The 72,089-nt window shown below is 43.3% G+C and overlaps 4 protein-coding genes across 4 annotated transcripts; 1 reads left to right on the top strand and 3 right to left on the bottom strand.

Moving 5' to 3' along the window:
- Positions 1 to 21,113: 21,113 nt before the first annotated feature.
- Positions 21,114 to 22,764, bottom strand: LOC106583627 (transcription factor 15). The gene is made up of 2 exons (XM_014168016.2): positions 22,101 to 22,764; positions 21,114 to 21,462 (listed from the first exon to the last, which is right to left on the bottom strand). Exons 1-2 carry the CDS (start codon positions 22,596 to 22,598, stop codon positions 21,397 to 21,399), a joined length of 564 nt encoding a protein of 187 aa, XP_014023491.1. The 5' UTR covers positions 22,599 to 22,764; the 3' UTR covers positions 21,114 to 21,396.
- Positions 22,765 to 32,573: 9,809 nt separating this feature from the next.
- Positions 32,574 to 36,683, bottom strand: LOC106583628 (transcriptional repressor scratch 1). Its single transcript, XM_014168017.2, has 2 exons — positions 36,091 to 36,683; positions 32,574 to 33,895 (listed from the first exon to the last, which is right to left on the bottom strand). Exons 1-2 carry the CDS (start codon positions 36,236 to 36,238, stop codon positions 33,060 to 33,062), a joined length of 984 nt encoding a protein of 327 aa, XP_014023492.1. The 5' UTR covers positions 36,239 to 36,683; the 3' UTR covers positions 32,574 to 33,059.
- Positions 36,684 to 42,792: 6,109 nt separating this feature from the next.
- On the top strand, positions 42,793 to 43,497 carry LOC106583619 (receptor tyrosine-protein kinase erbB-3-like). The gene is made up of 3 exons (XM_045705149.1): positions 42,793 to 42,851; positions 42,980 to 43,098; positions 43,241 to 43,497. The coding sequence occupies exons 2-3, from the start codon at positions 43,051 to 43,053 to the stop codon at positions 43,451 to 43,453; spliced, it is 261 nt and encodes an 86-aa protein (XP_045561105.1). The 5' UTR covers positions 42,793 to 42,851; positions 42,980 to 43,050; the 3' UTR covers positions 43,454 to 43,497.
- A 13,688-nt stretch (positions 43,498 to 57,185) lies between these two features.
- Positions 57,186 to 62,309, bottom strand: LOC100136508 (ubiquitin-conjugating enzyme E2 variant 1-like). The gene is given in 4 exon segments (NM_001123616.1): positions 57,186 to 57,765; positions 58,191 to 58,316; positions 60,562 to 60,710; positions 62,287 to 62,309. Coding segments are annotated over 4 exon segments (444 nt in total). The 5' UTR covers position 62,309; the 3' UTR covers positions 57,186 to 57,618.
- Positions 62,310 to 72,089: the final 9,780 nt, after the last annotated feature.

Below are 72,089 nucleotides of genomic sequence, written 5' to 3'. Positions count from 1 at the left end.
TTTAGTCATTTAGCAGACACTCTTATCCAGAGCGACTTACAGTAGTGAATGCATACATTTCATACATTTTTTTTTTTGTACTGGCCCCCCGTGGGAATCGAACCCACAACCCTGGCATTGCAAACACCATGCTCTACCAACTGAGCCAGGTGGGGGCATGGAGCCTGAGGACCTCCCTGCCCCCACCTTTTCCTGGATCTTATATAGGTGTCTTCCCTTTGTCTCCCTGTTCCACAACTCTTGCCACTTATTTTTAACCACTGCTCTTATTAAAACTTGAAGCCCCACCTGAGGGACCACTGCTCTACTTCACTAATCAATTCTTGAACTCTTCTGGCTGTGTGGGTAATATTTCTCCCTCTCTTCCACATCGCTCCATCATCCGCAAACAATGACCTCACAATGTCAGGTCTCACCTGAGAATACATCGTCAATCATAATAGAGAACAACAAAGGACTAATGACACTTCTCTGGGGGGTACCATTAACTACCTCATAGCTTTCTGACATAGAGCTCTCCACCCTCACTTGTATTGATTGCACCCAAAAAGAAAATCCTTTATCTAGTTAAAAACCCTTCCTCCAACCCCCATGTTATCCAGCTTGATAAGTAGGCCTTCCTTCCACATCATAACCCTTCTCTACATCAAAGAAAACAGCTACCACCACCTCCTTATTTGCCTGTGCCTTCTGTATGACTGACTCAAGGCACAGTACAGGATCCATCGTTCCCCTGCCTTTCCTGAACCCACTTTGATCTGGTGACATTAGTCCTCCACTCTCCAGAAAGTACGTCAGTCTTTCCGTTATCATCCTTTCCATATTTTGCATACGTGAGAGGTCAACGCTATCGGCCTATAGCTTAAAGGACTAGTAGGGTCTTTCCCAGGTTTCTGTATTGGCACCACTATCGCCTGCTTCCACCCTCCAGGTAAAATATATTTGGATTTGTTTTACACTTTTTTGGTGACGACATGATTCCATATGTGTTATTTTATAGTTTTGTTGTCTTCACTATTATTCTACAATGTAGATAATAGTAAAAATAAAGAAAACCCCTTGAATGAGTAGGTTTGTCCAAACTTTGGACTGGTACAGTATATGGATCCCCTGCTTTATAAAGGTAGCACATCCCCCTCCCCCTGCTACCCTATCTCTACAGACTGCAACATAACCTTGTAATACAACATCTGGAGTAGGTTTTAGCCATGTCTCATCAGGTTTGGCTGGTAACTCCTCAAAAACTGTTTGAACTCTTACCAATTAGCCATCAAACTTCTGGCATTCCATTGAAGGATTAACACCATAATGCAAATTAACCAATACCTGATTCCTGGCTGGACTGATTCTCAATATTATTGGGGTCATCCTGTACATTTTCCCATGTCAGTCCTGTAATCCAAAGATACCTCACTGCCTGCTCCACTATGATCTTTATCTTTTTAGTCTTTGATTGTAATTTTTCTGTGCAATTGATTGCTGCTGTCACCAATGTAACAACCTTCCTCATGTCTCCTCCCAACACCTGCTCTTCTAAGTGCCCCGATTGTTTCTGTGTGAACTACCTTCACAGCTTCTGCATACGAGATGTTACGCTCACTGGCCCACCAGCTACACTTCCACCTGTCTTTTCATCACTGAACAACCCCCATACGCTACACTATGTTCTCCCCCACAATTCTCCCCCTCATATACCCTGATGAAGACAGCTTGGCTGTCGAAACGTTGGATATTACATTTTTGCATCTGAGCTCCTAGAGTGTGCGGCTCTCCCTTATTTTCAAGTTTTCTACTCCGCTAGCCAGCACCTCGCCTTAATAGGTGTGCGTTTCTTTTTCTTCTAGATTACTCCCCCACAATTACAGCACTTTAACTGGACCCCATCTCCACATTCCCCATATGCATGTTCTCCCCCACACTTTGCACATCTCCTTTTGCCGTCCAGTTTGATCGGGCAGGCTACTATCCACCACACGTTTTCATATCTGCTTGAGTTTGAGCGCCTTCTCATACTGTTTAACATTGAAACACACCACTGCAAAACTTCCATTACAAAAAACTTTAGCAGACACAGTCTCTCCTACTTTACTCCCCAAATCCCTAGTCAACGCGATCGGACTCATTGCAGTGAGACTGAAAATCTTACTTCCCTCAAAAACATGAACGTTAATCTGGTTCTGATGACGTTGACCGGTTCAACTGCTGCCCGTCTGAGAAAGATGTCAAAATGGCTCCTGTTTATGAGCTCTTATTTATGAGCTCTTATTCTTCTTCATGTGGTTTTCTGGCATACTACACGCTACCGAGGCTGGTGTTCCATCTTCTGTTTCTCTTATCTAGCCCTTTGTTTCTGCCTACTGTTCAGGTGTTTGAATTCGTTACACATTGTGACACAAAAAGGGAAGGGAAAAATGAAGGGATAAGAATTGCCCTACCAACTAACTCTACACCCATTAAATCTTCACCGCTATTCCACTATTTGGCCCTGATCCTACACCAGGCCGGCAGCCTGAGAGGATGGGACACAAGTACTCTGCAGCTGCCACCGCAACATCTATTTTCTGTGATTTACGTTCCATTTCTGCAGTACAGTTGATAACAATGGCTATGCACATGTTATTCCTATCACTCTATTGGCCTCAGACGAACTCACAGGGATCCTCTTAGGATCCCTTGCCCTGGACCCATCATCTTCCTCTACTACTCTCTTCACTGCCTCAGCATACAACACCTTCTGTACTACTCTGATCCTAGCAACAGCAACCTGCTTTTCTCTCACCGGACAATTCTGATCTCTAGCACCATGGATATCCCTACAGTTAACACACAACTTTTTTCACCGATACTACACATTCCTTTGTCTTATGCCCTCCTGCACGCTTCTCACATCTAGGAATCTGCCTTCTACACAGTGCTACAACATGACCATAAGCTTGGCACCTAAAACACTGTAATGGGTTTAGGACAAAAGCTCTCACGGGATAACTGACACATCGTAACTTGACTTTGTAGGGTAAAGACTCTGCATCAAAACTCAGCAGGACAGACTCCGCAGGACTTTTTCACAACGCTCTCCATCAGGGTCTGCATCACACCAAATAGCGGGCTTCACAGACACCGGGAATCTTCCATTTCAGTTGATCCTCCTCAACACTTAATGGTACCCCAGTTATCACTCTTTTCAACAGCACCCTGCTCCGGAGAGCAAAGCAAGTCACAGTTCTTGTCAGAGTCCACTTCAAGTTACATTCACCTACTCAACAGTTTCCAACCTCTTCTCCACCTATCCTGACACCACATGGATCAGCCAGAAGGCAAGGACCCATTCTCTCCAAAACTCTCACTACCACTGGGCCAGAATCATCCTTGTCATCATTGGAACAAAGTACAGACTTGGAGATCAAACTCTGGGAATTTGTTCAATAGAAACAAAAGTTTCTATTGGACAACTTCAGGTAGGCCCCGCCCTGTTTCGTTCCGTTAGCTTCCGTTAGGTTCTGTTTGGTTCCCAGTGAATAGAGCACGCCAGCTTGTAGTCCTAAAAAAATGAAACAAGTTAACTCTGGTTCGTTCAGCTATTAATCTTCTCCTTTCCCCCTTCTGATAACCAGGTGGCGAATCGCATCTCTGTATGTCTGGCAGACATATCAGTGTGGATGACGGATCACCACCTCAAGCTGAACCTCGGCAAGACGGAGCTGCTCTTCCTCCCGGGGAAGGACTGCCTGTTCCATGATCTCGCCATCACGGTTGACAACTGCATTGTGTCCTCCTCCCAGAGTGCTAAGAGCCTTGGCGTGACCCTGGACAACACCCTGTCGTTCTCCGCTAACATCAAGGCGGTGACCCGATCCAACATGCAATCATTGGACAATAAACTAGACGAGGTACGATCACGAATATCCTACCAACGGGACATCAAAAACTGTAATATCCTATGTTTCACGGAATCGTGGCTGAATGAAGAAATGGATAATCAGCTAGCGGGAAACACGCAGCACCGGCAAGATAGAACAGCACACTCTGGTAAGACGAGGGGGGGGCGGTCTGTGCATATTTGTAAACAACAGCTGGTGCACGAAATCTAAGGAAGTCTCTAGATTTTGCTCGCCTGAAGTAGAGTATATTGTGATACATTGCAGGCCACACTGCTTGCCTAGAGAGTTTTCAGCTATACTTTTCGTGGCTGTTTATTTACCACCACAGACAGATGCTGGCACTTAGACCGCACTCAATCAGCTGTATAAGGAAATAAGCAAACAGGAAACCACTCACCCAGAGGCAGCGCTCCTAGTGGCCGGAGACTTTTATGCATGGAAACTTAAATCAGTTCTACCAAATTTCCATCAACATGTTAAACGTGCAACCAGAGGGAAAAAAATTCTAGATCACCTGTACTCCACACACAGAGACGCGTACAAAGCTCTCCCTCGCCCTCCATTTGGTAAATCCGACCACAACTCTATCCTCCTGAGTCCTGCTTACAAGCAAAAATTAAAGCAGGAAGCACCAGTGACTCGGTCTATAAAAAAGTGGTCAGATGAAGCAGATGCTAAACTACAGGACTGTTTTGCTATCACAGAATGGAATATGTTCCGGAATTCTTCCGATGGCATTAAGGAGCACACCACATCAGTCACTGGCTTTATCAATAAGTGCATAGTGGATGTCGTCCCCACAGTGACTGTACGTACATACTCCAACCAGAAGCCATGGATTACAGGCAACATTCGCACTGAGCTAAAGGGTAGAGCTGCCGCTTTCAAGGAGCGGGATTCTAATCTGGAAGCTTACAAGAAATCCTGCTATGCCCTCCGATGAACCATCAACCAGGCAAAGCGTCATACAGGGCTAAGATTGAATCATACTACACCGGCTCCGATGCTCATCTTATGTGGCAGGGCTTGCAAACTATTACAGACTACAAAGGGAAGCACAGCCGTGAGCTGCCCAGTGACACGAGCCTACCAGACGAGCTAAATCACTTCTATGCTCGCTTGGAGGCAAGCAACACTGAGGCATGCATGAGAGCATCATCTGTTCCGGACGACTGTGTGATCACGCTCTCCATAGCCGAAGTGAGTAAGACCTTTAAACACGTCAATATACACAAGGCTGTGGGGCCAGATGGATTACCAGGACGTGTGCTCCGGGCATGTGCTGACCAACTGGCAGGTGTCTTCACTGACATTTTCAACATGTCCCTGATTGAGTCTGTAATACCAACATGTTTCAAGCAAACCACCATAGTCCCTGTGCCCAAGAACACAAAGGCAACCTGCCTAAATGACTACAGACCCGTAGCTCTCATGTCCGTAGCCATGAAGTGCTTTGAAAGGTTGGTAATGGCTCACATCAACACCATTATCCCAGAAACACTTGACCCACTCCAATTTGCATACCACCCAAACAGATCCACAGATGATGCAATCTCTATTGCACTCCACACTGCCCTTTCCCACCTGGACAAAAGGAACACTTATGTGAGAATGCTATTCACTGACTACAGCTCAGCGTTCAACACCATAGTGCCCTCAAAGCTCATCACTAAGCTAAGGATCCTGGGACTCAACACCTCCCTCTGCAACTGGATCCTGGACTTCCTGACGGGCCACCCCCAGGTGGTAAGGGTAGGTAGCAACACATCTGCCACGCTGATCCTCAACCCTGGAGCTCACAGGGGTGCATGCTCAGACTCCTCCTGTACTCCCTGTTCACCCACGACTGCATGGCCAGGCATGACTCCAACACCATCATTAAGTTTGCAGACGACACAACAGTGGTAGGCCTGATCACCGACAACGACGAGACAACCTATAGGGAGGATGTCAGAGATCTGTGCCAGAATAACAACCTATCCCTCAACGTAACCAAGACTAAGGAGATTATTGTGGACTACAGGAAAAGGAGGACCGAGCACGCCCCCATTCTCATCGACATGGCTGTAGTGGAGCAGGTTGAGAGCTTCAAGTTCCTTGGTGTCCACATCAGCAACAAACTAGAATGGTCCAAACACACCAAGACAAGCGTGAAGAGGGCATGACAAAGCCTATTCCTCCTCAGGAAACTAAAAAGATTTGACATGGGTCCTGAGATCCTCAAAAGGTTCTACAGCTGCAATATCGAGAGCATCCTGACTGGTTGCGTCACTGCCTGGTACGACAATTGCTCGGCATCTGACCGCAAGGCACTACAGAGGGTAGTGCGTACGGCCCAGTACATCACTGGGGCTAAGCTGCCTGCCATCCAGGACCTCTACACCAGGCGGTGTCAGAGGAAGGCCCTAAAAATTGTCAAAGACCCCAGCCACCCCAGTCATAGACTGTTCTCTCTACTACCGCATGGCAAGCAGTACCGGAGTGCCAAGTCTAGGACAAAAAGGCTTCTCAACAGTTTTTACCCCCAAGCCATAAGACTCCTGAACATCTAATCAAATGGCTACCCGGACTATTTGCATTGTGTGCTCCCCCCCAACCCCTCTTTTTACGCTGCTGCTACTCTCTGTTTATCATATATGCATAGTCACGTTAACTATACATTCACCACTGGGATTCTCTGCCTCTAACCCTTTTACAGGGGCTGAGTCACTGGCCTACTGGTGTTCTTCCATGCCGTCCATGGGAGGGGTGTGTCACTTGAGTGGGTTGAGTCACTGACGTGGTCTTCCTGTCTGGGTTGGCGCCCCCCCCCTTGGGTTGTGCCATGGCGGAGATCGTTGTGGGCTATACTCGGGCTTGTCTTAGGACGGTAAGTTGGTGGTTGGAGACATCCCTCTAGTGGTGTGGGGGCTGTGCTTTGGCAAAGTGGGTGGGGTTATATCCTGCCTGTTTGGCCCTGTCCGGGGGTATCATCGGATGGGGCCACAGTGTCTTCTGATCCCTCCTGTCTCAGCCTCCAGTATTTATGCTGCAGTAGTTTATGTGTCGGGGGGCTAGGGTCAGTCTGTTACATCTGGAGTATTTCTCTTGTCTTATCCGGTGTCCTGTGTGTATTTAAATATGCTCTCTCTAATTCTCTCTTTCTCTCTTTCTGTCTTTCTCTCGGAGGACCTGAGCCCTAGGACCATGCCTCAGGACTACCTGGTATGATGACTCCTTGCTGTCCCCAGTCCACCTGGCCGTGCTGCTGCTCCAGTTTCAACTGTTCTGCCTGTGGCTATGGAACCCTGACCTGTTCACCGGACGTGCTTGTTGCACCCTCGACAACTACTATGATTATTATTATTATTTGACCATGCTGGTCATTTATGAACATTTTAACATCTTGACCATGTTCTGTTATAATATCCACCCTGCACAGCCAGAAGAGGACTGGCCACCCCTCATAGCCTGGTTCCTCTCTAGGTTTCTTCCTAGGTTTTTGGCCTTTCTAGGGAGTTTTTCCTAGGGAGTTTTTCCTAGCCACCGTGCTTCTTTCACATGCTTTGCTTGCTGTTTGGGGTTTTAGGCTGGGTTTCTGTACAGCACTTTGAGAATATCAGCTGATGTACGAAGGGCTATATAAAAATAAATTTGATTTGATTTGATTTGATGTACATACTACCTCAATTGGGCAGACCAACCAGTGCTCCCACACATTGGCTACCCGGACATTCTGCATTGTGTCCCACATACCACGCGCCAACCCCTCTTTTACGCTACTGCTACTCTCTGTTCATCATATATGCATAGTCACTTTAACCATATCTACATGTAAATACTACCTCAATCAGCCTGACTAACCGGTGTCTGTATGTAGCCTCGCTACTTCTATAGCCTCACTACTGTATATAGCCTGTCTTTTTACGGTTGTTTTATTTCTTTACCTACCTTTTGTTCACCTAATACCTTTTTTGCACTATTGGTTAGAGGCTGTAAGTAAGCATTTCACTGTAAGGTCTACACCTGTTGTATTCAGCGCACGTGACAAATAGACTTTGATTTGATTTGATTTGCTGTTCTGTGAAGGGAGTAGTACACAGCGTTGTACGAGATCTTCAGTTTCTTGGAAATTTCTCGCATGGAATAGCCTTTATTTTTCAGAACAAGAACAGACTGACGAGTTTCAGAAGAAAGATCTTTGTTTCTGTCCATTTTGAGCCTGTAATCGAACCCACAAATGCTGATGCTCCAGACACTCAACTAGTCTAAAGAAGGCCAGTTTTATTGCTTCTTTAATCAGAACAAAAGTTTTCAGCTGTGCTAACATAATTGCAAAAGGGTTTTCTAATGATCAATTATCCTTTAAAAATGATAAACTTGGATTAGCTAACACAACATGCCATTGGAACACAACCATCACTGGAACACAGTGATGGTTGCTGATAATGGGCCTCTGTACGCCTATGTAGATAGTCCATTAAAAGAATCTGCAGTTTCCAACTACAATAGTCATTTACAACATTAACAATGTCTGCACTGTATTTCTGATCAATTTGATGTTATTTTAATGGACAAAACTTTTGAACGGTGGTGTATATATACAACACAGGATATCATGTTTTTGACAGCACTGGGTCTTTAAGTAGTTGGTTCACCAACTTTAACTTTAAGTAGTTTGTTCACCAACTACTTCTCAGATAGAGTTCAGTGTGGCAAATCGGAGGGCCTGTTGTCTGGACCTCTGGCAGTCTCCATGGGGGTGCCACAGGGTTCAATTCTCGGGCCGACTCTTTTCTCTGTATATATCAATGATGTCACTCTTGCTGCTGGTGATTCTCTGATCCATCTATACGCAGACGACACCATTCTGTATACATCTGGCCCTTATTTGGACACTGTGCTAACAAACCTCCAAACGAGCTTCAACGCTATACAACACTCCTTCTATGGCCTCCAACTGCTTTTAAATGCTAGTAAAACTAAGTGCATGCTCTTCAACCGATTGCTGCCCGCACCCTCCCACCCGACCAGCATCACTACTCTGGACGGTTCTGACCTAGAATATGTGGACAACTACAAATACCTAGGTGTCTGGTTAGACTGTAAACTCTCCTTCCAGACTCACATTAAGCATCTCCAATCCAAAATTAAATCTAGAATCGGCTTCCTATTTCGCAACAAAGCCTCCTTCACTCATGCCGCCAAACATACCCTCGTAAAACTCACTATCCTACCAATCCTTGACTTCGGCGATGTCATTTACAAAATAGCCCCCAACACTACTCAGCAAACTGGATGTAGTCTATCACAGTGCCATCCGTTTTATCACCAAAGCCCCATATGCTACCCACCACTGCGACCTGTATGCTCTCGTTGGCTGGCCCTCACTACATATCTGTCGCCAAACCCACTGGCTCCAGGGCATCTATAAGTCTTTGCTAGGTAAAGCCCCGCCTTATCTCAGCTCACTGATCACAATAGCAACACCCCTCCGTAGCACGCGCACCAGCAGGTATATTGCACTGGTCATCCCCAAAGCCAACACTTCCTTTGGCCGCCTTTCCTTTCAGTTCTCTGCTGCCAATGACTGGAACGAATTGCAAAAATCTCTGAAGCTGGAGTCTTATATCTCCCTCTCTAACTTTAAGCATCAGCTGTCAGAGCAGTTTACCGATCACTGTACCTGTACACTATCTGTAAATAGCACACCCAACTACCTCATCCCCATATTATTACCCTCTTGTTCTTTTGCACCCCAGTATCTCTACTTGCACATCATTATCTGCACATCTATCACTCCAGTATTAATGCTAAATTGTATTATTTTTGCCTCTAGGGCCTATTTATTGCCTACCTCCCTACTCTTCTACATTTGCACACACTGTACATCGATCTTTTCTTTTGTGTTATTGACTGTACGTTTGTTTATGTGTAATTATGTGTTGTTGTTTTTGTCACACTGCTTTGCTTTATCTTGGCCAGGACGCAGTTGTAAATGAGAACTTGTTCTCAACTGGCCTACCTGGTTAAATAAAGGTGAAATCAAAAAATCAAATAAAAAGTGTCAGCTGGACATGTATCATCAACTAACAGACAACAGTCAAATGGTAATTAATTCAAAGAGCAATGAATAAAAACATAATTAAAATATAGTTTCATAAAACAAACGTGCAATTTTCTTTACACCCCACTCCAGAGCATAGATAGACGTTATATATAACATTCCAGAAACTTTATTTAGGCTACACCACAAGGGGGCAATATGTAACTTGCATCTGTGAATGCTGTGCCAGTGAGATAAGTAGGCTACAGTAGGCCAACTGAACCTAGCTGTGCCCATACACAGTTGTAAATGTGTGTTGTGTTGCTGTCCCCTTTTGGTTATGCTGGCCACTTCCCACTTCAAAATGGTTAGGTTAGACTGGATCCATGTGAAATGTCACCATGCTGCTTGCAGATGTTTCAGATATATGTCTAGACGTCTGGCCGGACAATTCTTAAGAACAACAATAAACACCCTCACAGCAATTATCCCACATTATGTAGGGTTTTATTTTGTTTCTGTAAGTGAGGCTATTCATTGCGGTCTTTGGGTCCTTGGGGTCCTTGATTGAGGATATCCTCCTAACAATTGCTCCTGGTGTTAAAATGAAATGTGGCCCACCTTATTTTACGTTTTAGATGTCTAGTCATCTACCCAGCCAGAAGAGTTTCCAAGCTACTGTAAAAACAAAAATAAAACACACACATTCTCACACACACATTGGAACTGGTGGGAAAGTGTCAGACATCGCTGTCCTGAGTGACAACAAAAATATCAGATTTATAGGCTCTTAGACCTCATTTTACACATTTAAGTCATTCACACCATCTAATGTCGAAGTTAGGATATACAGAAAATAGTTGGTCAGTGAGTGTACGGCACAGAGTTACACTTTTGTGGTGATGCAACCATTAGATACACGTAAAGTTTACAAGAGAGGAAAAGAACGCTAAACAACACGACCTGCATTCCATTTCCTGATTTATTCATTCTAACATTGAGATGTATTGAAGACTCATAAAATTAAGTTCATGGTAGATGGATGTCAAGGCCCGTATTCATAAAGCGCCTCAGAGTGCTGATCTAGGATAAAAAATATATATTTTAGATCGTAACGAATAAGATGGCATGGACAGGAGGGACCTGACCCTCCTGTCCCAGCACTCCTACTCTGAGAGGTTTTGTGCCTAGTGTCTGGTATTATACAAGCAGGCCTGATCGTTGGGCAGCTCCACTTGACCCCCAGTGATCCCATGCTCATGCGCAAAACAACGATGAATGACTACGTCATGATGGATGGTTACTTCCTCCTGAAGGGCTGCTTGTGCACTCATATTTTTTTTATAATTTGGCAGGGAAGAAATCAGGCTAGAAATTAGCCGCCTTTTCACCTCTGCATTAAGGACCCCACCCTGGGTCTGAGGCCCAGCGGCAGAAGCGGGAGCCAGGGACACATGGCAATCAGGGCCCGGCCCCGGCAGACTGACATTGTCTCTGGGCTAATGTCTCAGAGCATTCATTCCCTTCCTCACACTGTAGAGAAACAATAGCCCACAGGGTGTCCGTCGGGTGGAGAGTGTGTCAACAGTATCGCTTCTACGGTACACGCACACACACAGCCACGCACACACACACATGCATGCACACATTGTATCCCTCCCTCTGTCTGGCTCTGGTTGGGACTGCTTGGCTGGATTGGGTGGCTCCCCACCCTCCTACCATGGAAAAAAGGATCATAAAAAATCGGAAGCAGCGTATCCAAAGCCATGTCTCATGAAAGGGCCGCAGTGCCGTATCTGATGGCGATTAGCTTTCCTGACGTGCAGGTTGGCCAGGAAACTTTAAGTTGAATGGGGGAGGGGGAGGGGGGAGCTCCCTGGTCGATTGTCTGAGATACAGCAGCATAAGTGTTTGTTTTGGTCGAAGCATTGTGGACGGCACTGCATCACAATATTAGCCTCATGTAGTTGTCCCATGGTTTCCTTACCAAATGTTTAGCAGATAGGAATTGAGGAATTGATGCGTTTGGACTCGTTGACAAGACAATTTGCTTCTAAATGTATATGTTCCTTTTATTCCTTCTTAACCCCATGGCAGTTAAATGTTCTGTTCTCAATGACGTACAGGTTGCTGCTGTAAATATCTGCTCTTAGTCAAATTACTCTGTAAAATAAAGATAAGTAACACTAAAAACAACAGCCTCCATGCCTGGCGCTATTACAGTACAGGTTGCCATACTTTTACAGTGTAACATCTTTTCTCCTGTAACCTTATCAGCTGTTAGGGACTTGGTGTTACAGTTTATCCCTCTAGACTTGTATAATACATGATGGAATGCCAGGCTTTCCCACCCAGGAATTAAAATTAGAAGCTGGACATCTGGACCCCAGCTCTGCAGGCTGATGTCAGTACTGGCACTGACCCAGGACTTGCTGGCCCCACAGGGAGGGCCTCTGCCGTGCTGGCTGCTCCGGCTTTTCCTTCCTGTTCCTCCGTGTCATCTTCCTGCCTTGGGGCCCTCTGGGAGCCATTTGAAGGGGCCCTTGTGGGCCCAAAACCCAGACTTTCAGGATAAGCTCAGGCAGCAGCAGCTTCTATTTAGATATGTTTTGACAGCATATCAGGTTCAAATACTATTTGAAATTGTTCATATATTTGAGCGTTTGCATTAGTGTGCCTGGAGTGCCAGGTGGGCGTGGTTTAGGACTCTTCCATTGGTTCCATTGCAACCAGGCAAGCTCACTTGAGCCCAGCTACAGTATTAGAAATGTTTTTGAATATTGTTTGAACTCACGTCTGTTGGACAGCAGATAGAGAGGGGAGTGGGACTGGGAGTGTTTTTATGCAAGTGCGCAATTATTTGGACGTTCTTCATGAGTTACGGCTGTAACGTAACGCACCACTGCAATGCCACTTTGTGACACCTGTCATTTACAGTAATGTAGTTATTTTGGTGACATGACAACATTCCAAATCTGATAATGGTAACTAACTAACTGCAAATATAGATTTTTTTGTCCTTATATTATCAGAGTTGAGGTAACCAACTATTCAAACAAGATTACCTCATGTGTGTTATGGAGAAAAGACATATAAGTCAATATGACAGCAATAAGTTGTCTTTATGACAGATGATTATAAAAAAAAGGGCTAAATCACAACTTGCACCAGTTTAGAAGTGCTTACAAAGCAACAACTCCCCTCTTAAAAGCGACCCCCCATTCCCCCATACCGCTCCAGCTCCGGAGACTAGAGTTGTGATTTACACCATTAATATATCAGCAGCTGTGTTTTTCTCGACACAGGCTGCTAGGTGATATTAGGTGTGACTGATCAATAGCACATGTGCATTAAAAGCCCACGAGATTCACTGAAACACACCAGTGCCAAAGAACACCCTGCAACTTACTGCTTACTTGGATCCTCTGCAGCTCTTGAAATGCAGCTTCAATACATTCTAAGCTAAAATCATTAAATGGTTTTCTACTCTAAGTGCACTGTACTGCAGACCTGAGAATTGATAAACTTGTGGATCTGTAACTCAAACATGTAATTTGTTCAGTTAATAACACTTTACTTAAAGGAAAGTTCCACTCAAAAACTATCTTTTGGTATTTGTTTCATTAGTCCACTGTTGATATAGTCCCAACAAATGTTGCATGTCACCAATCAAGTTTCCAAGATATAGAACTTTCAAAATACAGAAAGGCACAATGCTATGGAAGAAGCATGGGGAAGTAACAGTGGATGTGCATTGATACTTGAAATGGAATTATCGCATTATGACATTTTTCAGGAATGGATGCTATCAACCAATTAGCATCCAGGATTCAACCAACCCATTTTATAATGGCCATCATAAACCGGGCCGTTCGAGCCCTGGATGCCGATTGGCTGAAAACCGTGGTATACATGTAACCAGGTCAAAAATTCCGACCTATTGTCACGTCCTGACCAGTATAAAGGATTATGTGTTATTGTAGTTTGGTCAGGACGTGGCAGAGGGTATTAGTTTATGTAGTCGGTGTTTTGGGTTTCTTTTCTATGTTTGTGTTTCTATGGGTTTTCTATCTGTTCTGTTTCTATGTTAGTTAATTGGGGTATGGACTCTCAATTGAAGGCAGGTGTTTTCTAGTTGCCTTTGATTGGGAGTCCTATATATTAGGGTGTGTTTGGTCTTGTTGTTTGTGGGTAGTTGTTTTAGCACGGCTATATGTGTGTAGCCTGCTATACTGTTCCTGTCGGTCGTTGTTTTCTTGTTTTGTTCGTGGTGTTCACATTTTAATAAAGTATGATGAGCACGCAATCCGCTGCATATTGGTCAACTTTTTCCGACAGCGATTTCAACATATCTTCTGACGAAGAGGATCGTGACACCTATGGTTCGCAATGCTCCCATGTAGGGAAGCAGAGCCTGCGAGAAAAGCCCTGTGGCTTCAAGCTATTCGGGGTGGGAGAGTGGGAAATGTGGGGTGCTGGTGCCCAAGTAGGCTACAGGTAGCTATGTGAATGGGAAACATTTCATCACAGGTACGACGTTTAACTTGTTTAGTATAGTCCGTTTGTTTGTGTTGTTCGTCTTGTCTAGCTTAATGTTCTGGCGGTAGCTAGCAAGGACTCATTCACATGGCTGCTAGCAACATCATGAAAATGTTTTTTCTAAGTAGTGAGAATGCTCTGCAGAAGGCAATGTTGAAAAGTCATCTTTAGACATATTGTACTTTTTTAAAATGTAGTTTTGTAATTGGCTAAAACAAGCATACAACAAAAAATGGAGGTCAAGGCCCGTATTACGGTAACCTAGGTAACCACAGGTTTTTTTCCCCACAGGCGTGTGTACTATCTACCGACTGGGACTATACCACCCCTAAGGGTTGTTCTTATGCACAATGAGAAACTTAGTTATTATACCACATACCCTTGAGGTGCCTTCTTGCATTAGAGTTTTCAAACCAGTTTTCAAACCGGCAAGCTTTTGGTTAGTGGCCCAACTCTAACCATAAATAGAACAGTAAACAAGTAGTTTGGTCATAACCAGTTTATAAAAGCAATAAGGCACCTCAGGGATTTGTGGTATATGGCCAACATATACTCTGCGTTGTGTCATGCATAAGAACAGCCCTTAGCCGTGGTATATTGGCCGTATACCACACCTCCTTGGGCCTTATTGCTTAATTATACCTCCAGGCTTTAACTAAGTAAGTAGCCTTGCACAAGTGAGCTGGAATGGCTCATAGGAGCACAAGCCTCTCCTGTTTCTGTAGCATGTGGCAGCTTGATGTACAAGTAATCAAATCAAATCACCTTTTATTTGTCACATGTGCCGAACAGGTGTAGACCTTACCGTGAAATGCGTACTTACAAGCCCTTAATCAACAATGCAGTTTTAAGAAAATAGAGTTAAGAAAATATTTACTAAATAAACTGAAGTAAAAACTAAATGAAAAGCTACACAATAAAATAACAATAATGAGGCTATATACAGGGGGTACCGGTACAGAGTCAATGTGTGGGGGTACAGGTTAGTCGAGATAATTTGTACATGTAGGTAGGGGTAAAGGGACTATGCATAGATAATAAACAGCGAGTAGTAACAGTGTAACGGGGGGGGGTCAATGAACCGCTACTTGCTAACATGCAATCATTGGAAAATAAAATGGATGACCTACTATTATCCTACCAACGGGACATTAAGAAGTGTAATATCCTATGTTTCACCGAGTCGTGGCTGAACGACGACATGGACAATATGGAGCTGGGGGGCTTTTAAATGCACCGGCAGAACAGAGAAGCTACGTCTGGTAAGACGAGGGGTGGGGGTGATTGTCTTTTTGTCAATAACAGCTGGTGCGCGATGTCTAGTATTAAAGAAGTCTCGAGGTATTGCCGTCTGAGGTATACCTTATGATAAGCTGTAGACCACATTCTCTACCAAGAGTGTTCTCATCTATATTATTTGTAGCCGTCTATTTACCACCACAGACCGATGCTGGCCTTTAATGCAGGCAAACTCAAATCAGTTTTACCACATTTTTACCAGCATGTCACATATGCAACTGTAACCGATGTGAAATGGCTAGTAGTTAGCGGTGGTGCGCGCTAATAGCGTTTCAATCGGTGACGTCACTCGCTCTGAGACCTGAAGTAGGGTTTCCCCTTGCGTTGCAAGGGCCGAGGCTTTTGTGGCGCAATGGGTAACGATGCTTCGTGGGGTGTCAGTTGTTGATGTGTGCAAGGATCCCTGGTTCGAGCCCAGGTTGGGGCAAAGAGAGGGACGGAACCTACACTGTTACACAACCAGACTCAAAAAACTCTAGACCACCTTTACTCCACACACAGAGATGCATACAAAGCTCTCCCCCGCCCTCCATTTTGCAAATCCAATCATCATTTTATCCTCGTGATTTCTGCGTACAAGCAAAAACTTGCTCAATACAGAAGTGGTCAGATGGCGCGGATGCTATACTACAGGACTGTTTTGCTAGCACAGACTGAAATATGTTCCGGGATTCATCCAATGGCATTGAGGATTATACCACCTCAGTCATGGGCTTCATCAATAAGTGCATCGACGACGTCATCCCCACAGTGACCATACGTACATATCCCAACCAGAAGCCATGGATTACAGGCAACATCCGCATCGAGCTAAATGCTAGAGCTTCCGCTTTCCAGGTGCAGGACACTAATCCAGACGCCTATAAGAAATCCTGCGATGCCCTCAGCTGAACCATCAAACAAGCAAAGGGTCAATACAGGATTAAGATTGAATCCTACTACACGGGACCTGACGCTCATCGGATGTGGCAGGGCTTGAAAACTATTATGGACTACAAAGGGAAACCCAGACGCGAGCTGCCCAGTGACGCGAGCCAACCAGACGAGCTAAATGCCTTTAATGCTCGCTTCGAAGCAAGCAACACTGAAGCAATCACGAGAGCACCAGCTGTTCTGGATGACCATGTGATATCGCTCTCAGTAGCCGATGTTAAATAAAATCAAATGTTATTTGTCACATGCGCCGAATACAACAGGTGTAGATCTTATAGTGAAATGCTTACTTACAAGCCCTTAACCAACAATGCAGTTTTAAGAAAATACCTAAAAAAGAGAAAGAGAAAAGAAAAACAAATAATTAAGGATCAGCAGTAAATAACAAAGCAGGGCTATATACAGGGGGTGCCGGTTCAGAGTTAATGTGTCATTGTGCGGTTGCACCGGTGTTGAGGTAATTGAGATAATTATGTACATGCAGATAGGGTTATTAAAGTGGCTATGCATAGATAATAACAGAGAGAAGCAGCAGGGTGGGGGGGTCCGGGGAGGGGGGGGGGTGCAAATAGTCTGGGAAGCAATTTGATTAGCTGTTCAGGAGTCTTATGGCTTGGGGGTAGAAGCTGTTTAGAAGCTTCTTGGACCTAGACTTGGCGCTCCAGTACCGCTTACCCTGCGGTAGCAGAGAGAACAGTCTATGACTATGGTGGCTGGAGTCTTTGACAATTTTTAGGGCCTTCCTCTGACACCGCCTGGTATAGAGGTCCTGGATGGCAGGAAGCTTGGCACCGGTGATGTACTGGGCCGTACGCACTACCCTCTGTAGTGCCTTGCGGTCAAAGGCTAAGCAGTTGCCATAGCAGGCAGTGATGCAACCCGTCAGGATGCTCTTGATGGTGCAGCTGTAAAACCTTTTTGAGGATCTGAGGACCCATGCCAAATCTTTTCAGTCTCCTGAGGGGGAATAGGTTTTGTCCTGCCCTCTTCATGACTGCCTTGATGTGTTTGGACCATGTTAGTTTGTTGGTGATGTGGACGCCAAGGAACTTGAAGCTCTCAACCTGTGGCGTGCTCGGTCCTCCTTTTCCTGTAGTCCACAATCATCTCCTTTGTCTTGATCACGTTGAGGGAGAGGATGTTGTCCTTGCACCACACGGTCAGGTCTCTGACCTCCTCCCTGTAGGATGTCTCATTGTTGCCGGTGATCAGGCCTACCACTGTTGTGTCATCAGCAAACTTAATGATGGTGTTGGAGTTGTGCCTGGTCGTACAGTCATGAGTGAACAGGGAGTACAGGTGGGGACTGAGCACGCACCCCTGAGGGGCCCCCGTGTTGAGGATCAGAGTGGCAGATGTGTTGTTACCTACCCTTACCACCTGGGGGCGGCCCGTCAGGAAGTCCAGGATTCAGATGCAGAGGAAGGTGTTTAGTCCCAGGGTCCTTAGCTTAGTGATGAGCTTTGAGGGCACTATGGTGTTGAACGCTGAGCTGTAGTCAATGAACAGCATTCTCACATCGGTGTTCCTTTTGTCCAGGCGGGAAAGGGCAATGTGGAGTGCAATTGAGATTGCGTCATCTGTGGATATGTTGGGGCGGTATGCGAATTCGAGTGGGTCTACGGTATCCAGGAGGATGCTGTTGATGTGAACCATGGCCAGGCGGGGGCCTATGCATTTACGTAAACAACAGCTTGTGCACGATATCTAAGGAAGTCTCAAGTTTTGCTTGCCTGAGGTAGAGCACCTCACGATAAGCTGTAGACCACACTATCTACCTAGAAAGTTTTCACCTCTATTTTTCATAGCTGTCTACATACCACCACAGCTGCACCATCGAGAGCATCCTGACTGGTTGCATCACTGACTGGTATGGCAACTGCTCGGCATCTGACCATAAGGCGCTACAGAAGGTAGTGCGTACGACACAGTACATCACTGGGGCCAAGCTTCCTTCAATCCAGGACCTATATAATAGGCGGTGTCAGAGGAAAGCCCAAATTGTCAGAGACTCCAGTCACCTAAGTCATAGACTGTTTTCTCTGCTACCGTACTCGGAGCACAAAGTCTAGGACCAAAACGCTCCTCAACAACTTCTACCCCCAAGCCATAAGACTGCTGATCAATTAATCAAATGGCCACCGGACTATTAAATTTACCCCCCGCGTCCATTTGTTTTGTACACTGCTGCTACTCGCTGTTTATGCGTAGTCACTTCACCCCTACCTACATTTACAAATTCATTCTAACCTGTACCCCCGCACACTGACTCGGTATCGGTACCCCCTGTATATAGCCTCGTTATTGTTATGTTCTTGTGTTCATTTTTATTATTTTTTACTTTAGTTTATTTGGAAAATATTTTCTTAACTCTTCTTGAACTGCATTGTTGGTTAAGGGCTGGCTTGTAAGTAAGCATTTCACAGTAAGGTCTACACTTGTTGTATACGGTGCACGTGACAAATAAAGTTTGATTTGATTTGATAGGATGCTAGTCTATCGCAGGGCCTTACCCCCAATCTCCTTAATGCTGAGCGCCCGGCAAAATGCATCAAGTCCCATTTTTACAGTCTTTGTATGACTTGGCCGGTGATTGAAGTCCCAACCTTCCAATCTCAGGGTGGACACTATAACCAAAAGCCCCTGAGTTGGTTGAGGCTTTAACTGAAGTGCTACCAATTGTTCAGCTCACTACCTTTAACCATAATTTCCTGATATTGGGCATCGGTTCAGCAATGTGCCACACGTTTTGATGGTTTCCATGAGTAATCATTAGTCTTGACAATAGATCTACTCAGGTTGCCTTTCCTGTTTTCCCCTTTAACTTTGTACAGCAAATTCAGAGAATGGTGATTCGGAGTGAATAATGTTTTCCTCACACACTTTGCTATGTCCTATCCTTACTAGGCTCAAAGGGCCCTTGGTTGGCCACTTTAGAACCGGCCAGCTCAGCTATTTTGGAAAAGCCCCATCTCACACTTCCTTTTAGAGATTCCTTAGCATTGCTCAAGGCAAATCTGTACTTAAAATTCCCATATATACTTCATCTTCAAACAATTCACTACCTCACCTTGTTGGTGGACATTTCGGTAGCCCTTTCCACTCCTGTCATCACGTAAACGGGTTGAAAATGACAGATTTTGTCATTGTCAAACGCATAAATTGGAACGCAGTCGCTGTACAGTAACATGCTATACATGACGTCAGAGTTCCGGTTTTCCGCTTTACAGTTCAGTATGGTTTTTGACTAACAAACGTTATAAACTTGAGCACAGCGCGCGACAAGAAGATCCCCCATCCCTCCCACTAATTGTGCTACTTTTGCACATTTGTTATTCTCTGAGTGAGGGAAATGCTGTAAATTGAGAGAAGTCGATGTGTTCTGAAAGATGAGACATTGAGGATTATAATAAATACAGCTTTGATGTCATACAAGCAAACCACACACCCGTGAGTCCAAATGTGCACGTCACATTTCCATATTTGAAAACGAATGTAATTTACAGTGTCAACGTTTATGATCGCTATGTTTGATCCACAGTTAAAAGGATGACTGACATGTGTTATGCCCTGCCTGGGTTTTCCTGAACAGAATGAGCTTATGTTTGTCGTGTTGCATGCAGCGGAACACACACTTGAATGCACTCATGTCAGAACTCCATTCTATTACCACCAACATGACAATATGTTTGTCTGAAGTGCCTTTTGAAAGCCTAACACTAAGATCATATTTTATAACTTGTTAACCAACTTTATAACCATGTTGGCAAGAGAATAAGCTTTCAAATGATTCCCACCTCACCCAATTTGTAATTTATAATGGAACGTTTTTGGATTGCGTAAAGAAAAACAGTAATTGTGTGATTGTGGGGAATCCGGGCTGTGTTCCTATCAAAGCTAGGAGAGTTAAAAAAAATCACCTTATAGTTGAAGGCTCTTTCCTTGAGTCATACACATACATTGAAATTAGTTAAGAACTGTGCACAGTTTGGAGAGGTGGGCGGCCAATTGGAGACACCAGTTAGACCTCTCAGTCAAACCATTGTAATCGTTTTTTTCTCATCTTGCACCTACTCCAAAATGTCAATGAATATGTTACTGAATGTATCCAGAGTATTTTAAGATTTAGTTTTTGCCATATGCTGTGAAAAGTACAGTAAATGGAATATGCACATAAAATCAACAGTGTAATGTTTAGATTCAGTCTTGTGTCAGGTAAACTGTTGTGTCTTAACCTTTGGTGTGTTAATTTCCCCATAATCTCCAAAGTGTTTTCTTTCAATTGCTACCATGGTCATGCATATGCTTTTTATTGTTATTATGTTAGAAACATTTCAATATGGCCCAATTTCCACAAGTGTAAGGGGTTAACCATATGAAAACATCACCACAAATTTGTTGGTACGAGGGGCTGAAATTAGACTAGGGACAACAACAACTATGTAAAAATATATTTAATTTCAAAGCAAAATAGAAAATGGTGTTGAAAAGGCAACCAAATAGTCTAATTTGTTCCTCCAAAATCACATTTCACCAAACTAGCATTATGAGAGGAACATTCTTTTCTCCAACAAACACATTCCTGATACTCATATTTTTGACAGTCTTTTTCCGAAGTTCAAAGGCCTATGTGTCGGTCTGTGTAGGAGTAGGAGTGATAGCTGGAGTTTTATCCCTGAGGTGCGGACTTGAACTAAACCATCCTTGGAGTTTGAGAGTTGTCTATCTTCGGCTCATTCGTAGTGCACGGTTTGCATGCATTTTCAGACAACCCCGACCACCTTTCCCCTGCAAAAATAAATGGCATGTTAGGTCAATGTTTTTCATTAACATCAGAATTGATTTCTGGAAAATTCTGAAGCGGGAACCATCTGCGACCAACATATGAATACTACATGCATCTTTGTCTTTGGCTTAAATCCATGCTCATTCTCCCTTGTGGATAATACAAATAGTTTAGTGAAATCTAATGTCATTGATATCAACAAACCCTTCCTCGGTTTTTCCTTTAAAGGATATCTAAGCAGACTGAAAATGATATTAATAAATGCACGATGTCCCAACAGGGATCATTTTCCATTGTGTGTTCTCTCTCAAGAAGCTGTTTGACAGATTTTAGCATGTTTGAAAAATTGCCCTTAACTGATGGATGCCCATTATCGTGAATCTTCAAGTGATATGGTAAGAAAGTATTTTGTTATAGGCCTAGTATTGTTTTTATGCCATACTATCATTGTGAAATTACTATTTTTGTAAATGATATTGAATGCACAGCAACAGTAGACTATAATAACATGATGCAATACTAGCTGTCAAAGGTGCCACGCGCCCACTTCAGAACCATAGGCTACTGCCTGTCTACTACGTAAAATAAGTTAAATATATTTGAAGTTCATACTTGACATAGCACTGTCATGCACGCTTACCCCTTTCCGCTGGTTGCTCAAGCAAAAGGTGCAGATTGTTCTGGGTTGCTTCCCCTCGCCATCTCCTTGCACGCGATACACTGCACTCAAGCACGGCTGCCCATCCTCGCACCCGTCCCCAAGGACAAGAATGTTGGCCAAGTGCGAGATGTAGCTGGACGCCAACCGTAGCGTTTCAATTTTGGAGAGCTTTCTGTCCACCGGCTCCGTGGGTATGAGTGTCCGGAGCGCGGTGAAGGCGGTGTTAACGCTTTGGGTCCGGTCTCGCTCCCTGGCGTTGGCTGTGTTGCGCTGTTTGACCACAACAACCCCACCGACTCCCACCACGCGGGAAATCTGCCGACAAGTCTTCTCTGAAGAGGCACAGCATCCATAGCTCTGGTCTGAGCTGCCGTCGCTCTCGCTGCGGTTCCCCTCGTCGTCCGACATCATGTTGAAGTCAGGAGGATATGAGGAGAAGGGGTAAGTTGCCACCGGCCGAAGCATGGTAAAGGCCATGGTAAACTAAAGTATAATGAAACTATTCCCTAGAGAAGGCAACAGTTTAATTTGTGGGCATGGACAGCCGTGGAGACCAGAACGTGCATAAGAATTCCACCTCGAATAAGATTTTTTTTTTTGACATATCCCCGTAGGATGGTGTGGCCAGATGATCAACCGTGAGTGTGTGTAAACGTGCTTGAGTGAGCTCTTATAGCCTACTGTAGCTCTTCAGCAGAAGGGGAGGGGTTGTTCAGGCAAACCAATCTGTCCAAAAGGACCAATAACTGTCCAAAAGAAACAATTTCCCTCCAAAATGATATTATAGACTATAAACAACTTTTATAATTTGAATAGGTCAGTACCATTTTCATAAATTAAAGCATAATTTACATGATATGGTGGAATTTCAATTATTTATTGAATTCCCTTTAAACACTGTTTGACACTGGAGGCTGCTTTTGCCATTTAATTATGCACCACCATCAAAAAAATAGCTATTGTTATGAGAAAAACCTCTTGTCCAACATTGCACTAATTTAAATTGGCCTACCACCATTGTTGGATATTCAAAATATGTTATTAGTGTGATTATGCAAAACGAATGTGAGGTGTGGCACTCAAACCAAATCCTTTATATAAAAAATGTAGGTTTTGGTCAACATGGCAACAAGACAAGATATAAAAAGGTAAGTGCACTTACCAAAACTGCTAGAAAGCAAGCAATCTATAACCACAACAAATTGTTTATTATGTAGGCCCAAGTATACATATTACAGTTTATTATCATGTAATCAAACTAAAGTAGGCCTAGGATCATTGACAAGGGGGTTCTAAACTCTATCTCCTCTTACAAATAATAACACTTTACTTAAAGCATCCAGGTATGATGCTTTATAAGTTATGTATAACTTCACAACATTACAATGTCTTATAACAAGGTATATGTTATGTCTCTCTATGGGTATTAGTCTAAGGCCCCTGTGACAGATTCTGTCCTCAGAGGCCAATCTAAGAGTGGCACAACGGTGAGCCCTGGTTAGTTTGTTTAAAGGGTTAAGTGAGCTGGGTAAATAAACAGGCAGCAGATGCTGGAGGTGATCAAGCCCTCCACTTTCTCTGCTTGTGGCCCCAAATGGCACCCTATTCCCTATATAGTGCACTACTTTTGATGGACCCTGATAAAAAGTAGTGCACTATAAAGGGAATAGGGTGCTGTTTGGGATGCGCACACGGAGTGCGGAAAAGCAAATGGCTTCCAGATTCTCTGGTGTGTGCCATCAAAGGGCCTGTTTGGCTTGCTTTACAAACACAACCTCTGACACATCGAGCCACCGGCAGACCCTGCTGCCTCTGGCACTAGCTCAGCTGCACCAACAATGCTGACCTGCAGAAGACCCAGTGCACACTCATAAATTGGGACACCGCAAGCCAAGGTCATTTTTACTGCTCCTCAGCCAGCCAGCAACACGACCCCTTACTCACTTTCCCCGAGCTCACAGTTTGGAACCGTAAATACTTTGCCCCCCCTGCACCAAGGAATACCACTTAAAACTTGTTGAGGTGATTAACTAAGGGACATTTAGTTTGCAGTCACAGTGTGCTCCAAAGTAGTGTTTGTAGGTGTACAATGAGAAGGTGGTATTTAAGTGCAATTTATAGACTATGGTGCAAAAAGTAATTGTTAATTTTTTAGGACAGAAAAATAAGAAATAAAAAACGACATTTGCAAGAAACCACAAGTTGTGACCATTACATGACAAAAGAAAGTAAAAATCAAGATAATGTTTTTAAGTGATGTCTGTATAGGCAGGCAGCTGAACAGTGTCACAACAGGCCTGACAAATATCTCCCTTTAGGACAATATACCAACTCCTCCTGACTGTTTTCTCTCTTGGACAACTCCTGCACTGTTTTGAGTGATGTTATGGTGACCACATCGTGAGTCAGACCCAATATTGTAATAGAGCCAGCAGAGCGCTGCCATGATGACCCGCCAGGGTTAGATACTCTCTATAGTCAGGCGTGTTGACTCATGGAAGCCTCGGAGAAAACAGATGAAACCCCGACCCAGAGCAGCTCTAGCCTGGTCCCAGATCTGTTTGTGCTGTTTTGCCAACACCTGTGGTCATGAAGTCATCACACACTCTTAGATAAAAAGGTTATATCTAGAACCTAAAAGGGTTTTTTCGACTGTCCTCGTAAGAGAACCCTTTGAAGAAAACGTTTTAGTTCCAGGTAGAACTATTTTGGGTTCTATGTAGAATCCTTTCCACAGAGGGTTCTACATAGAACCCAAAAGGGTTATACCTCAAACCAAAAAGGGTTCTCCAACGGGGACAGCTGAAGAACCCTTTTGGAACCCTTTTTTCTAAGAGTGTAGGACTTGGCAAGACAACACAAACAGATCTGGAACCAGGCTAGAGTAGCTACACCGAATATCACCCTGCCAGCTGCAGCTCTCCTAGAATATTGGGGGCATACAATAGATTTTAATATTGACAATAGTTCCAGCATGAGGTTTATGTACAGAAAAGTAAATGCAGTGGTAGGATATGAGGTCTGAATAACATTTCAGGTGTCTATATCACTCATTCAAAGAGACTGCTCCAATAGAAGTGGTTATTGCTGCAAACATCACACCGTTTTTGTGGAGGAGGTGCATCATGAGGATGTCTGTATTAAACAGAACGTCGCTGCCCCTCCCGCCTGTGGGGAAAACAAGGTTAACTAGGTTACTCCATTGGCCCACAGCAAAAACATGACATTTTTCAAACACAATTCTCTTGTTGTCTGCTTGTTTAAATCAATGACAAAGCTACGTTTAAGAAAAGTACAACATGTCTAAAGATGACTTTTCAACATTGCCTTCTCCCTAGCATTTTCACTACTTATAAAAACCTAATATTGTAGGGCTTCTCTCATGACCCTTGTCATGGCGGTGCTAGCAGCCACGTGTGTGAGTGCTAACTAGCTACCGACTGGAACATTAAAGCTAGCCAAGACCAATAACACAAACAAACAGACTATACAGTCAGCTAGAAATAGTGACTGGAGTTACAAACGGACTAAACAAGTCTTACCTGTGATGAAATGTTTCCCACACACATAGCTACGTGTAGCCTACTTGGGCACCGGGTCCCCACATTCCCCACTCTCCCACCCCGAATAGCCTGAAGCCACAGGGCTCTTCTCGCACCCTGTATTTCCCTACGTGGGAAATGTTATTTTCCCCCAATTTGTGGGCGTGGTCGAGGGAAATTCCTTATTATTACTTGACTACTGACTGAGACTATTTAATACTGAAACACATCAGTTGTCATGGTTGTTATATAACGTATTAAATATAAGAACATGACACTTTTTATTCTACTTTAATCTCTATCAATACCATTGTTTCCAGTTTGTCCCTCAGTTCATGCAACTTGGTAGGACTATAAAGTAGCAAGACTCTACTTTTTTTGACCCCTTAAATGTGACCTAAAGATGAGGCTTTCAATCTAACCCTCCCCCCTCTTTTTTTCTCCCTGCCTCCCTCTCTCCCGCCTTCCCAAAGATACTGATCGTCTTACACAGCTTTCGACATGCTGAGTTATCTGGACAGGTGGGAGTGTCAGTTAAAATCAGCACTAAATGGCCCTATACTTCAGTAGTCTGACTACACCACAATGTATTTACCCTAGTTTCACTTTATTTCAGGATTACATGAACAAATTATGAAAAATGTACATGTTTGAGACTGGTCCAATGAGATAGGTGCAATGTTCCCTCAAAACATTATTTTTAAAATCATAATGTAGGCCTACCAGAGTGGCCTACCATCCAAAACAATGGAGAAAATGCATCCCATAACATTTTAACATGGAAATAGCTGTTCTATTATTCAGTCTACAGTAGCAGCCAATGTGTGGTGTTCAATGTAGGTCTACATTCCATGAGACAAAAAAAACATGCAGGGCTTGACATTAACCTGTTTATTCACTTGTCCTTTAGAGGTGACTGGAAATGGAGGTGAGTGAAATGTTGTATTGTGTTTGATCAATCAATCAAATTTATTTTTATATAGCCCTTCGTACATCAGCTGATATCTCAAAGTGCTGTACAGAAACCCAGCCTAAAACCCCAAACAGCAAGCAAAGCATGTGAAAGAAGCACGGTGGCTAGGAAAAACTCCCTAGGAAAAACTCCCTAGAAAGGCCAAAAACCTAGGAAGAAACCTAGAGAGGAACCAGGCTATGAGGGGTGGCCAGTCCTCTTCTGGCTGTGCAGGGTGGATATTATAACAGAACATGGTCAAGATGTTAAAATGTTAAAATGTTCATAAATGACCAGCATGGTCAAATAATAATAATCATAGTAGTTGTCGAGGGTGCAACAAGCACGTCCGGTGAACAGGTCAGGGTTCCATAGCCGCAGGCAGAACAGTTGAAACTGGAGCAGCAGCACGGCCAGGTGGACTGGGGACAGCAAGGAGTCATCATACCAGGTAGTCCTGAGGCATGGTCCTAGGGCTCAGGTCCTCCGAGAGAAAGACAGAAAGAGAGAAAGAGAGAATTAGAGAGAGCATATTTAAATTCACACAGGACACCGGATAAGACAAGAGAAATGCTCCAGATGTAACAGACTGACCCTAGCCCCCCGACACATAAACTACTGCAGCATAAATACTGGAGGCTGAGACAGGAGGGATCAGAAGACACTGTGGCCCCATCCGATGATACCCCGGACAGGGCCAAACAGGCAGGATATAACCCCACCCACTTTGCCAAAGCACAGCCCCCACACCACTAGAGGGATGTCTCCAACCACCAACTTACCGTCCTAAGACAAGGCCGAGTATAGCCCACAACGATCTCCGCCATGGCACAACCCAAGGGGGGGGGGGCGCCAACCCAGACAGGAAGACCACGTCAGTGACTCAACCCACTCAAGTGACGCACCCCTCCCATGGACGGCATGGAAGAGCACCAGTAAGCCAGTGACTCAGCCTCTGTAAAAGGGTTAGAGGCAGAGAATCCCAGTGGAAAGAGGGGAACCGGCAAGGCAGAGACAGCAAGGGTGGTTTGTTGCTCCAGCCTTTCCGTTCACCTTCACACTCCTGGGCCAGACTATACTTAATCATAGGACCTACTGAAGAGATAAGTCTTCAGTAAAGACTTAAAGGTTGAGACTGAGTCTGCGTCTCTCACATGGGGAGGCAGACCATTCCATAAAAATGGAGCTCTATAGGAGAAAGCCCTACCTCCAGCCGTTTGCTTAGAAATTCTAGGGACAATTAGGAGGCCTGCGTCTTGTGACCGTAGCGTACGTGTAGGTATGTACGGCAGGACCAAATCGGAAAGATAGGTAGGAGCAAGCCCATGTAATGCTTTGTAGGTTAGCAGTAAAACCTTGAAATCAGCCCTTGCCTTAACAGGAAGCCAGTGTAGGGAGGCTAGCACTGGAGTAATATGATCAAATTTTGGGGTTCTAGTCAGGATTCTAGCAGCCGTATTTAGCACTAACTGAAGTTTATTTAGTGCTTTATCCAGGTAGCCGGAAAGTAGAGCATTGCAGTAGTCCAGCCTAGAAGTAACAAAAGCATGGATTAATTTTTCTGCGTCATTTTTGGACAGAAAGTTTCTGATTTTTGCAATGTTACGTAGATGGAAAAAAGCTGTCCTTGAAACAGTCTTGATATGTTCTTCAAAAGAGAGATCAGGGTCCAGAGTAACGCCGAGGTCCTTCACAGTTTTATTTGAGACGACTGTACAACCATGATGCAAGAAAACACTTTACAAAATAAAATAAATGATTATTCCCAGAGAATCAGATGAAAATGTATGCTACCCTCTGCCTATTAGCTACTTAGCTTATTCAAGCCTATCTCAAAATACAACACTGCCCCTTTAAGACATAAAAAATGCTCTTTACCTGACCTGTTTTTCAAATATGGCTAGAAATGTACATGTTTTGTGTTCTTGTAGGAAGCAATCACTCTCCCAATGTTGACCAGAAATGAGATAGAACAGGGCCAATAACTCCACACAACTAGCAATGAATATGAACATACAGTAAGTGTACACGTGGCTACATGCAGCTCTCGCTTTGATCTCAAAACAAGCACATCTACTCAAGACTGCTGGTGCCTGTCAATGCAATAGAATCCTAGAATCCTAATCTGATGCTCTTTGTAAAATCTCTTGCATAGGTTTTGCATACTAAGTCTTGCATAGTTAGTTTTATTTGGGTATGTTGCATTGAAAGTAGCTAATATCAACCCCTCTGAATCAGAGAGGTGCACTTATCGAGGTGCCCTTATCGAGGTGCCTTTATCGAGGTCCCTTATCGAGGTCATTGGGGCCCGGGGAGCAGTTGTTGTGAGGGTTATCTGCCTTGCTCAAGGCCAGAACAGCAGATTTTCTGGTTTGAGATAGTACTTAGATATGTTTCCTATATAATAACAATGTCTTTTGTTACATTGTAGGATAGATTCAAAAACAGCAAACATTTCCTATTATAGGTGACAGTTTCTCAAGGTTACACTTGCTTGGTCAAGTATTGACCTGGGGACATTTGGGTGGTATTTTTGGTGGGACGGACGGATATCCAAACGGAGCAGGTGCCGAGGTTTGATACTGCGTTTGATGAACTAACTATCATGTCATCATCATCTCCTCTGAGACCCTCATCTCTCCCAGACAGTTTGGAGGTCAACCCCTCGATCACAACAGGAAGTTTTCTCACACGCGACGATTCTTTGGAGAAGCCTGCTAACAGGCTTTAATGGTCGCCTGGCCTTGTCTGCGGTTCCTCTGACCCACATTAGACAGCTTCCTCTTGGATCGCATGGGACCTCGGGACCCTTGTCTCAACTCCATGGTGTTCACGGGCCGGCTAGTTTATCAGGCTGGAGAATCTACAAGAACATACAAGGCGGGTCATAAAAGCTCCTTTTTTATGATCCTACTTCCAAGGTTGAAGATTTGATCAGATTTAGTAAAGGTAGGCTATAAAAGGTCCCTTCCGCTTTATCCCTCTAATGTAATGTGCTCTTGATTTGGGCCGCTTGTATCCTTAGTCGCGATTGGCTGAGAGTGGACCTGGAGTGGGGATACGGACTCTTTTGTTAATTGTTTTGATGTTTTTTTTAAATGTATAGTGTGTGTGGGGTTTGGCTGTTTTTAATAGCTAGGTACATCCTTTTCATGGACTGTGGTTTAGAATAGCGCGTGTATGTGGGATGGGTGTTTATGTGTGTGTACGGACCGCATTGTGTCTAAAAATAGTCATCTGGAGTGCACTGAGACACATAGCTGTACTTTCCCATGGGGGACCCAGTGGCCGGGGGCCGAGAAGGGAAGTTTCTGGGCCCCCGTCTGGGCCAGAGGGGGGAAAGGGGCCTGGTTCTCATGACACCTGACCCAGTCCACATCCTGTCCTCAGCCCCACAGCGTGGTGTGGTCAGGGGGCCGAGCCGAGCCATTGGAGAGCCTCTGACCCAAACTAGATCCGGATGGGTCTCTGACTGGCTCTCTGACTGGCTCTCTGGAGGCACAAGCATGGGGGAAACACACTACTGTCACACCCTATATTGTGGTTTTCCCTATGTACTGTATACTAAGGACTGACTGGTTGGTCGTACAAACCTTGTTTGTTTGATGGATCCTGATTCATAAAAGTGGTAGCCCCCTCTGCTGGTCAAGAGAAGAGCTACAGTTAAAGTAAATCACTGATGGTTGGTTGTCTGTTATTTGTTAGTTGAATTAACTCAAAGATGTTGTGTGAAGCAAGAAGGATTCAAACAAAATATATTCTGAATTCGTTGATACTTTTGTTTTCTTAATGGCTTATGTGTCAGGTAATATTACCTCGAGTGAACATGTGTGTTGAGTCGATGATGGTTGACCCATTGAAAATGGAACACGGCACAGACAACAACTTAGTGAAAATATGATATTTTAATCATTAATATTACTTGGTAAAAGTTCAAGGCATTTTTTCAAGGCTTTTCATGATTACATACAAAGTTGAGTACAATTCAAATTCAACAGCTGTATTGTAGACCTACATAGGACAAATAATGAATGGTACCAATCCTTAATAATGGTATAACAATTTCACTCTGTCTTTACATGTCTAACTATCACATTGTAGCTTACAATTATATCCTTTGCATAGATTCAAAAACAAAGGGGCATATTAATAATTTTCTACATAGAACACGAATATAACAATTATTGTGAATGAAATCAGATATAGCACTACTTAGTCTCAGAAATATATTACAGCATTCTATAAGATGTTCAATTCATAAATCAAATCAATTAACAACATCACCAATCAATTCATCATTTGATAAATAAATAAATACATGAATGAAAAAATTTATAAATAAACAAATACAGTGGGGCAAAAAAGTATTTAGTCAGCCACCAATTGTGCAAGTTCTCCCACTTAAAAAAATGAGAGAGGCCTGTAATTTTCATCATAGGTACACTTCAACTATGACAGACAAAATGAGAAAAAAAATCCAGAAAATCACATTGTAGGATTTGTAATGAATTTATTTGCAAATTATGGTGAAAAATAAGTATTTGGTCAATAACAAAAGTTTATCTCAATACTTTGTTATATACCCTTTGTTGGCAATGACACAGGTCAAACGTTTTCTGTAAGTCTTCACAAGGTTTTCACACACTGTTGCTGGTATTTTGGCCCATTCCTCCATGCAGATCTCCTCTAGAGCAGTGATGTTTTGGGGCTGTCGCTGGGCAACACGGACTTTCAACTCCCTCCAAAGATTTTCTATGGGGTTGAGATCTGGAGACTGGCTAGGCCACTCCAGGACCTTGAAATGCTTCTTACGAAGCCACTCCTTCGTTGCCCGGGCGGTGTGTTTGGGATCATTGTCATGCTGAAAGATGCAGCCACGTTTCATCTTCAATGCCCTTGCTGATGGAAGGAGGTTTTCTCACGATACATGGCCCCATTCATTCTTTCCTTTACACGGATCAGTCATCCTGTTCCCTTTGCAGAAAAACAGCCCCAAAGCATGATGTTTCCACCCCCATGCTTCACAGTAGGTATGGTGTTCTTTGGATGCAACTCAGCATTCTTTGTCCTCCAAACACGACGAGTTGAGTTTTTACCAAAAAGTTATATTTTGGTTTCATCTGACCATATGACATTCTCCCAATCCTCTTCTGGATCATCCAAATGCTCTCTAGCAAACTTCAGACGGGCCTGGACATGTACTGGCTTAAGCAGGGGGACACGTCTGGCACTGCAGGATTTGAGTCCCTGGCGGCGTAGTGTGTTACTGATGGTAGGCTTTGTTACTTTGGTCCCAGCTTTCTGCAGGTCATTCACTAGGTCCCCCCGTGTGGTTCTGGGATTTTTGCTCACCGTTCTTGTGATCATTTTGACCCCACAGGGTGAGATCTTGCGTGGAGCCCCAGATCGAGGGAGATTATCAGTGGTCTTGTATGTCTTCCTTTTCCTAATAATTGGTCCCACAGTTGATTTCTTCAAACCAAGCTGCTTACCTATTGCAGATTCAGTCTTCCCAGCCTGGTGCAGGTCTACAATTTTGTTTCTGGTGTCCTTTGACAGCTCTTTGATCTTGGCCATAGTGGAGTTTGGAGTGTGACTGTTTGAGGTTGTGGACAGGTGTCTTTTATACTGATAACAAGTTCAAACAGGTGCCATTAATACAGGTAATGAGTGGAGGACAGAGGAGCCTCTTAAAGAAGAAGTTACAGGTCTGTGAGAGCCAGAAATCTTGCTTGTTTGTAGGTGACCAAATACTTATTTTCCACCATAATTTGCAAATAAATTCATTAAAAATCCTACAATGTGATTTTCTGGAGAAAGAAATTATCATTTTGTCTGTCATAGTTGACGTGTACCTATGATGAAAGTTACAGGCCTCTCTCATCTTTTTAAGTGGGAGAACTTGCACAATTGGTGGCTGACTAAATACTTTTTTGCCCCACTGTATGTCTCTTGTGGAAGACATGTTTAAGGGGAATTAAGAGCTAATTGGCATATAAAATAATACTGGAATGTAAATTATTGCAAGTAAATAAATAAGAATCCATAAAATAAATATTGAATAAAAAATATTCACATTTTAATAAGTTATTCAGTCCTCATAATCAGTTATCTTCTATGTTATTGAACAACCCTCAATGTCATTATTATTGCTCTCTACCAAAAGGCAGGAAGAGGAAGACGAGTGTTGAGGAGTGCCGTCTTTGACAAGGGCTGTGTTTATTAGGCACCAAATGGAAGAAATCAGACTGAAACAAGGAGAGGGACTACCTGGATTTGTCCAATAAGAAACCCTAATTTTCGCTTTCAGTTACGAAGTATTTTAAAATATTTTCTGTTATATGCCCTAATGAACACAACCCTGGTCTCTCTTGTAAGGTGATGATATCTCAGTGAGACTGACCTGGATAAATAAGCTGAAATAGAAAATAAACTGATCCCTGATCAGTCCTCAGAGCAGCAGTCCTCTTCGTCTCCAGAGCCCTTGAAGCAGGCCGACTCATAGTGCTTGTTCAGGTAGGACTTGAGTACAAAGCTCTTGCCGCAGTGCTTGCACTCATAGTGCTTGAAGGCTGAGTGTGTCTGCATGTGGGCACGCAGGTTGGAGCGGTCCGCAAACGCTTTGCCACAGTGGGCACAGGCAAATGGTTTTTCGCCCGTGTGCGAGCGCATGTGACCCTGCAGCAGCCACGGCCGGCTGAACGCCTTGCTGCATAGGCTGCACTCGTGCCGCAGGTCGTGGGTCAGCATGTGCATAGCCAGCGCCGGCATGGACACATAGGCCTTGTGGCACGTGGGGCATGTCCTGGCCTGCTGGCCGTCCAGGCTGCGGTGTGTCTGCTTGTGGCGGCTCAGGTTGGACGAGGTGGCGTAGGTCTTGCCACATTCGCCACACGTGTGGCGGCCCGGTCCCTTGGATTTCCCGGACTTCCCTTTGGCAGCCTTGGCCGCTGTGGCTCCTGTGGAGCTTGCTTCTGTACTGCTATCTCTCTCCTCACCTTCCTTGTGTTGGTGCCTGTGGTTGGCCCTTTTCCGAGAGCGGCCGTCGGAGATGAGGAAAGCATCCACCGGGTAGTAGATGCTGCTATCCGACTCGGTGGTGACGCTCGAGTGGGGGCTGTCGGGCTGCTCCATGTCATGGTCGGAGTAGTCCTCCCCCCCGCTGCTCCCCGTGCTCCCTGGAGAGTACAGGGGCCCCACAGAGAGCCCGGTCTGCTGCTTCGAACCCAGCTCCTTTGTGCTCTGGCATATTGAGGGGATGACATAATCCTGGATGTAGCCTGTAGCGGGTTGGAAGAGAAAGATTTTGTATAAATAAGGGCATACATTTATAAAAATGTATACACATTTTTACTAAATAATTTGTTACAAAATACGTTTTGGGGTCGAGGATGCTATGGTTTTATGATTCCAGCACTCTTTCTGATGCCAGTTGAAAGCATCTTGTTGTTTTTTATTTTTTTGTTGAGCCATTGAGTAAAAATCTCCCACTGGGCACAGACGTCGATTCAACGTCTATTCAATGTTGGTTCAACATAATTTCATTGAAATGACATGGAAACAACGTTGATTCAACCAGTGTGTCCAGTGAGCTGGATCTTCCATGCATTGCGAATCAATATGAAACTGTATACAGGAAACCAATTGCAAGTACTTGGTTCAGCAAGATTTGCGAATTAAATATGAATGACTCTTCAGTGCACCGTTTTGCAACGATCAATAACTCATCCGGCTCAGAACAAGGGTTGTATCCCAAATGGCACCCTATTCCCTATATAATGCACTACTTTTGACCAGGACCCATAGGGAATAGGGTGCCATTTGGGACGCATCTAAGGACTATCATTGCTAGCTACATCAAAAACACCATCACATACAAAACACAAGTTCTATGCACTGACACAACAGTCATAAAATTAAACACACTTGTTAGTTCTCCACAAACGATCCACTTGTCACCTTCCCATTCAATGCCACCATATCTAAATCTGGGCCAAAACAAAACAGAATGTCTAAGAAGAGAAATCCCCCAAAGCACTAATTCATTGTAATCAGATCATTCTCCATCTGTGGCGTGTTGAAAGTGCCTGTGAGTATGGTAATAGAGAGATTGAATGACAGGTGCCATGTGATTTGAGGATGGGGATGGAGAGGAGGAGTTATAGTCTGATCTTGACAGCAGTGCACACTATATTGTGCTCCCCCCTGCAACACAAAGGGAACCAGACAGCTGGCATCCTAAATCTGGGGACAGATGATCCGGCGAGCCAAAGCTCTGTGGTTATGAAGGACATTCCACCAACAACAAAAACTAAACACACCACACATTTCTATGGAAGTGTTTTGCCCTGAAATCACAGTATCAGCTGACAAAACCTGTACATCTAAAGTTGGTTGTACTCCCCTCTCGTTTTTTGAATCCATTTTGTGACATAAACAAATAATGTTACATAAAGCATGTTGCCCTTTTCCATTTAAGGTAATATTTTCTAATGTATGCTCTTTTTCACCATTTAACATTGAGTTTTGTCAATTCATCAGAGAAACTGTATATTTTGTCAATGGATTTTAGAGAGAGGGAGAGAGAGGGATTTAATTTCTACAATTCGACCCCCTGTGGGTATCTAGCATCCTGTAAGATCAGATGGGATGGAGGGATGAGGAGATGGAGAGATGGAGGGATGGAGATATGGAGGGGGGTTGGTGATGATAAGGGGAAAAGCTCGAGAACAACAGCTAAGGACAAACCAGTCCCATGTGGATATCTGCTTTCTGGTGGTGGTGGAGAGGTTTGGACCTCACAAAGGCTTGAATGGGATTTCAAGCCTAATGTACGCATCCATGTATACCATTATGTACACAATAGTATTAAAGCCTGTTGTGTGATCTGCTCTGTATTAAATTGATTGGTCCAGTGTGACCTGAATACTATTTAGCATCACTGGAGTTAGAAAACAGAAGGTTGAATTGCAAACACATCACAGGCTTCACGGCAGAAGACAAAACATGGATCAAGAAGTTGATCCGTTTACTGAATATTTTTTTTAATAAAAGTAATTTTTAAAACAAATGCGTTTGTGATTTTTCCATTCCTGAACAAATACAGTATTGCAACAAAAAAGTGATCTAAAACCTACAACTCTAATCTATATACTCCTGAGTGGCGCTGCGGTCTAAGGCACTGCATCTCAGTGCTAGAGGCATCACAACAGACCCTGGTTTGATTCCAGGCTGTATCACAACCGGCCGTGATTGGGAGTCCCATAGGGCAGCGCAGAATTGTCCCAGCGTCGTCCAGGTTTGGTTGGGGTACGCCATCATTGGAAATAAGAATTTGTTCTTAACTGACTTGCTTAGTTAAATAAAGGTTCAATAAAAATAAAATAATAAAAAATATACAGCAAGCAAATTAATGATGAAAATGCACTTTTTGTTTTCAATGTGGAGACAGAATTTGTAAGTAATCTTGACTCACCATTTTCACTCAAACGGACCGCCAAGTTGGTGGTGGACTCGTTGATGGCACGTGTGATTGTGTACGATCCGTCGTTGTGATGCTGATGAGGATGATTGGAGGAGAAATCGTGGACCTTCAGTTGCTTCACCAAAAAAGAACGCGGCATTTTCTTGACGGGCTGTTCCTAATGCCACGTATGAAGAACAAAACTGCACAGGAAAAAGCCAAAGGCCTGCACCCTTTAGAAAAGGCCTCAAGTCAAAGAAAGCCAAAATGGTGGTGGACGATGCTAAAAGATGCTCTGAGATTTCCCTCACTGCTAAAACTCCCAGGCCTGAATAGCCTGAAAAGCCTCAGTCTGAATGCCAGAAAGAAGAGAAACAGAAAGGACAGAAGAGAAAGGGAAAAGTGAAAGACAAAGGATAGGAGAAAGAACACAGAGAAAGAAATAAAGTGTAGAGAGATAGAGGGCGAGAGAAGAGGGCTAGACTAGCTGAGCTCAGCAATCGCACAGGCTTTTATATGGGACACGAGTCCCCTAAGATCAGGTGGTGCCTTTGGAAAAGGGAGCCTGCTTAGCATTAATCCATCAAACATCCCCGGGGACACACATCAAATTACCACAAGCCGTCTGTGCATGCCAGCGCGCGCACCCACATGCGCACACGCACGCACACACACACACACACACACACACATACACATACACACACACACGAGTGCACATGCACATTGCAGCCAACTCCCCCTCCTCCCACCCCCACTCTTTCACCCCTTCATCACTGCGCTCACAGAGAGAGAGAGAGAGAGAGAGAGAGAGAGAGAGAGAGAGAGAGAGAGAGAGAGAGAGTGAGAGCAGACGATAGCATGGCTGAAGCACATGGGTGACACTACACACAACATCTTGTCTCCTATTGTCTTACCCTCTTCTGCAGATATTAGAATATTTAACGGCTAAATGCTGATTCATGGAATTTGATTTCATAATGATAATCTTCTTTTATAAAGTATATGTAAGTGGCAGTGGAGGCTGCTGAGGGGAGGACAGCTCATGGTAATGGCTGTAACGGAGCAAATGGAATGGCATCAAACACATATAAACCATGTGTTTGATACCATTCCACTTATTCTGCTCCAGCCATTACCACGAGCCCGTCCTCCCCAATTAAGGTGCCACCAACCTCCTGTAAATGGAGATATGGATTTTATCAAAAAGCAATATATAGGCAACTGCCAAAATAAAGGAAACATTTAAATGAGGTAGTATATTGAAGTATATTGAAAACAGGTTCTTCTACACAGGTGTGGTTCCTAAGTTAATTAAGAAATTAAAACATCCCATCATGCTTAGGGTCATGTATAAAAAATGCTGGGCAGCCCATTATTTTGGCTACCATGACTAGAAGAAGAGATCTCAGTGACTCAGAGATGAATTTGACGGCTGTAGAGGGAGGTGTCCAATTGAACTAGCTTCAGGTCTTAACTGTAAATTAAATATGATTAGGAGGGTGCATAGAGGGTTTAAAGGGTTTGTGTGTCTCAGTCACCAGATCTTAACCCAATTGAACACTTATGGGAGATTCTGGAGCGGCGCCTGAGACAGCGTTTTCCACCACCATCAACAAAACACCAAATTCCAGACAGTTGTAGAATCTATGCCAATGTGCATTGAAGCTGTTCTGGCGGCTCGTGGTGGCCCAACGCCCTATTAATACACTTTATGTTGGCGTTTCCTTTATTTTGGTAGTTACATGTACATATATGTGGCAGAGGCTGTAAAATGTGAATGTAGCCATCAGCCGTACATATTGAATTGGATGTAATGAACGAAGGGCATTACATTGCGATGTGTATCTCTCCAGCATAAACCACTTCCACATTTGACATTTACATTTTTGACATTTCAGAGATACTGCAATCAGTGCTGAGACCACAGCTGCTATTGTTCACTCTCATCCCGTATTGTAGGTTTCTGGCAGTTTTATGTCCACTTAAGAATATCTTAACCCCAACGTCAACCGGACGTGACTTTTGGCCTGGCGGCTGGGACTCGGCTTTACCAAGGCCTGGACAGTGAGGATACACTCCTCACACATACAGATGGGTTTATAGATTCTAAAGGTACAGTTGGATTAAATCGTGGGCTATGTGACTTGAAAAGTCTTTGGATGTATTTTTTGCTAATGAACGAACAGAAGGAAAACCCTCTCTCCAACAACAAGAAAAGCGATATGCCTAATTTCATTCCTTTTCTGTTTAATTTCTTTTTGGGGAAAACAAGTGTTTTACTCATACAAGGAACAAGGTAATGGTAGAAAATGTGCAATCCTGCAAATCTGTAAAGATACTTACATATAAAGTACAACATTGCACGTGTGTTTTAACTCTATACACATCACTGATTCATTTTGTGTGCGACTGTGCACTATTTGACTAGCTAACCGCATAGAAATTAGGCCATACAGTGTGTTAGTAGGGAGTGGCTATTGTGGTCTGTTTTAGTAGCGATAATTGAGATAATTTGTGCTAATCGCATCCAGTCATTGGTGGAGGGCCCTCTGCAAAACAAATGCAGGTCCTTTTCACTAAGAACGTCTTTTCAGCGCTTCGCTAAAGTCGCTTTCTTCAGCACCTGACAATGAGACAGCTGCAAGCCAATGAATGAGCCTGATTGTCTTGTCCATTAATCGGCAGTAACCAGTGAGTGAATCTGAGAAAAGAAAGGAATTAACTTGTTTTCACCTTCACTCCACTTATTCCCTTCACTCACTTATTTCTGAGTATTGTCCAAGTTGAAAATGAAGAATTATTCTTAAAAAATATATACTTTTAGTGTAGTCTTATACATACCCATAACGCACATAAACATTTTGTTGACTTCAGCTCTATTTCTGCTTAGGAAAACAATGCTACAAGGACCACAGGGATTCTGCATAGGACAAACACATGACAAAACCTCCACTTGAATTTTGAGGTGACTTGAAAAGGCATGTACAATCAACTCTATCCTCACCATCCCTATCCCACCCAAAGACCTTAACAAGAAGGTCTGATGAGAGGTCACGGAAAGAGATATGAGAAAAACATCAACCCATTAGGTGTTGTGATAAGGGGGGAGAGACGGAGTAGGGGGGAGAGATGGAGTAGGGCGGAGAGATGGAGTAGGGCGGAGAGCTGTTGGGGGAACAACGGGGGTTGTACAACTACATTTTAATCTAGTCGAGCCTCAACCCTGATAAAAGGATTCTGTCCGTCTCTCTCCTCTCCATTTCAGTGGTCATCAATCAAACGTGTCACTCCCTCCCTCCCACCGGTCTTTCTCCACGACGTCCATCCGTTGTGGTGGTGTGAGGAGGACCAGGTCTCCTGGGAACTGGGACCTACAGAAGGCAGAAGAAGAGAGAATAAGGTGCATTAGGAGGAGAAAGCTGTGACATGATGCCTGATCTGAATGGATGCTAGAGCAGACAATAGGAGAAATGTACTGTACTGCATGAGACATTAATTTCAATAGTACTTGTGATTGTGTTCTTATTGACCAATAATGATACATTACAAACCATGAACACAGGATACAAGAACATGTGATTCTTTTTTTATAGCGCTAAAACGTGGGCTGTGTCCATTTTTGCTCAAACTACCCCCCCCCCCCCCAAAAGAAAATACAAAATAAATGTACAAACAACATGCAAAGGTCAGCTCAGCTTCAGACAGTAGATCAATGACATTAGACAATGTTGAAAATGCTGACGAGTGCCTGTTTGGTGCATTCTATTGTCTCAGAAAAAGAACAGGTGTCCACTACACTGATAAGCCATAACAAAAGATTATGTCGTACAATTTGTGTCTATCGCATTACTGAAATAACCCGATTTTATTGGCTAAATGTCCCAATAGCATCCCGTTGTCCTTGGCTCTTGATATTGATATTAGAGGCTTGCGCCTCAAATGTCACCCTATTCCCTATATAGTGCACTACTTTTTACCTGGACCCATAGGGCTCTGGTAAAAAGAAGTGCACTATGTGGAGAGTAGGGTGTCATTTGGGACACATCCAGAGTGAATTAACTTTCGTAGGAGGACACTTGGCCTTGGGACTTCATGCTTGCCAATAATACTGCATATTTCTAACCCAGAGGAGCATATATCACTTCCCTTGTCCCTATTCAATATGCAATCAACTCATGGTGCCACTTGGGGTGACATTGTCTCTACAAGTGTCATTCGGTGGCCTTGAGAGCACTTACACTAAATGGCTCTTTGCCAGATAGCCCTTCAGCGCTCGCGGTTCAATTGCACTGTCAAAGGGAGTATTATTAATTATTAGTAGTAGTATTAAGGGAGAATTACCTGCAGAGGACCCCAATGGGGACTCTTATCTGAAAGGAAACAACATACCATTTGGCTATGGTCTGCATTAAAAAAGCTATTTTTCACAAAATGAAGTACCACTAGAATAATCACTGTATCTGTATATGAGCTGAAAAAGGAATGTCGGGAGAACGCATCATCAATTCTGCCTAATTGAGGGGCACGTGGCACGTGCAGGAAAGTGTGTGTGTGTCTGTGTGTTGGGGGGGGGGTTCGAGGAGAGGTTACAATGGGTGTGATAGGGGCCAGCTGTAGTGCTGAGACCACGAGCTGTGTGCTAGAGGGAGGGGGTCTAAGGGGGGAAGTGGTGTGTGTGTGTTCAGGGGGAGGGATTTCTCACCCTCTCACACTCTTTGTCCCGGGGCCATCTGCTCAGGGTTTCGTAATGGGGCGTGCAGTAGTGTGAGGGGGTGTAAGGGGTGGGATATTGGTAGAGGGCTACATTCCGTCACCTTAAAGCCATGCGACAGCCAGCAACTCAGCTGCTCCCTTGGGACCAGGCTATTGGGGCCGAAGCCTGGCGCCGTGACACAGAGATGGAGATTTACAGTGCCCAAGTGACCTTGCCGAAATGACTCTCCATTTCCCTTATCAGTTGCATTGGTTTGTCAGCTATTTTAGTTTTTTTTTTGCAGAATAAAGGGGGAAATATCTGTGTTCGACACGTGGCATGACGGCACTGACAAAGCAGTTGGCTCCAGTCAAAACTGACAGGAAGTCAGGATTACTAACATATAACATATAACTTTATTTTCTTAGAATGGGTGCCTTTGGTAAGTATTTTTTTATTATAAATGAGATATGCTAGATAGAAGACTGACAACCTTGTCAACAGCTCCTCTGCAGCCCCCAAGTAAGCTGAACTAGCCCTCAGTTTCCCTATGTTTATTTGTCATTATTATCAAGGGAGGGAAAACTCACCTTCCACTTTTCTCCAATGCCCAAGTGTCTAAACAACATCAACACGTTGGTTTATAAATGAGAAAGTCCAAAAGGACATATGACAGAGTATGATCAACTTAATCAATAGCCGTTTCAATCAACGGGACAAATCTCAAAGCAAACCCAAAATGTCACATGTACTGTATGTGCGCCGTCATTCGAAATGAAACTCAACACAAAGCAAACAATCAGTCTCATTTAGCTAATTGGCACTCTAGTTGTGGGTCTCACTCTCTTTGAGCGAGGGTGTGTGTTTAAATGTGTGTGTGTGTGTGTGTGTGTGTGTGTGTGTGTGTGTGTGTGTGTGTGTGTGTGTGTGTGTGTGTGTGTGTGTGTGTGTGTGTGGTATTGACCACATGAGCAGATGGGCCTCTCAAAACTGCTCGGCGCAGCCCCATACACATCGGGTCATGCTGGAGAATGGTGTGGCACTATGTGTGTCAGTGGATCATGTGACTCCTCCCACAACTGGTCTTCTCTCTGTCTGTGTTTGACATCTGAACGCAACAAATGGAGTGCAATCAGAGAATGGAGTCAATAATCAAGATGTGTGCGACTACAGATATTTCATTTGATGATCAGGCAGTTGGTCTAATGAACACAAGTTTATGACATTAAATTAATAAATATAAGATATTTTTGAAAGAAAAGCAAAAAGAATTGTCCATTAAAATAACATCAAATTGATCAGAAATCAGTGTAGACATTGTTAATGTTGTAAATGACTATTGTAGCTGGAAACGGCAGATTTTTTTAATGGAATATCTACATAGGCGTACAGAGGCCCATTATCAGCAACCATCACTCCTGTGTTCCAATGGCACGTTGTGTTAGCTAGTCCAAGTTTATAATTTTAAATGGATAATTAATTATCACCGTTTTGCAATTATGTTAGCACAGCTGAAATCTGTTGTCCTGATTAAAGAAGCAATAAAACTGGCCTTCTTTAGACTAGTTGAGTATCTGGAGCATCAGCATTTGTGGGTTCGATTACATGCTCAAAATGGCCAGAAACAAAGACCTTTCTTCTGAAACTCGTCAGTCTATTCTTGTTCTGAGAAATGAAGGCTATTCCATGTGAGAAATTGCCAAGAAACTGAAGATCTCGTACAACGCTGTGTACTACTCCCTTCACAGAACAGTGCAAACTGGCACTAACCAGAATAGAAAGAGGAGTGGGAGGCCCCGGTGCACAACTGAGCAAGAGGACAAGTACATTACAGTGTCTAGTTTGAGAAACAGACGCCTCACAAGTCCTCAACTGGCAGCTTCATTAAATAGTACCCGCAAAACACCAGTCTCAATGTCAACAGTGAAGAGGCGACTCCGGGATGCTGGCCTTCTTCTATGGTTTTGTGTGATGTAGCTTTTATGTTTTCTAAGATTTCTGACATGTTTTTCAGAGCCATGTGATGAGGCATGCGGAGGTCCATGTTGGGGGCCCAGGAATGACACCTGCCAGAGCTGTGAGTCACTTTTGACCCCTGGCTCTCATTTTCTGACAACACTAGATAGCTTCGCTCTGATGTAATGTCCTACAACCCAGCTCAGTCAGTTTGCTTGGCTCAAAGTACTCTCTATTCCCCCCCCCCAGTGACGAAGACAGTGTGTATCCCTCAGTGTAATGGCCGCTGCTTTGGGAGGAGTCCTAGTGAGTGCTGTCATATGGAGTGTGCAGGAGGTTGCACCGAACCCCTGGACACCGACTGCTTTGTGAGTTTGCTATACACACAAACACACCGCAAAGAAGTCTTAAAAGTAGTTCTGATAGTCATTGCATAGAAATGAATGGGTTAAAACTATACTATTAAGCAATGCATACAGTATCATATAACTGTGTATTTTCTCTATCCAGGCCTGCCGTAACTTCAACAACCCAGGCTCCTGTGTGCCCCAGTGTCCCCAGACCCTCATCTACAACAAGCACACCTTCAAACTGGAACCCAACCCCAGCGCCAAGTACCAGTACAGTTCCATCTGTGTGGCCCAGTGCCCCAGTGAGTCCACACACAGCATGCTCTACCCAGCTCTACCCGGTGCACAACTGAGCCAGAGTGTCACGTCCTGACCATAGTAAGTTGTTATTTTCTATAGAGTAGGTCAGGGCGTGACAGGGGGTGTTTGTCTATGTTTTGTATTTCTATGTTCAGTTTCTAGTTTTGTATTTCTATGTTGGTTTTGTTTGGTATGATCTCCAATTAGAGGCAGACGGTTGTCGTTGTCTCTAATTGGGTGATGTGGTGATTAATTTTTGAGTAGTGTGTTTTCTCTCTGTGTCACGGTTTGTTGTTTTTGTGTATTCAAGTATTTAGTGTATTGCATTTAGTTTCACGGTAAATAAAATATGTGGAACTACGAACACGCTGCATTTTGGTCCGATCCTTTGAACAGCCGTGACAAAGAGGACAAGTACATTAGAGTGTCTAGTTTGAGAAACAGATTCCTCACAAGTCCTCAACTGGCAGCTTCATTAAATAGTACCCGCAAAACACCAACGTCAACAGTGAAGAGTTCGACTCTGGGATGCTGGCCTTCTAGGCAGAGTTGCAAAGAAAAGGCCATATCTCAGACTGGCCAATAAAAAGAAAAGATTAAGACTGGCAAAAGAACACAGACACTGGACAGAGGAAGATTGGAAAAAAGTGTTATGGACAGACGAATCTAAGTTTGAGGTGTTCGGATCACAAAGAGGAACATTCGTGAGACACAGAAAAAATTAAAAGATCCTGGAGGAGTACCTGACGCCATCTGTCAAGCATGGTGGATGCAATGTGATGGTCTGGGGGTGCTTTGGTGGTGGTAAAGTGGGAGATTTGTACAGGGTAAAAGGGATCTTGAAGAAAGAAGGCTATCACTCCATTTTGCAACGCTGTGCCATGCCCTGTGGACGGCGCTTAGTTGGAGCCAATTTCCTCCTACAACAGGACAATGACCCAATGCACAGCTCCAAACTATGCAAGAACTATTTAGGGAAGAAGCAGTCAGCAAATGCATGCAACAAATGTGTAGAATCACAAGCTTGATGTAGTCATTGGGTGCTATGAATATGGGACCAAATACTTTTTTTGTCACGATTTCCGCCGAAGTCGGTCCCTCTCCTTGTTCGGGCGGCGTTTGGCTGTCGACGTCACCGGCCTCGACGTCGTCGCCGATCCACTTTTCATTTTCCATTTGTTTTGTCCTTGTCTTACACACCTGGTTTCAATTCCCAATTACTTGTTCATTATTTAACCCTCTATTCCCCCATGTTTGTGAGTGATTATTTATCTGTTCATGTATGCACATGTTAGGCTGGTTACGCTGGGTTATGTTAAACCCTTATATGTATTTCGTGTTAGTTTGTGCCGTGTGCTTTTGGGTCGCCAAATAAAAGGCTCTGTTTTGCTACCAACTGTCTGCTCTCCTGCGCCTGTCTTCCTACAGCCCTTCACGCATACCATTACATTTTTACTACTTTAACACACATATAAGTGAATTTGTCCAAATACTTTTGGTCCCCTACAAATGGTGGGACTATGTACAAAACATGCTGTAATTTCTAAACGGTTCACCCGATATGGATGAAAATACCCTCAAATTAGATCTGACAGTCTGCACTTTAACCTCATAGTTGCATTGTAGCATTTCGAAATCCAAAGTGCTGGAGTTCAGAGCCAAAACATAAAAAAAATGTGTTGGAGCTCACTGTATGTACAGTATATTGGTCAAGTCATATTGATGTCATATTCTATTTGAAATTCATATTCCAAAACGGGTTTGCCCTGTCTAGCATAAGCCACATCAGTTAACATCATTTGAATGAACATTCTACATTGCCATGGGAATTATTGCATCACAATAATCAAATCAAATTGTACAGTGCCTTGCGAAAGTATTCGGCCCCCTTGAACTTTTCGACCTTTTGCGACATTTCAGGCTTCAAACATAAAGATATAAAACTGTAATTTTTTGTGAAGAATCAACAACAAGTGGGACACAATTATGAAGTGGAACGAAATGTATTGGATATTTCAAACTTTTTTAACAAATAAAAAACTGAAAAATTGGCCGTGCAAAATTATTCAGCCCCTTTACTTTCAGTGCAGCAAACTCTCTCCAGAAGTTCAGTGAGGATCTCTGAATGATCCAATGTTGACCTAAATGACTAATGATGATAAATAGAATCCACCTGTGTGTAATCAAGTCTCCTTATAAATGCACCTGCTCTGTGATAGTCTCAGAGGTCCGTTTAAAGCGCAGAGAGCATCATGAAGAACAAGGAACACACCAGGCAGGTCCGAGATACTGTTGTGGAGAAGTTTAACGCCGGATTTGGATACAAAAAGATTTCCCAAGCTTTAAACATCCCAAGGAGCACTGTGCAAGCGATAATATTGAAATGGAAGGAGTATCAGACCACTGCAAATCTACAAAGACCCGGCCGTCCCTCTAAACTTTCAGCTCATACAAGGAGAAGACTGATCAGAGATGGAGCCAAGAGGCCCATGATCACTCTGGATGAACTGCAGAGATCTACAGCTGAGGTGGGAGACTCTGTCCATAGGACAACAATCAGTCGTATACTGCACAAATCTGGCTTTTATGGAAGAGTGGCAAGAAGAAAGCCATTTCTTAAAGATATCCATAAAATGTGTCGTTTAAAGTTTGCCACTAGCCACCTGGGAGACACACCAAACATGTGGAAGAAGGTGCTCTGGTCAGATGAAACCAAAATCGAACTTTTTGGCAACAATGCAAAACGTTATGTTTGGCGTAAAAGCAACACAGCTCATCACCCTGAACACACCATCCCCACTGTCAAACATGGTGGTGGCAGCATCATGGTTTGGGCCTGCTTTTCTTCAGCAGGGGCAGGGAAGATGGTTAAAATTGATGGGAAGATGGATGGAACCAAATACAGGACCATTCTGGAAGAAAACCTGATGGAGTCTGCAAAAGACCTGAGACTGGGACGGAGATTTGTCTTCCAACAAGACAATGATCCAAAACATAAAGCAAACTCTACAATGGAATGGTTCACAAATAAACATATCCAGGTGTTAGAATGGCCAAGTCAAAGTCCAGACCTGAATCCAATCGAGAATCTGTGGAAAGAACTGAAAACTGCTGTTCACAAACGCTCTCCATCCAACCTCACTGAGCTCGAGCTGTTTTGCAAGGAGGAATGGGCAAAAATTTCAGTCTCTCGATGTGCAAAACTGATAGAGACATACTCCAAGTGACTTACAGCTGTAATCGCAGCAAAAGGTGGCGCTACAAAGTATTAACTTAAGGGGGCTGAATAATTTTGCACGCCCAATTTTTCCGTTTTTTATTTGTTAAAAAAGTTTGAAATATCCAATAAATTTCGTTCCACTTCATGATTGTGTCCCACTTGTTGTTGATTCTTCACAAAAAATTACAGTTTTATATCTTTATGTTTGAAGCCTGAAATGTGGCAAAAGGTCGAAAAGTTCAAGGGGGCCGAATACTTTCGCAAGGCACTGTATTTGTCACATGCGCCGAATACAACAGGTATTTCACCTTACAGTGAAAGGCTTACTTACGAGCCCCTAACCAACAATGCAGTTTTTAAAAAATACAGATAAGAAAAATAAATAAAAGTAACAAGTAATTAAAGAGCAGCAGTAAAATAACAATAGCGAGACTATATACAGGGGGTACCGGTACAGAGTCAATGTGCGGGGGCACCGGTTAGTTGAGGTAATATTTACATGTAGGTAGAGTTATTAAAGTGACTATGCATAGATGATAACAACAGTCTGGGTAGCCATTTGATTAGGTGTTCAGGAGTCTTATGGCTTGGGGGTAGAAGCTGTTTAGAAGCCTCTTGGACCTAGACTTGGCGCTCCGGTACCGCTTGCCGTGCGGTAGCCGAGAGAACAGTCTATGACTAGGGTGGCTGGAGTCTTTGACCATTTTTAGGGCCTTCCTCTGACACCGCCTGGTATAGAGGTCCTGGATGGCAGAAAGCTTGGCCCCAGTGATGTACTGGGCCGTTCGCACTACCCTCTGTAGTGCCTTGTGGTCGGAGGACGAGCAGTTGCCATACCAGGCGGTGATGCAACCAGTCAGGATGCTCTTGATGGTGCAGCTGTAGAACCTTTTGAGGATCTGAGGACCCATGCCAAATTTTTTCAGTCTTCTGAGGAGGAATAGATTTTGTCATGCCCTCTTCATGACTGTCTTGGTGTGCTTGGACAATGTTTGTTTGTTGGTGATGTGGACACCAAGGAACTTGAAGCTCTCAACCTGCTCCACTACAGCCCCATCGATGAGAATGGGGGCGTGCTCGGTCCTCTTTTTCCTGTAGTCCACAATCATCTCCTTTGTCTTGATCACGTTGAGGGAGAGGTTGTTGTCCTGGCATCACACGGCCAGGTCTCTGACCTCCTCCCTATAGGCTGTCTCATCGTTGTCGGTGATCAGGCCTACCACTGTTGTGTCATTGGCAAACTTTTTTATTTTATTTCATTTATTTATTTCACCTTTATTTAACCAGGTAGGCAAGTTGAGAACAAGTTCTCATTTACAATTGCGACCTGGCCAAGATAAAGCAAGCAGTTTGACACATACAACAACACAGAGTTACAGATGGAGTAAAACAAACATACAGTCAATAATATAGTAGAAAAATAAGTCTATAAACAAAGTGAGCAAATGAGGTGAGATAAGGGAGGTAAAGGCAAAAAAGGCCGTGGTGGCGAAGTAAATACAATATAGCAAGTAAAACACTGGAATGGTTGATTTGCAGTGGAAGATAGTGCAAAGTAGAAATAGAAATAATGGGGTGCAAAGGAGCAAAATAAATAAATAAATACAGTAGGGGAAGAGGTAGTTGTTTGGACTAAATTATAGATGGGCTATATACAGGTGCAGTAATCTGTGAACTTAATGATGGTGTTGGAGTCGTGCCTGGCCGTGCAGTCATCAGTGAACAGGGAGTACAGGAGGGGATTGAGCACGCACCCCTAAGGGGCCCCTGTGTTGAGGATCTGCGTGGCGGATGTGTTGTTACCTACCCATACCACCTGGGGGCTGCCCGTCAGGAAGTCCAGGATCCAGTTGCAGAGGAAGGTGTTTAGACCCAGGGTTCTTAGCTTATTGATGAGCTTTGAGGGCACTATGGTGTTGAACGCTGAGCTGTAGTAAATTAATAGCCTTCTCACATAGGTGTTCCTTTTGTCCAGGTGGGAAAAGGCAGTGTGGAGTGCAAGAGTATGCATCATCTGTGGATCTGTAAGTGCGGCATGCAAATTGGAGTGGGTCTAGGGTTTCTGGGATAATGGTGTTGATGTGAGCCATGACCAGCCTTTCGAAGCACTTCATGGCTACAGACGTGAGTGCTACGGGTCGGTAGTCGTTTAGGCAGGTTACCTTAATGGTCTTGGGCACAGGCACTATGGTGGTCTCCTTAAAACATGTTGGTATACGGACTCGGACAGGGAGAGGTTGAAAATGTCAGTGAAGACACTTACCAGTTGGTCAGTGCATGCTCGCAGTACACGTCCTGGTAATCCGTCTGGCCCAGCGGCCTTACTCACATCGGCTGTGGAAAGAGTGATCACACAGTCTTCCAGACAGCAGGTGCTCTCATGCATGTTTCAGTGTTATTTGCCTCGAAGCGAGCATAGAAGTAGTTTAGCTCGTCTGGTAGGCTCGTGTCACTGGGCAGCTCTCGGCTGTGCTTCCCTTTGTATTTGCAAGTGTACCCATGAGGTTACCAGTAGCTCCTAACTGCATCCTACAAACACCTGTGTCCTGCTTGCCAGTTGGACCCATTTGAACCAGTGGCAAGAGATGGGTCCAGATGATTGAGAATTCCTATCCTATTATGGTGATTGAGCACTTAGCCCTCAACCACTGACATGCAGTGCCATAGACTGCTGCGCCACTCGGGAGCCCCACCCAAGTGGCTCCCAAACTTAATCAAGCAGCTGACGTGACATTTTAGTTCTGGGTTAACAAGAGGATCATTATAAGATGATAGTAAGACATTATACAGGGGTCATACATGCTCATAACAGGTTTTACGATGCATTATACCTGCATCATAATGCATTATTCATTCAGGCTTTAAGTGTTACCCAATGGTTCAATGAAAAAGAACAGTCTACTTTCCTTAGAATTTTTACTATGAGATGTTCTGATGAAAATTCACATAAGCCTAGCTGATCTTAAATCGTGTGATTCTAGGTATTTGCTGTTGATGTGAATAATTGCCTAAACCACAATACCCCCCCCAAAAAAATCCTAATAGAAAACCTATATATTGCTGGGGCCATATTCATAAACCATTGCAGAATAGGACTGCTGATCTAGAATCAGTTTAACCTTTTAGATCATAAAGAATGAGACTTCATGGACAAGAGGGACCTGATCCTATTCAGCACTTCTACTATGAAGAACTTTATAAATACGGGCCCTGATATAATGAGGTGTACTCTAATTTTGGCACTCCTTTGAGTTCACAGAGTGCTCCATATTGTGTGACGTAGCCTATAGGAGACCGGGGCACCCCCAGCTGTGTCTCTCATTGTGATGAATTTGTGCTGCTTTCCCCTAAAAACCGCCCAGGTCACGTGACTCTTTGTCCCGTCTCTATATTGGCCTCGCAGGAGAGGAGCGGTGGCTGAGCCCGGCGGCCAAAGGGGAACAGCTGTTGAATGAGGACCAGTGGTCTGCTTCCCATAGAGATGCTGCACCTTGCAAGTCACTCTATCACGATGGACGAGAACAATCCCCATTTGCTGAGCAGACGTGTTTCCTACTCAGAGAATGACCGCTTACTTCATAAAGGACTTTTCTCCTCCAATTGGTCTTCCCCAAATCTTATCTCTAGGTGGCTGGCTACTTCACCCTCTCTGGCTTTGACAAATGAGAAAGACCAGTGTCAAATCAGGAGGTCCATCCTTCCAGTATCATGAAAATCTGCATGACACTACAGAAGTCTTTCTGTCAAAGCCTAGTGTCACATTTGACATTTGCCACAGAAAGAGACAGGGGAATTTGTTGGACATCCTGAGATTTCAGTTTGCAGATGTCTGAAATCTTTTTCGTAAAACTAGCATAGGGATTACATATTGGGCCACATTTGCTGTGTTTAATTATAAACTGGGTGGTTCAAGCCCTGAATGCTAATTGGCTGACAGCTGTGGTATATCAGACTGTATACCATGGGTATAACAAAACATTTATTTTTACTGCTCTAATTACATTGATAACCAGTATAATAGCAATAAGGCACCTCTGGGGTTTGTGATATATGGCCAATATAACATGGCTAAGGGCTGTCCAGGAACTCCACGTTGAGCATAAGGTTTTAGGTCTGGCCACAGCACTGTTTCAGCAACATTGAAGGTTTTAAATGGTATCCACTGTGCTCTTGATAAGAAGTTACATTGTGTGTCTGTCTTTATTGATTTGTCGAAGGCTTTTGACACCGTGGACCATGCTGTGTTAGTGCAAAGGTTAAAATGTTGTGGAATTACTGGTCATGCTCTAGATTGGTTTATAAATTACCTATCAAATCGTACACAATGTGTAATGGCGGATGGTTGTAAATCTGAGTCCATAGTGGTGTGCTCAGGTGTTCCGCAAGGTTCTATTTTGGGCCCACTGTTGTTCATTTTGTAAATCAACAACATTGGGGATCTTATTGAAACAGCGGATGCTCATTTTTATGCAGATGATACTGTTCTTTATTCAAGTCGTAGTAGTTTATCTTTAGCTTTTGAAAATGCCCAAAGAGCATTTAACATCATACAACAAAATCTGTATGATTTAAAGCTGATTCTAAATTCGGGTAAAACAAAATGCATGGTATTTTCAAATGCCAGGCATGTTACTAATCATGTCATTGCTACATTGGCTCGACATACTATAGAGCAAGTTAAAGTGTACAAATATTTGGGTGTGTGGGTGGATGACAGGCTGAGCTTCACTGTTCATGTAGAGAACTTGATAAGGAAGCTCAAGCTGAGAATAGGTTTTTATTACCGGCATAAGGCTTGTTTTTCTTTGGAGGCCAGGAAGGAGCTGGTACGATGTACATTACTGTCGGTTTTAGATTTTAGTGATGTTATATATATATATATGCAGGCCTAAACCACTACCCTGAGAGCACTTGATTCAGTGTATCATGCAGCCCTCAGGTTCATTACAAATCAGAAACGTCTAACACATCATTGTGATCTCTACAGAGCTGTTGGCTGGTCGTCATAGACCTTGCGTAGGCTTAAACACTGGTATACACTGATTTATAAGGCCATATTGGGTAAAATGCCATTTTATCTCTGTTCTTTTTTAGTCAGGTCAGTAAATAAATATAAATTACGGTCCCATTCTCATTTGCTTCTAACAGTACCAAAAATGAGAACAGGTCATGGTAGAAGTTTTAGTTAGTTAGCTCTGTGGTCCTGGAATTCTCTCTTGAACATTTTAAAATGTGATGATCTAGTTTCGTTGGTGGAGTTTAAACACTTGATCAATGTATATATCATAGAAGAGTGCAATTGTCTTTAGGACAGCTGTTTTTAGTCAAGACTTTCGTGTTTTTTACTTAAAATGTTTTTGTTGTACTGTATGTGTGTTTATAGTTTTGTTTAATGTTGTGTTAGTGTATGTAAGTTGTTTTGTCTGAAACGTTGTTCCCCCTGCTGCTATTGGACCAGGTCTCTCTTGGAAAAGAGATGTTATCTCAATGAGAAAAACCTGTTTAATAAAAAATAAAAAAAAGGAACAACCCTTTGTAGTGGTATATTGGCCATATACCACACCTCCTCGGGCCTTATTGCTCAATTATAAATGGTTACAAAAAAACAATGAAGATGTAAGCTAATATGTGTTCCTATAGCATTTTTTTTTATATTGTTGTTAAATGTATTTTACAGTGCATTCGGAAAGTATTCAGACCACTTGACTTTTTCCACATTTTATTACATTACAGCCTTATTCGAACATGTACTAAATTGGTTTTCTCCCTAATTAATCTACACACAATACCACATGATGACAAAGCAAAAACAAGTTTATAAAAAAAAAATGAAATTAAACATTTACATAACTATTCAGACCCTTTGCTCAGTACTTTGTTGAAGCACCTTTGACAGCGATTACAGCCTCAAGTCTTCTTGGGTATGACACTACAAGCTTGGCACACCTGTATTTGGGGGAGTTTCTACCATTCTTCTCTGCAGATCCTCTCAAGCTCTGTCAGGTTGTATGGGGAGCGTCGCTGCACAGCTATTTTCAGGTCTCTCCAGAGATTTTCGATCGGTTTCAAGTCCGGGCTGTGGCGGGGCCACAAATACATTCAGAGACTTGTTCCGAAGCCACTCCTGCGTTGTCTTGGTTGTGTGCTTCGGGTCGTTATCCTGTTGGAAGGTGAACCTTCGCCCCAGTCTGAGGTCCTGAGTGCTCTGCAGCAGGTTTCAATCTAGGATCTCTCTGTACATTGCTCCGTTCATCTTTCCCTCGATCCTGACTAGTCTCCCAGTCCCTGCCGCTGAAAAACAGCCCCACAGCATGCTGCCACCAACATGATCCACCGTAGGAATGGTGCCAGGTTTTCTCCAGACATGATGCTTGGCATTCAGGCCAAAGAGTTCAATCTTGGTTTCATCAGACCAGAGAATCTTGTTTCTCATGGTCTGAGAGTCTTTAGGTACCTTTTGGCGAACTCCAAACAGGCTGTCATGTGCCTTTTACTGAGGAGGTGCTTCCGTCTGGCCTCTCTACCATAAAGGCCTGATTGGTGGAGTGCAGCAGAGATGGTTGTCCTTCGGGAAGTTTCTCCCATCTCCACAGAGGAACTATGTAGCTCTGTCAAAGTGACCATCGGGTTCTTGGTCACCTCCCTGACCAAGGCACTTCTGCCCCAATTGCTCAGTTTGTCCGGGCGGCCGTGTTCTTGGGGACCTTCCATGCTGCAGAAAATGTTTTGGTTCCCTTCTCCAGATCTGTGCCTCAACACAATCCTGTCTCATGAGGTCAAAGAACAATTTCTTCGACCTCATGGCTTGGTTTTTCGCTCTGACATGCACTGCCACCTGTGGGACCTTATATAGACAGGTGTGTGCCTTTCCAAATCATGTTCAATCAATTGAATTTACCACAGGTGGACTCCAAGTTGAAAACTCAGCAAAAAAATAAACGTCATCTCACTGTCAACGGGCGTTTATTTTCAGCAAACTTAACATGTGTAAATATTTGTATGACCATAACAACATTCAACAACTGAGACATAAACTGAACAAGTTCCACAGACATGTGACTAACAGAAATGGAATAATGTGTCCCTGAACAAAAGGGGGGGGTCAAAATCAAAAGTAACAGTCAGTATCTGGTGTGGCCACCAGCTGCATTAAGTACTGCAGTGCATCTCCTCCTCATGGACTACACCAGATTTGCCATTTATTGCTGTGAGATGTTACCCCACTCTTCCACCAAGGCACCTGCAAGTTCCCAGACATTTCTGGGGGGAATGGCCCTAGCCCTCACCCTACGATCCAACAGGTCCCAGACGTGCTCAATGGGATTGAGATCTGGGCTCTTTGCTGGCCATGGCAGAACACTGACATTACTGTCTTGCAGGAAATCATGCACTGAACAAGCAGTATGGCTGGTGGCATTATCATGCTGGAGAGTCATGTCAGGATGAGCCTGCAGGAAGGGTACCACATGAGGGAGGAGGATGTCTTCCCTGTAACGCACAGCGTTGAGATTGCCTGCAATGACAACAAGCTCAGTCGGATGTTGCTGTGACACACCACCTCAGACCATGACGGACCCTCCAGCTCGAAATCGATCCCGCTCCAGAGTACAGGCCTCGGTGTAACGCTCATTCCTTCGACGATAAACGCGAATCCGACCATCACCCCTGGTAAGACAAAACAATGACTCGTCGGTGAAGTGCACTTTTTGCCAGTCCTGTCTGGTCCAGCGACGGTGGGTTTGTGCCCATAGGCGTCGTTTTTGCCAGTGATATCTGGTGAGGACCTGCCTTACAACAGGCCTACAAGCCCTCAGTCCAGCCTCTCTTAGCCTATTGCGGACAGTCTGAGCACTGATGGAGGGATTGTGCGTTCCTGGTGTAACTCAGGCAGTTGTTGTTGCCATCCTGTACCTGTCCCGCAGGTGTGATGTTCGGATGTACCGATCCTGTGCAGGTGTTGTTACACGTGGTCTGCCACTGCGAGGACGATCAGCTGTCCGTCCTGTCTCCCTGTAGCGCTATCTTAGGCATCTCACAGTACGGACATTGCAATTTAATCGCCCTGGCCACATCTGCAGTCCTCATGCCTCCTTGCAGCATGCCTAAGGCACGTTCACGCAGATGAGCAGGGACCCTGGACATCTTTCTTTTGGTGTTTTTCAGTCAGTAGAAAGGCCTCTTTAGTGTCCTACGTTTTCATAACCGTGCCCTTAATTGCCTACCGTCTGTAAGCTGTTAGTGTCTTAACCTCTCTGGGGTATGTGGGACGCTAGCTGTTTGTAGAAATATGTCAAACAATTTATAGCATCAATCTTTACGATGTTTTTAACATAAATCTTCAGTAATATTCCAACCGGACAATTACAATGTCTTCAGAAAAGAAAAGGAACACAGCTAACTCTCAAGTGAGTGTGCGCCTGAGCTCATGTCATTTTCTCACTCATCTGACTCCAGGACCTCTTATTCTCTCCATATTCACAGTAGAAGCATGAAACAACATTCTAAAGACTGTTGACATCTAGTGGAAGCCTTAGGAAGTGCAAAATGAACCCTAAGTCACTGTATACTGTATAGGCAATCACTTGAAAAACTACAAACCTCAGATTTCCACACTTCCCGGTTGGATTTTTCTCAGGTTTTTGCCTGCCATATGAGTTATGTTATACTCACAGACATCATTGAAACCGTTTTAGAAACGTCAGTGTTTTCTATCCAAATCTACTAATAATATGCATATCCTACCATCTGAGCCTGAGTAGCAGGAAGTTTAATTTGTGACGTCAATATACTGCCCCCTACCCTAGAGAAGTTAACGACCGTTCCACAGGTGCATGTTCATTACTTTATGGTTCATTGAACAAGCATGGGAAACAGTGCTTAAACACTTTACAATGAAGATCTTTGAAGTTATTTGGATTTTTACAAATTATCTTTGAAAGACAGGGTCCTGAAAAAGTGACATTTCTTCTTTTGCCGAGTTCAGAAACATCAAGGATCAACAATGGAAACAGGATGCACCTGATGCACCTTTCATGGAAAAGAAAAATACCATATGTAAATAAGGTATGTTTTCTAATTTTTGTAAATTTGTGAAAATTCCTAAAAACCTGTTTTCTCTTTGTCATTATGGGGTAGTGTGTGTAGATGGATTAGATAAAAATATTAAATCATCAATTTTGGAATAAGGCTATAACATAAAATGTGGAAAAAGGGAAGGGTTCTGAATACTTTCCCGAATGCATTGTATATAATTTGATAGTGAAAAACAGAACCCTCAAGTTTGGTAGCATACACCATAATTCTCTCTATAAAACTTAACTGCTAATGAAAGGGTAATGAAAAACATTTAGAATATGCTGATGCAAATTTAAGATTAGGGTAAATATATTAAATTAACTATACTTTAAAAAAAATCTGAATGCTACCTCTTCAGCGTCTTAACATTGTTCCTGCACAACAAAAACGCACATTCTAAGGCATGTGATAACACATACACGTTTTAGATATTTCAAATACACTTATTTTGAATTCAGTTCAAACATGCAGTTGGTTAGAGTAGAGCCAATGTTATCATTCCACTGTGCGATGGAATGCCGCCCATACCGAAATGGATTGAGAATCACAAGGAGACAAACACATGCAAAAGTAATTATGTTTAATTCAAATAAAACCATGCACAAGTCACCATCACCCAGACTACAGAATCACACCGGTTAAAAAATAAACATCTAAAGCCATACATTGCATTCAGTGGGCCCACTGTATGAGATAACCTCAACGAACATACACAGGTCAGCCCTAAAGATGAAACAAAAAACTAACTCATCATTCTCCACCTAGTAATGTGAACCTGAAAAAGGTGCCAAGCACATAAGATAAGTATTTGAAACCCAATGTAATTTAACCCCTCCCCTCAAAATGTACTTCCTCCCCATTCAATCACAAAGCGTAACAAACCACATGGCAGAGAGGCCAGAGGTTTAAAATAGGAGTGGGCGATGACCCGAGTGTGCCCAGTTGATACACACACTGTTTTGAATGCCTAATCCCATGTACCGTACACGTGCCAAGGCCCAGAAATTCACATAATCGGGATTGAGAAGCTGGTTACTCAGTTTGAGACCAATGCTAGCCTGAAAAACACCAATAAACGTTTTAATTCCCTCCCAAGCCGTTTCACCAAGAGTGGTTCAAAAAATAAAACTTAAGGGTGGGGTCACTTTTTTGATTTCAGAAACAGACCCTGGCAAGACTATGCAGTGTATCCTAAGCCACTGCGTAGTCCAACAGGGCAAGCAGAATCAGATAAAAACTAGACTCTTGCAGCGACATTAAGAGCAGAACAGTTGCAACTTCACTGTCCACATTTCAGTGGGGCCATGGGATCTACTTTTCTTTTGCGGCGCAGCAAGTCATCTTGATTTCCACCCCTGCTACACACTACAGTACAGAGTAAATGCCACCACCCTTGGGTTGAAGAATCCAGCACACACATAAGATAGGTACACTCAATAAGATAATTTGTTATTTTACAATCTGGATGAAGAACACAAAGATTAAAAAAAAAAAAAGATTAGTAAGATGTACAGTAATTTGTATCGTAATGTCTGGTCTGCACAGTTGGGTAGATGATGGGGGGGTGGAGTCCACCTGTGCAACCATCTCAGTCGAGTGAGAGTGAGAGTAGAGTAGAGTAGAGTAGAGTAGAGTAGAGTAGAGTAGAGTAGAGTAGAGAGAGAGAGAGAGAGAGAGAGAGAGGAGAGAGGGGAAGTGGGCATGGCATTTAGGACAGAAGGTGAGAGGGGCCTGGCAAAAGAGCTTACGTGAGAACAGAGTATTCGAGAGTCTCAGAAAAATAAGGGGAACGTAACGCTGTGTGTGGGGGTTCGTGCGAGTGTGCACATGTGAGGAAGCATTGAATCAGTGCATGTACTGTATGTGTAGGTTTACGTGTGTGTGTGTTGGATGGAGATAGTGAGGGAGAATAGGGATAGCAGGGCTCGTCAGGGCCAGGGAGCTCAGTTGCTGAAGACCTGGCCTTCGGGCGGCTGGGGGAGCTTCATGTTCTCTTTACACATCATGAGCCTCCGGAGCTCCTGCAGCACCACACGGATGCTGTACGAGTTCTGCCACTTAGCCAGTGCCGCCACCGCCCGCGTGTCCACCTGAGGGGAGGTTACAGCCATGTAAGACTCACACACAACTTGGAAAAGACATAAGCTGTGTTCGAATACTCATACTAACATACTGTATACTACAAACTTAATGAGTGTGAGAGATATATACACACACAGCTAATTTTAGTATACTGTAAACAAACAGTATACTTTCAGTTAAGCGTACTAGCGCTTCGCCTGTCTACTGAAAGTTGATGCTCAAACGCAGATTCCTGGACTAAAACCACGTTCAGTAGAGTTTCAAGTGCTTTTTAGTTTAGGACTTCATCTGGGTCTGGAAAACCAGTCCTGCGTCTGTAGGTAATGAATCCGCTGTGCCTTTCAAGCTGTAGGCCTTCCGGCCACATACTCCAAAATACAAAAAGGTGCTGAATCCAACCTGAACAACAGGACATGCATGACCTGAGACTTACCACACCGTTTGAGTTGTGCACGCCATTCAGATTGATCTTGGTCACAAATCGGACAAAAGGGGGAGACTCAGGATATCTGGGTCCACATTCTACCTTTAGACTGTACATCCTGTTCTCGTAGATTGTCTGGAAGAAAGACATCAGAAAGAAGGCAAGATTTAAGTCCTGAAACAGGTTTTGGTTCAAGATAAAGCCTGCATGGTAGTGGGTTGCTGTCAAATCAATGTTTATTTGTCACGTGGTACTGGGTCTTGGTTATCATCATGAGCGGTGAGCCATGACAGTAAGTAAGCTTGTTATTGGGCTGCTGAATACCAGCAAAACGGAGGTGCGCGTGATTCTTTGACTCATGGATGTTTCATCCTTTGTTTGCAAAACGCCTGTGGCTATCCCAATAGAATTCGAATTTTTACATTTCAAGTATATTGCTGTCGCGATCATGGTGTGTTCCTCCCAATGGTGTGTGTGTGTGTGTGAGTGAGAGAGATACACACAGTGCCTTCGGAAAGCATTCAGACCACTTGACTTTTCACATTGTTACGTTACAGCTTTATTTTAAAAATGTTTTAAATAGCTTTTTTCCCCCTCATCAATCTACACACACACCACCCGATGACAAAGTAAAAACCGGTTTAGAATTTTTAGCTAATTTATAAAAAATAAAAACTGAAATATCATATTTACATAAGTATTCAGACCCTTTACTCAGAACTCTGTTGAAGCCCATTTGGCAGCAATTACAGCATCAAGTCTTCTTGGGTATGATGCTACAAGCCTGGCACACCTGTATTTGGGGAGTTTCTACCATTCATCTCTGCAGATCCTCTCGGGCTCTGTCAGGTTGGATGGAGAGAGAAAAACAGCCCCACAGCATGCTGCCCCCAACATGATCCACCGTAGGAATGGTGCCAGGTTTCCTCCAGACGTGATGCTTGGCATTCTGGTCAAAGAGTTCAATCTTGGTTTCATCAGACCAGAGAATCTTGATTCTCATGGTCTGAGCTCCAAGCGGGCTGTCAGGTTCCTTTTACTGAGGAGTGGCTTCTGTCTGGCCACTATCATAAAGGCCTGATTGGTGGAGTGCTGCAGAGATGGTTGTCCTTCTGGAAGGTTCTCCCATCTCCACAGAGGAACTCTAGAACTCTGTCCTGACCAAGGCCCTTCTCCCGAAATTGCTCAGTTTGGCCGGGCAGCCAGCTCTAGGAAGAGTCTTGGTGGTTCCAAACGTCTTCCATTTAAGAATGATGGAGGCCACTGTGTTCTTGGGGACCTTCAATGCTGCGGGAAATGTTCTGGTACCCTTCCCCAGATCTGTGCATCGACACAATCCTGTCTCGGAGCTCTATGGACAATTCCTTCGACCTCATGGCTTGGTTTTTGCTCAGACATGCACCGTCAACTGTGGGACCTACTGGTGTGATTCCAAATGTCCAATCAATTTACCACAGGTGGACTCCAATCAAGTTGTAGAAACATCTCAAGGATGATCAACAGAAACAGGATGCACCTGTGCTCAATATCGAGTCTCATAGCTTAGGGTCTGAATACTTATGACAATAAAGTATTTCTAATTTTTCTAAAAACCTATTTTCGCTTTGTCATTATGGGGTATTGTGGACAGATTTAGGATTATTATTTTTTAATCCATTTTAGAATAAGACTAACGTAACAAAATTTGGAAAAAGTCAAGGGGTCTGAATACTTTCCGAAGGCACTGTAAATCATCGGTTCCTCCACTGGGAGAAAGGTGATTTATGCTATGTTTATCCTCTTTGTTCATGCTCACAAGCAACATCAACAAAAACACATGTATGCTGACATAAGCTGACAAAATGATGGTTTTGGTTGGGTGAGGGCAACACTACTTTAGGTCTCAGGGTGGGTGACATCACACCATGATGGCCGCTATTAGTGCAAACAGCTAACTAACTAGCTAGCGATTTCAAACCTGCCACTTGAGCATGGTTTAGAGCTGACCTGCGGTGTGCATGGTTTAGCTGAAGCAGTGTTCTTGGCTATGATTGAGCAGCAGCTCATCCTCTAAAATCAAAATGTTCCATATGTTTCCATTCCTCAATTGGGGTTAAAATAGAGGTGATTCCATATTGATCGTCAACTGTGGATATAGATGTGAAAAGCGACAGTTGCTGTGTCAGAAAGTGGCATTAGCTGTCAAATCCGTTTGCGACGTCCTTGTTTTCTCACTTCCCCAACGCTTATAATTTAGAGAAGGAAATACAATGCACTTGAGAAGAATTGAGGAAACCAGGACTGACTAAGCAAGGATTTCTGTGGCGTGATGGTGTTTGGTCTGTCACCCTGAGAGGCCTTATGGCGTTTGTGTGTGTGTGTGTCGTTGGTTTTCCATTACCCTGGGAGGCCCTATGATCATGCCTGTCCAGCGAGTCAGCATTATGTCTTCATCGTCCTCCAGTCCCCAGCTCACTGTCCCGTCTCCAACACCCTTCTGGCCCTCTTCCAGCTCCTCCAGTAGCCGGAAGTTACGGGGAACTTTGATGACTTTTAAAACATACAAAGTTCAAAGCAGACATTTTTCAACCACACATCTCTAGTAGTTACTACAATGTAAACTGAAAATTCACTGCACTGCACACAGACTAGGGTGCCAAGTTTACTCAATGGGTTCTGTTGAATTGTTCATAAAAAATGCAAAGTGTGGAGCAAGGTTGAAAATACTGTTCATTGTAATATGGTTTATACAGGAAAACATGAAAGTTAAAAACCGGATGATGCTTGAGAGGTTTAAGTCACTTAGGATCTATAATGTGAGAGCAATACTGCAGTACTCTTAGATCGTTCCATTCCTTTCATCAAAATGTTAGGCAAACATGTAGCTAGGCCTAATTCTATGGATTTTGATAGCGATTCATTTAACACAACCCTCCTCCGCTAATTGTATGTTAGCTAATCAAATACAATTAGTGGGAACCAAGTAACTAGCTAGCCTATATTATGCACACACCTCTGAATCTGACACATGCAATTGCCATAGCCATCACTTTCTCAAGTTGTGGGTGTGTAGACGATGGCCAAAGTGCACTTGCTTGTTAGGTATCGAAAAGGAAAGGGGGATACCTAGTCAGATGTGCAACTGAATGCATCTTCCGCATTTCACCCAACCCCTCTGAATCATTGAGGTGCGGGGGGTGGGTATAATTTGTGGAACGTTCCAACATGAATCTGTTCCAAAAACGAAATAAATAACAAGGTTGCCAACAAACAACGCATCCAAAGTTGTATAGCGGCCGAATAAGATACCGGGTAGGGACTGGGCTATTTCATTATGTTTACACTGACTACGTTTATTCCGAAAAATGTCTCTGGTAGCCTATGGACAAACATTAAGAATAAACTAAGTGGTGAGTTAATGCCTATTCGGCAGCTAGTTAGCTAGGTGAATTGATCGTGCTTCTTTGTATGCGTTGTTTGTTGGCAACTTTGTACTTTACTACGTTTTTGGAACAGATTCCTGTTGGAACGTTCCACAAATTATACCCACCCCGTTTTACTTAACTAACCGCTAACAAACAGTTGGAGAAATGCATTTTGACAGATGCCAGCTATAGTTAGCTATTTCAGTTATTCGAAACATGTATACTAGTTCTGCCAAGCTCGATTTTCAAGTTGTCTCGGTTCAGCTGCCACTGGTACCAGCTAACGTTACTAGTAATGTTAGCGTCGTTAGCTGCGTAGAAACATGACGCTGCAGTTGAATAGGCTAGCTAGTAAGTTAGACGAATACACAGACGATGGCTAAACCACACTAGAAACACAAATACAATATTTTATATACAAATTATGGCAGAATCAAGTAATATTGTAAATGCACCAAGTGAGTTGGTCGAGAGTTACAAATAGTCGGAGAAGAGCAAACTGCGCTAACGTTAGCTAGTTAGTAGCTAGCAATACTGGCTGACCTAACTCACCCACATTCATCTAGTAAACATGTCTCGGGGAATTGTGGCATGTCTTTGAGATTGTTTCATAACGGAATGTAATATAGCTATTAAATTAAACGTAAAATACAAGCTCCTCAAATGAATATCACATATGTGTGAACGGGAAATTAGATTACCTGAACCGGCGGCGGCCGCCATCTTTGTCACTGAATAGCGAGGACGCGCACGTTCGAGTACGTCATTGCAAATCGACTGGTCTGTTTCAGCTGTTTTTTGAGCCGAAGGTCAAAATAAACAAGATTTCCTAGAAGGGTGCAACTGTGGTCCGCAATACGGGGCATTCCTGCACCTGTAGGAACCCCTCTTTATACTTCATTTGGTCAAGTATACATTTAGTACAGGCATGGGGGGCGCTCCAGTACAGTAGGTGGCGTTAGATAGGGTCTGGGGCGATAATGGCAGCTAGCTAGACAGTTTTCCTTTTCCCCGCACTGTCGCTCCAGCTACCTAGCTAGCAAGGAGGACTCACAGCAGACCGGGGTGCAACCGGTCTGTTTTGTTAAAGACGGTGAGGGCAAGCAGGAGTGAAGGACACCGTCTAGTTAGCAAGAAGGACTCCGGTAGGCAGGGGCAAAAAACTCAAATACTTTTATTTCACTTTTGAACCACATTCAAAAGTGTCACACAAACAATATGTCAAAGGCGGATGACCACATGCAGGACTGCCCCGAATTGCAAACGTAAGTTGCACACTATAGACAGGCACAGTGGACACGTCATAATACACATAAAACCTACTGGTAAAACCCGGTAATGGATCTAAACGTTTTTTCCCCATTAACTTTTGCGTCTGGAATTTTAGAACTACTTCATATAAGGTCTGTGTTTCATGTAGGCTTACCCTGGCGTGACCTTTTGATAGCCACGTAATTCTCTCTCGAACAAGGTTCGTTTTCTCAATGTATTCGCCTCAATTTACTCAAGAATTTGAAATGCTAATTAGCAACAGAGTAGACCTCAGCAAGACTACACATTCCTGCAGGAATCTCCAGCACATCATCTCTAGCTGACACTTGTCAACTACCGTTCACCGGCGCGATCAGATACCTTCTGTGCCCAATCCATTAACTTAATCTGTTTTAGCTAGCCACTGACTATACTTTAACTAGTTTGTTAGCAGAGGAATATATACAAAAAAATCATTTTGTTTTACATAGCCCAGATAATTGTTTGTACAGTATGTTGACTTTGGTGTCTATTTGAGACCTTATGGTATTTTTAAAGGATGAGCATAAGAGCATTACAAGTGGAGAATACCACTGTAAGTCTGGCCATGTGGTGAAATGCAGCTACAGTGAGAGGCAACCCACGGGTTTGGTCAGGGCCAGCATGCCAGATAAAGTTTATACTGTGTCGGTGAGTGTAGCTATTAAGTTAAGTTTGAGCATCTTAGCAATACAATGTTTTCTATACAGCTGTCAACATTCTACAAGTAAAGAGACACTTAGTCAATTATATAATCATTAAAAAGATGACCCCTGGATACCAGACTTCCATGACTAATAACTCAGTTTTAGAATGTTGACATTGATGAATGAATCTAAAAGTCTATTGACATTCAGAATTGACTTTGTTTAGACATCCAGCCTGTATTGTAGTTGCATGACAAATCTTCAAATGCATATTATTTATTTATTCAGAGTGGTACATGCATTCAGTCTTGATTTAAAGGATCCACTATATGATTGATATGTCAAGTAATAAAATCCCAACTTATAAATAAAAGTTTATGGAAAACTGCACTTGTCCTTATGTGACAATTACAGTTTATTAAATATTCTGCAGCTGTAATGTCATCAAATTAAACTTAATATATATAGCACATTTCTTACAACAAATGCATTTCAAGATGTTCACAGTCCTTGGATGGGATGTTGTCTGAGAAGTGGGGCACACATAACGAAGAGGAGGACATCAAAGGAGGGTCAATAAAGAAGAGGTCAGATGACGGTGATGCTAAGCTACAGGACTGTTTTGCTGGCACAGACTGGAATATGTTCCGGGATTCCTCTGATGGTTTTGAGGAGTACACCAGATCAGTCACTGGCTTCATCAATACGTGCATCGATGATGTCGTCCCCACAGTGACTGTACAGTGAGAGAAAAAAGTATTTTATCCCCTGCTGATTTTGTACGTTTGCCCACTGACAAAGAAATGATCAGTCTATAATTTTAATGGTAGGTTTATTTGAACAGTGAGAGACAGAATAACAAAAAAAATCCAGAAAAAGGCATGTCAAAAATGTTATAAATTGATTTGCATTTTAATGAGGGAAATAAGTATTTGACCCCTCTACAAAACATGACTTAGTACTTGGTGGCAAGACCCTTGAAGGCAATCACAGAGGTCAGACGTTTCTTGTAGTTGGCCACCAGGTTTGCACACATCTCAGGAGGGATTTTGTCCCACTCCTCTTTGCAGATCTTCTCCAAGTCATTAAGGTTTCGAGGCTGACGTTTGGCAACTCAAACCTTCAGCTCCCTCCACAGATTTTCTATGGGATTAAGGTCTGGAGACTGGCTAGGCCACTCCAGGACCTTAATGTGCTTCTTCTTGAGCCACTCCTTTGTTGCCTTGGCTGTGTGATTTGGGTCATTGTCATGCTGGAATACCCATCCACAACCCATTTTCAATGCCCTGGCTGAGGGAAGGAGGTTCTCACCCAAGATTTGACGGTACATGGCCCCGTCCATCGTCCCTTTGATGCGGTGAAGTTGTCCTGTCCCCTTAGCAGAAAAACACCCCCAAAGCATAATGTTTCCACCTCCATGTTTGACGGTGGAGATGATGTTCTTGGGGTCATAGGCAGCATTCCTCCTCCTCCAAACACGGCGAGTTGAGTTGATGCCAAAGAGCTCCATTTTGGTCTCATCTGACCACAACACTTTCACCAGTTGTCCTCTGAGTCATTCAGATGATCATTGGCAAACTTCAGACGGGCATGTATATGTGCTTTCTTGAGCAGAGGGACCTTGCGGGCGCTGCAGGATTTCAGTCCTTCACGGCGTAGTGTGTTACCAATTGTTTTCTTGGTGACTATGGTCCCAGCTGCCTTGAGATCATTGACAAAATCCTCCCGTGTAGTTCTGGGCTGATTCCTCACCGTTCTCATGATCATTGCAACTCTACGAGGTGAGATCTTGCATGGAGCTCCAGGCCGAGGGATATTGACAGTTCATTTGTGTTTCTTCCATTTGCGAATAATCACACCAAATGTTGTCACCTTCTCACCAAGCTGCTTGGCAATGGTCTTGTAGCCCATTCCAGCCTTGTATAGGTCTACAATCTTGTCCTTGACATCCTTGGAGAGCTCTTTGGTCTTGGCCACGGTGGAGAGTTTGGAATCTGATTGATTGATTGCTTCTGTGGACAGATGTCTTTTACACAGGTAACAAGCCGAGATTAGGTGCACTCCCTTTAAGAGTGTGCTCCTAATCTCAGCTCGTTACCTGTATAAAAGACACCTGGGAGCCAGAAATCTTTCTGATTGAGAGGGGGTCAAATACATTTTTGACATGTGTTTTTCTGGATATTTTTGTTGTTATTCTGTCTCTCACTGTTCAAATAAACCTACCATTAAAATTATAGACGGATCCTTTCTTTGTCAGTGGTCAAACGTACAAAATCAGCAGGGGATCAAAACAAATTTTCCCCCACTGTACATACACACCCAACCAGAAGCCATGGATTAAAGGCAACATCCGCACAGAGCTAAAGGGTAGAGCTGCCACTTTCAAGGAGCAGGACTCTAACCTGGACGCTTATAAGAAATCCCGCTATGCCCTCCGACGAACTATCAAACAAGCAAAGCGTCAATACAGGACAAAGACTGAATCGTACTACACCGGTACCGACGCTCATCGGATGTGGTGTAACAGTGTAGGTTCCGTCTCTTCGCCCCAACCTGGGCTCGAACCAGGGACCCTTGCACACATCAACAACTGACACCCACGAAGCATCGTTACCCATCGCACCACAAAAGCCGCGGCCCTTGCAACGCAAGGGGAACAACCACATCAGGTCTCAGAGCGAGTGACGTCACTGATTGAAACGCTATTAGCGCGCACCACCACTAACTAACTAGCCATTTCACATCGGTTACAGTGGCAGGGCTTGCAAACTATTACAGACTACAAAGGAAAGCACAGCCGTGAGCTGCCCAGTGACACGAGCCTACCAGACGAGCAAATTTACTTTTACAGGCGCATAAAAGCCGGGGACCGAGAGACTGAAAAACAGCTTCTATCTCAAGGCCATCGGACTGTTAAATAGCCATCACTAGCCTGCTACCACCCGGTTACTCAACCCTGCACCTTAGAGGCTGCTGCCCCATGTACGTAAACATGGAATCACTGGCCACTTTAATAATGGAACACTAGTCACTTTAATAATGTTTACATGCTGCTTTACTCATTTCATATGTATATACTGTATTCTATTCTACTGTATTTTAGTCATTGCTACTCCAACATTGCTCATCCTAATATTTATATAGTTCTCAATTCCAATTTTACTTTTATATTTGTGTGTATTGTTGTGAATTCTTAGATAATAGTGCACGGTTGGAGCTAGAAACAGAAGGATTTCGCTACACCCGCAATAACATCTGCTAAATATGTGCATGTGACCAATAAAAGTTGATTTGATATTCTAATTATTTCTCACGCAGTCATACCTGCATGTACCTGACATTGTTGAAAAACAAGTTAGCAATGAATAAAGATCATACACAAACAATAGGCTCCTAGAATAGGTTATGGTGGATGAGTCTGGATCTTTCTCTTCTGCCATGGTGGATGACCTTCTCTGGTAAATACAGGGCTATTTTTCTGTCCCAACGGAAAATGACAGCTGCAAACCTGAGTGTTGTCATTAGGTTTCCGGTCCGCCCGTCAGAAAGACAAAAAAACTTTTATTTGACTAGCTAGCTAGGTTGATTACTAAAATGGTAACATCTATATTCATCTACCATAACCCACAGCCTTGACTATAGTAATGGTAAAATAGACTGGGCCTTGGTCTATCTGCACATTTAAAATCTGACTATGTGGATGGGACATTTCTGTTGGGATGGAGGAATTATCTGGAATGCTCAACTAGATGATCAGGACAGTCTAGGGTACTATTTGCCCTAAGAGGTGAAGTATTGCGATGAGCTATACGACTGTACTTCGGATTCTAATTCTCAAGAGGAAAGTTAAAACCCTCAGCTGTGAGGTCAATGAGGAGGACCAACAGTAATAGAGGGATTGTCTGAAAGGGACTGACACGCAGCGCTGTAACATACGGATTTTGGGCACTGGCCAGCAGACCACGATTTCTACATTCAGATCCTAAATCTGTGGCATGTGATGTTTGTAAGGCAACATTTCACTGCTGTGTCAGGCTAGTTTGGCACATTTTCTACCAGCCATTTCATTGCTGTCTCAGGCTAGTTTGGCACATTGTCTACTAGCCCAGTCTGACAAGTACTAGACTCAGGCTAGCTTAATTTCCATCCATGCTGACATGTATAACTGACTACAGGTTATTTGATTAGTCATGTACAACAGATGCACTCATGGAACAAAATTGTTTGTGTTTTGTATGGGAAAACATTGAGCCCACAAGTCCTTTGTGAGCCAACTAGCCAACTTTAGCTAATGTAGCTAACTAGTCAACCAAGGTGCCTAACTAGCTAGCCTACCAGGCGATATTTAGCTAGCTATTTAACATTAGCTCACCGTTTGTGTATTCAGACATTTGTAAGTGTTGACATGCTAGCTAACCAACTATCCTTGCCATGGCCTAACATTAGCTAGCAAGTCTGACTACACTACCGGTGAGTTAATGTTAACTAGCAAGCAAAATATCCCTTCACTGGTGGGCTAACGTTGGCTAGCATGTCACCACGTGAAAAAGTAGCTGACTAGCTCGCTAAAGACTTGCCAATAAAAAGGTCACAGGTCAATATGTTAGCCTATGCTGGTTTTCTGTTTACTTTTAAGGAAGGTAATGTGTGTTGTACATGTAACTACAGTCGGTGAGTATCTAGCTATACTGAACAAAAATAAATGCAACATGCAACAATTTCTTCGATTTTACTGAGTTACAGTTCATATAAGGAAATGAAATGAAAATAAATCCATTAGGCCGTAATGAATGGATTTCACATGACTGGGCAGGGGCGCAGCCATGGGAGGGCATAGGCCCACCCACTTGGGACTCAGGCTCAGCCAATCAGAATTCGTTTTTCCACACAAAAGGGCTTCATTACAGACAAATACTCCTCAATTTCATAAGCTGTCCGGGTGGCTGGTCTCAGACGATCCCGCAGGTGAAGAAGCCAGATGTGGAGGTCCTGGACTGGCGTGGTTACATGTGATCTGCGTTTATGAGACCGGCTGGACGTACTGCCTAACTCTCAAAAACTATGTTGAAAGCATTCAATTCTCTGGCAACAGCTCTGGTGGACATTCGTGCAGTCATCATGCCAAATGCACACTCCCTCAAATCTTGAGACATCTGTGATTTTGTGTTGTGTGACAAAGCTGCACATTTTAGAGTGGCATTTTATTGTGCACATGTGTAATGAATATGCTGTTTAATCAGCTCCTTGATATGCCACACCTGTCAGGTGGATGGATTATATTGGAGAAATTATCATTAGCAAGGATATAAACAAATTGGTGCACAAAATTTGAGAGAAATAATCATTTTGTGTCTGTGGAACATTTCTAGGATCTTTTATTTCAGCTCATGAAACATCAACACTTCACATGTTGCGTTTATATTTTTGTTCAGTATAAAGGGAATTTCCACATCCATTGTTACATTTGTACATTAGTCTTAATCAGACGTAATTATTTATAATGATATTTCAACACCATGCATACATGGAACAATCCTTTTCTCTTATTCAACGTTCTGACTCCAAAGAGTTCTCTGTGCACTGAGGCCGCATGCTCCTATTACGCACAACAACAATGATAGAGACATAGGACACAGACACACAGAACTCCAACATAACACGGGAAATATCAACAAAGGAAACCATACATCATTGAATTAAATAAACAGAACTTCTACCTCATGAGTCTTGCGAACGTTCATGTGTGCTTTAAACATCGCGCCCACTCAGAGCAGGGTAAGAAATGTTTGGCTAAATTAAAATGCATCGTAGGCCTATTAGACATGAAACAGAAATGTCCACATGTTGCAAGAGGTACGGGGATGAAATGATGAATCGCTAGTAGTTATTTTAGTATTAAATGGAATATAGATTTACCACATAGGGCCTGTGCATTTAGCAAAAGCAAACATTTGAACAAGAGAAAAAAGCAATCTCCACTGGTGGGAGTTTGGAGAGCATCTTCCCACAGTAGGCTTATAATTCATTTTAACAACAAATTCCAAATGCTAGCTTAAGTTAATTCTACATTTCAAGTAATTATTACATACCAAAAGACCTTTAAGGCCTATGCAAGTAATTGTTGCCCCATTACTGGTGAGCTTGCAAAGTAAACAGTTAATATTATTGATTGTCAAACAATTTTTGGAGCTGCATATTTATTTATTATGGCAATCCTCTCTCCCTACAATTTGAAGTTTGAGCTTCACCCGATCCAATAGCTGTACAGCAAATCAGCAATCTGTTTGCTAGCTCACCTGACCTGTGTTGATTGACAGTTTGCTGGTCCAATCAGAGTGCAGAGTGTGCATTTCACTAACCTATCTGTTGCAACTTGCATGTTTTTTTTTTTACAAGGGCGATGCTGCGACTCCTGTATCTGGCCAGATAATTTCAAGTCATCAGTTTCAAGTCAAAGCCTTGAGGCTCCAAGTCCAAGTTAAGTCTGAAGTTATTTTATTTTCTATGAAGTCATCAAATTTGTGACTTGAGTCCACAACTCTGATAATCGTTATTGTGTGCATGTAACCATGCTCAATGTTTGGTTTGTTAAATGTGATATCACCTCTGGCATGTGTAATGTTTTTTTATAGTTCATTCAAGTTTGATACTTGAGTTGTCTTTCTTCCTCTCCTCTTGTTGCATGCCGCTTGCCATACCAAACCCTGGCTACCCCCTGTCACTCAAGGAGAGAGCAGTTGCTTGACCACAGAGTCATGAGCACTTTCTTGAGAGCTTTTTGAGTCAACGTGGCATGCCTGAAATTCAAGATATTTGAATAGTTTGCTATACAGAGGATGAAGGAGCAGAAAGAGCGTGGGGATGTGGAAATGGACAGCAAGGAAGAAGGAAAGGAGCTGAGTGTAGAGGGAAGTGGTGTGGTGAGAAAGATTGGCATAAAGTACCAAAAAAAATTATAATTACACCGGTACCTCAAAAATTTAACCTGATGAGAGGATGAATTACCTGGGTTGGGCGATATTACAATATAATCGGAAATCAACGATGTTTGACAACCATCATCGATGGTGACAACATTGTGATGTGACATGATATTCATTTCTTACATACTATAGTTTTGCCTATTTGAACATGACTGGCACCGCCGGAGTTGAGCAGCGCACAGCCGAGCATCACGCCAAATTACCTAGTCCATTTCAATAAATATGTGGTAGGTAGGTAGACTTAGCCTACTATTAACATAATGCAAAAGTACAAATGTAGTTTGTAGATGTAGCGGAGAGCGTCAAAAGCAATTTGCATGAGAACAATTAGGCTATGGAACAATGATCATTATTAGCCTATTATAGGATTTTATTGTTATAGGCCTAGGCTATGTTATTAGGCCTATATTGTTATTCGGCTATTAGCCTATATTAGACATGTTATTTTTTATCTTATTATTAGGCTACTATTATTAAGCCTATAATTATTGTTCATTATATAGTTATACCATAATTGTCACGGTTGTCGTAAGGAGAAGCGGACCAAAGTGTGGCGTGTGTGTCGTTCCACATTTTATTTTCACTGTGAAACTTTGCAATACACACACAAATAAACCGAACGAACAAAAACAACAAACCGTGACACAGAGTAGAAACATACACTAATCTCCCGCAAACCCAGGTAGAAAAAAACCCTACTTAAGTATGATCTCCAATTAGAGACAATGAGGACCAGCTGCCTCTAATTGGAGATCATCCCAAACAAAACCAACATAGAAATACAAAACTAGAACATGACAACATAGAAAAACTAAACTACAAAAAAAAACCTGTCACGCCCAGACCTACTCTACCATAGAAAATAACAGCTTTCTATGGTCAGGGCGTGACAATAATCAGGAAGTGTTGTGCGAGTTTTGAGCGAGTCCGAGCTTCTCTTCTCAGCCAGCTTTTGGGGAAAGCACCATTGATAGTTCGACAGACACCAAATGCTCTGTCTCTACCAAATATGGTGATGAGAGGAAGCCCAGTGGCCAGCAGTGGAAGGAGATGGAACGAGATTGGTTTTGGCTGACAATATGCCAATTTTCTTATTGAGGAAACATTTGATCTCAGTACTGAACTGGATTCATTACCACCAACCAGCTCCCGAGGTCTACGTCACCGGCCTTCTAGGCGTCACTGAACTGGATTCATTACCACCAACCCTGGACTTTCTTGTCTCATTACGCACACCTTGTACCCATTACCCCTGATTAGTATGTGTATATATGTGCCCTCTGTTCCCCATTGTCCTTGTTGGTTATTGTTACCATGGCCGTTGGTCTTGTGAGCACCTGTGCTGTTGTATCGGCTTCCATGCTACGTGTTATGCTGCACTTGTTTTACGGGTCTCATCCCGTGTATTATTTAGAGATTTACACCTCGCTCTTTTGTTTGGGTGAAGAAAATAAAAAAACGTTTACGTATTCCTGCGCTTGTCTCCTATCATTATACAGCGTGACAATTTCTCTGAAGGCATATTTCTTTGGCCAAATACTGTACCACTGCAAATGTGCATTGTGTCCATCACACACTGTCCCG

Source organism: Salmo salar, chromosome ssa22 (genome assembly GCF_905237065.1).
Source record: "Salmo salar chromosome ssa22, Ssal_v3.1, whole genome shotgun sequence".
NCBI lineage: Eukaryota > Metazoa > Chordata > Actinopteri > Salmoniformes > Salmonidae > Salmo > Salmo salar.
This window is presented reverse-complemented; position numbering and strand designations above follow the sequence as displayed.

What these genes read in the sequence shown, in the direction of transcription:
- LOC106583628 (XM_014168017.2), bottom strand. Translation starts at nt 36,238, where the DNA reads ATGCCGCGTTCTTTTTTGGTGAAGCAACTGAAGGTCCACGATTTCTCC. An exon ending in GGTCCGTTTGAGTGAAAATG is followed by an intron (nt 33,896 to 36,090) that starts GTGAGTCAAGAT and finishes AACCCGCTACAG; the next exon opens with GCTACATCCAGGATTATGTC.
- LOC106583627 (XM_014168016.2), bottom strand. Translation starts at nt 22,598, where the DNA reads ATGGCCTTTACCATGCTTCGGCCGGTGGCAACTTACCCCTTCTCCTCA. An exon ending in TGAGCAACCAGCGGAAAGGG is followed by an intron (nt 21,463 to 22,100) that starts GTAAGCGTGCAT and finishes TTATTTTTGCAG; the next exon opens with GGGAAAGGTGGTCGGGGTTG.
- LOC106583619 (XM_045705149.1), top strand. Translation starts at nt 43,051, where the DNA reads ATGGAGTGTGCAGGAGGTTGCACCGAACCCCTGGACACCGACTGCTTT. An exon ending in CCCTGGACACCGACTGCTTT is followed by an intron (nt 43,099 to 43,240) that starts GTGAGTTTGCTA and finishes TTCTCTATCCAG; the next exon opens with GCCTGCCGTAACTTCAACAA.